The following is a 72,089-nucleotide window of genomic DNA, read 5'->3' as shown; positions in this document are numbered from 1 at the left end:
TAAAGAAGAGATACATATACAGGAAGGACTGGAGAGATGGCTTGGAGGTAAGAGTATTGCCTGATCTTTCAAAGGTCCTGAGTTCAATTCCCAGCAACCACGTGGTGGCTCACAACCATCTGTAATGAGGTCTGGTGCCCTCTTCTGGCATGAAGAATACACAGACAGAATATTGTTTATATAATAAATACATAAATATTTTTTTAAAGAAAGAAGAAGAGATACAGGAAGGAAGGATGAGAAGCATTTGGAGATCTAAGTGAAAAGCATATAAAAATTCTTAGCTTTTTTTTCAGACCTCCATAAAATTATATTCAAACACAAACAAATTGCACTGTGCCTCATAGAATTACATGAAAACAACTTAATATTTCTCCAGCTCTTACTTCAGATTTATCACTTCTAGATAATATTCTTTTTTCTTTTTTAAGTTTAATCTTATATTTTTAAAAAGAAAACAAATTATCTTTTTTATTTTACATACAAATCCTAGTTCCCACTCCCTCTCCTCCTCCCATTCCCTCTACTGTCCCCCTTACCCCATCCCCACTCCCCATAGAGGGAAAGGCACATTGCTCCTAGAAAGGACCAAGGGCCACCCCACCATATCCAGATTGAGCAAGGTAGCCATCCAAAAAAAAACCAAAAATAATGGATTTCAGAAAGCCAATAAAAACACAGAGACCAAACCTGGTGCCACTGCCAGTGACCCCACAGTCTGTCCCAGCCCTACAACTATCACCCACATTCAGAGGGTCTAGCTTTGGCCTATGCTGGTTCCTACCTTTTCTGACTAAAGTTGGTGAGCTCCCATTAGCTTAGGTAAGCTCTATAAGTGGGTGTCCTCATAATGGTCTTGACTTCTTTGCTCATATTCTCACTCTTCTCACTCTTCAGCTGGATTTGGGGAGCTCAACCTAGTGCTCCACTGGGGTCTCTGTCCCAATCTCGGTCAATCGTTGAATGAAGGTTCTATGGTGACATTTAAGAGAAACATCAATCTGACTACAGAGCAAGGCCAGTTCGGGCACCCTCTCCACTATTGCTTAGGGTCTTAGTTGGGGTCATCCTTGCGGATTTCTGGGAATTTATCTAGTCAAAAGTTTGGTTTTTTGCTTTTGTTTTTGTTTTTGTTTTTCTAGCCCCATAATGACTCCCTCAATCAAGGTATCTCGTTCCTTCCTCTCAGTCTCTGTCCTTCCCTCATCTTGACTACCCCATCCCTCAAGTTCTCCTCCCCTCCCCTTCTTTTTTCCTCCTCCCCTTATACCCTCCCTTCTCCTCTCAGCCCCATGCTGCCAGTTTTGTCAGGGAGTTTTATCTATTTTCCCTTTCCACGGTATCTATATATGTTACCCACAGGTTTCACCTTGTTACTTAGCATCTTTAGGGTTGTGGACTATAGACTTGTTATCCTTTGCTTTACAACTAGTATCCACTTATGAGTGAGTACATACCATGTTCAGCCTTCTGGGTTTGGGTTACCTCACTCAGGATATTTTCTTTCTGGTTCCATCCATTTGCATGCAAATTTCAAGATGTCAGTATTTTACTGATGAGTAGTGTTCCATTGTGGAAATGCATCACATTTTCTTTATCCATTCTTTGGTTGAGGGGCATCTAGGTTGTTTCCAGGTTCTGACTTTATAAATAATTCTGATAAGAGGATATTTGAACAAATATCCTTATAGTATGATTGACCATCCTTTGGATATGTGCCCAAAAGTGGTATTGCGGGATCCTGATGTAGGTTGATTTCCAATTTTCTGAGATACCACCATACTGATTTCCAGAGTGGTTGTACAAGTTTGCATTTCCACCAGCAATGGAGGAGTTTTCACCTTACTCCACACCCTCTCCAGAATGAGCTATTATTGCTGTTTTTTATCTTAGCCACTCTGACAGGTATAAAATGGTATCTCAGAGTTCTTTTGATTTTCATTTCCCTGATGGCTAAGGTATTTTTTAAACATGTTCTTAAGTGACTTTCAGCCATTTGAGATGCTTCTGATGAGAATTTTCCATTTATATCTGTTGCCTGAGGAGAGTGGCCCTTTATTTTGTTTGTCTTGGCCACCCGGCTAGCTTACACCTGAAATAATTACACAGAACTTGTATTAATTAAATCACTGCCTGACCCATTATCTCTATCTACCCTCTCATTGGCTAATTCTCACATCTTGATTTAACCCATTTCCAACAATCTGTATATCACCACGAGGTCGTGCTTTACTGGGAAAGATTCAGCATGTCTGATTCTGGTGACTCCATGGCAGCTCTCTCTCACTCTGCTTTCTTTCTCCCAGAATTCAGTTCTGTCTTCTCCACCTACCTAAGTTCTGCCCTATCAACTAGACAAAGGCAGTTTCTTTATTCATTATCCAATGAAAGCAACACATAAATAGAAGGAACTCCTACACCATATATCTATACCCCATTTTATTTGAATTATTTGGAATTTTGATATCTAATTTCTTAGGTTCTTTTCATATTTGGGAGATCAGACTGCTATTTGTAGTGGAATTGGTGAAGATATTTGCCATTCTGTAGGCTGCCATTTTGTGTTAATGACAGTGTCCTTTGCTTTACAAGAAATTCTCAGTTTCAGAAGGTTCCATTTATTTCTTGTTGTTCTCAGTGCCTGTGCTACTCATATTATAGTTAGGAAGTTATTTCATATACCCGTGCATTAAAGGCTACTTCCCACTTTCTCTTCTATCAGGTTTAGTGTAGTCATATTTATATTGCAGTCTTTAATCCATTTGAATTTGAGTTTTGTGCTTGGGGATATATATGGATCTCTTTGCATTCTTCTACATGTTGAAATCCAGTTATGCCAGCACCATTTGTTGAAAATGTTTTTGTTCCATTGTATAATTTTAGCTTCTTTGTCAAAAATCAGGTGTTCATGAATGTGTGAATCAATATCTGGGTCTTCATTTCGATTCCATTGGTCAACCTGTCTGTTTTTAGCCAATACCAACCTGTTTTCATTACTGTAGAGCTACAATAGAACTTGATGTCAGGGATGGTGACACCTCCAGAAGTTCCTTTATTGTACATGATTGTTTTCACTATTCTGGATTTTTTGTTGTTGTTTGTTTGTTTCTCCATAAGAAGGTGAATATTGTTCATTCAAAGTCTGTGAAGAATTGTGTTGGGATTTGAATGGGGATTGCATGGAATATATAGATTGCTTTTGGTAGGATTGCCTTTTTTTATTATGTGAATCCTACCTATACAAAAACATGGAAGAGCTTTACATATCCTGGTATCTTCTTCAGTTTATTATTTCAAAGACTTAAAATTCTTGTCAAACAAGTTTTTTACTTCTTTAGTTAGTGTTACCCCAAAATAATTTATGTAATTTCTTCCTGTTGTGAAGGGTGATGTTTCTCTGATTTCTTACTCAACTTCTTTATTATTTGTATATAGGAAGGCTACTGATTTTTTTTGTTGTTGATATCATATCCTGCCACATTACTGAAGGAATTTATCAACTCTACAAGTTGTCTGGTGGAGTTTTAGGAAGTAACTTATATATAGTATTATATCATCTGCAAAAGCGAAAGTTTGACTTCTTCCATTCCAATTTGTGTCCTTTGATCTTCTTTTGTTGTCTTATTGCTCTTGCCAGAACTTCAAGACATATGTTGAATAGATATGGAGAGAGTGGATAGCCCTGTCTTGTTCCTGATTTTAGTGGAATAATTTTGAGATTCTCTCCATTTAATTTGATGTTGGCTATCAGCTTGCTGTATATTTCTTTAAATATTTTTAGATATGTTCCCTGTATCCATGATCTCTCCAAGACCTTTACTATGAAGGGGTGTTGGAAGTTGTCAAATGTTTTTTCAGCATCTAATGAAAGAATCATATGGTTTTTGTTCAGTTTATTTGTATGGTGAATTACTTTGATAGATTTTAATATGTTGAACCATTCCTGCGTCTCTGGTATGAAGCCAATTTTATCACAGTGGGTGTTATTTGATGTGTTCTTGGATTTTGTTTACCAATATTTTATTGAGTATTTTGCATCAATGTTTATGAGTGAGATTGGTCTGTAATTTTCTTTCTTGGTTGAATCTTTGTGTGGTTTTAGTATCAGGATAAATGTAGCCTCATAAAAAGTGTTTGGTAATGTTCCTTCTGTTTTTATAGTGTGGAACACTTTGAGAAGTATAGGTATTAGCTAAGAGTAAGGTTATCTGTTGCCTGTGTTTTAGTGGGTGCAGTTAGCTTCCTTGGGTAGGAGTTTTCCTTCTAGTACTTTCTGTAGGGTTGGGTTTGTGGATAGGTATTGGTTAAATCTGGTTTATCATGGAATATCTTGTTTTCTCCACTGATGGTAATTGAAAGATATGCTGAGTATAGTAGTCTGGACTTGCAACCATGACCTCTTAGTGTCTGCAGCACATCTGTCCAGGACCTTTTAGCTTTCATGGTTTCCATTGAGAAGTTGCGTATGATTCTGATAAGTCTGCCTTTATGTTACTTGACATTTTTTCTTCGCAGTTTTTAATGTTATTTCTTTATTCTGTATGTTTTGTGTTTTGATTATTATGTGTTAAGGTGACTTTTTTTGTTCCAGTCTCTTTGGTGTTCTGTAAGCTTCTTGTTCCTTCAAGGAGCTATCCTCTTTAGGTTGTTAAATTTTTTTCTATGATTTTGTTGAATATATTTTCTGTGTCTTTGAACTGGTGCTCTTTTCATTCTTCTATTCCTACTATTCTTAGGTTTGGTTTTTTCGTGGTGTCCCAGATTACTCGAGGTTTTGTCTTAAGAATTTGTTGCATTTAATGTCTTATTTGACCAATGAACATATTTCCTTTATAAAATCTTCAATGCCTGCAATTCTCTCTTCTATCTTTTGCACTCCATTGCTTATGTTTGCCTCTATAGTTCCCATTCATTTACCCAGATTTTTTTATTTCTAGAATTCCTTATGTTTTCTTTATTGCCTCTATTTCAGCCTTCAAGTCTTGAACAGTTTGTACTGTTGGCTTCACCTTTTTGGTTTTCTTTAAGAGATTTATTCCAACATTTTGTTTGTCTTTTTCCCATTTCTTAAAAGGAATTTTTCATTTCCTTCTAAAGGTCTCCATAATCCTCATAAAGTTACTTTTAAAATCACTTTCTTCTACTTTTTCTGGGTTAGAATGATCAAGTCTTCTTGTTGTATGACCACTGAGTTCTGGTGTTACCATGTTGCTTTTTAGGTTGTTGAATTAATTCTTGAATTGGCACCTACTCATTTCTTCCTCCAGTTGGTGCTGGCAATGTTTTTGCCTCTTGGTCCAATCATTGCAGTTGTTGTCTGTGTCTTTGGGAACTGTTCTTGGTCTGCTCTATACTGCTACTGTCTTTGGTTCATGGAGCTGCTGAGGTCTCCCTTGGCAGCCTGTCCTTCAGAGTTACTCTCTTGATACTCTCTTTGTAGTTGCAGCCTATGTTTCAGATTTCCTCTGAGGTTGTGGGAGATCCAGTTAGTATTTTTTGGCCCATACATTAATACACCAATAATTTAAGAACTCTCAGAAAATTCTTGTTTCTGTTTATTTTTCCAATCACTAAGTCAAGACTTGTATGTAATTATTATGTAGTTTGGGTTAATTATTAAAGTGTTAAATCAAATAAAAGTTCTTCTTTCTTGAAAACATTTTCCCCAATTTATTCAATGTATTTACTACACATGTATTTAATTGACTCTATCATTAACTTTATCAATAGATCTCTTTGGGAGTTGAATAAAGTAGAAAAAGTTACTAATCATAAGAAAGCTTTTACCTAACTAAAATTTATAAGATATAATTTGATTCATGGCCCCTGAATCTTAACAGGTTTTATTTGGAATTTTCCATAGAATTATTAAAACTCTGAAGCATTATTGGATATTTCTTTTATTTGTTTATTAATTACTATTACTTAATGCTTAACTCAACAGAACAAGTGCTTGCTTGTGTTCAGCAACAAACATGTGATATCTCATGGTAAGCCTAAGCTCACATTTGCTTTGTCTACTGTGCTTTCATGATCCAATTAACTAGATCTTTTCAAATGTACCTCAAGAGGGGCACCCCTCACAAATACTGGGAATATCCCTATATTCCTTGTTCTGACAAACTTTGAAAATACAGATGATCCTGATTAATTATCATCACATACTCATTTTATATGGATGCTAGATAGATTTTTTTCCTTATACTCAGATTCTCAGGAAAGAATCCCACATATACTAACTGCACCTCTTCAGTCCCAGATTACATGCAGCTTACAAAACCTGCCACTAATGTTCCTTATTCGACTTAAAGAAAAGGTTCATAACTCCAATCTTTCCCCATCTCTGTCCTGTCACTTTAAACTTTAAGCTTTCTCTCCACATTCCCCTCATTGTTTGCAGGTATTGTTATACTATGAGTTAATAAATAGAAAGATCATTTAAAACACATTTAGGAATTCTGGAAACACTCAAGATAAGAATGTCTTGAAAACGCTATACTGGTAATTAAACAGAAAGGAAATAAAACTCAGACACATTAAATAGCTGCTACAGTTACAATAAACATCATTATAATAAATGCAACACAATTCCACTTATCCAAAATGTATCACAAAATGTATGCAATTTATGGTATTTAAGATAGTGTTAATAATTTCCAAATGATTTCCTCATCAAAAGGGTTTTTGTTCCCTCTGTTATAAATGCCATTGCAGTTTGGGTGCCCAAAAGATATAACAGTTCTCTTCAGGAAGAAACACCCCCCGCGGAGCTCTCACAGATTAAGTCTGATTATGTGTGCCTGCCTGGAGAAGAGATGTTATGAAATGAAAAAGGCTAAGCTTTCAAAACCTTTGGAATACTCTTTTGAGGTCATGCAGAACTCGAAAAGTGATTCAAAGTCTTTCAGATTTTAATACATGAAAAGCAAAGATGCAAAATGTTTGATACAGCCTTTATACGGCAGAAGAGCTCAAAGGAAATGCGGGGGTCAGTGTGAGCTATGGTGGCAGAGAAGATGATCAAAGAATCTCACAAATATGTGTGAAATGTGACCCAAAATACATTATACTATTAATGTTATCTGATAAATATTAAAATCATATCTTTTTTAAAAAGGGCCACATATTTATTATAGAGGGACAAAGTGTTTGTTTGAAAGACAGAGAAGAAAGGATTGCAAATGAACAGAGAAAATTTCAGATATGCTCATTTGAATACTTTGTTATGTAGAGATTTATTGATTTCAACTTTGAAATAGAATTAGACTTTAGTAAATTACTGAAGTGGTGATAAACAAAAAAGTAATAATCTAAAGAAAATATGTAACCAGTTCCACAAAGAAATAATCATAAATGAAGCAACCTATAGATATAAAAGTTATTGACTTAGGAAGATTCTCATAGTTGGGCCTGTCTATTTCAGAACTTTGTCACAAGAATTACAGAGTAGGATCTAGAACTTCATGTTAATGGCATATGGAGAATGTTTTGTTGTGTGCACAAATTTAAAACAACTATATACACTAAGAACCATCGAAGCAAATTGTGAGTTGAGTGAGTTCTAATTTTACCGTGTCCCTGCAGGAAAAGAATTTGACAGAATGGATTTGTAACTCACATGTTGTGTTTAAAATACTTAGATGTAAACTGGTGTGGTATCTATCTCATGCCTGTAAGTCTCTACTTGAGAGACTGAGGCAAGAAAATCCAAAGTTCAAGGTTAGCCTGGGATGCATAATGAGTTCCGGCCTGTGGAGTAGGACTGTGTTAAAAACCAAAACAACCAAGCAACATCCAAAGACTTTCAACATTTCACATAAGAAGTGAGACAGTCCAAGGGTAATTTTTAAGGTAATATATTGATGGCTTATGTAATGTTATATGTAACAGTGCTTTGACTTGATGTGTAAGCTCTCTAAAAAACTTTTCAGGACCCATATTTCCTGATGAAGGCAATGGGCTTTCTACACTGATATATAACTGTATTCCTTCGACATACTGTCAAAACATCTAAGTCAGAGCTTTCTTCAATATCTAAACTTTTGTTTAGATATTGAATTTTACAGTTCTCATGCCCAAAGAATGCAAAATCCTTTATTAATATTTTAATTCTTTATTAATATTTCAATTTCATGTTCTCTAAAATACACCGTATCAGCGATCAAATTTACCAGGAAAAAAGAGTTTTAAGAAAATGAACGCTTCACTTCCTATAAACCAGGGATATTTTTTTCCTCAAAATCAAGGCCCACTCTGTTCTTCTCCTGACCTGAGTTTACACCAGTCCAGATATGCTGCTCTACACACTGCTGCTGTGCACTGCTGTGCGGTCAGAGTCAACATGGCCTTCTTGAAGCTTTGCAAGGCTCTAACACTACAGTTCCTCTCACAGTAAATTTATATGAAACTCGTTTTTGGATTTTAGCTCAAATTTGTGTGCTGTTCTAATCACACAACATGGCAGCAAATACTGAAACTGTTCTTCAGGTGTGAAGTCGTATCGAAACCTTCAGTCTGGGTCAGCTCTTCACCGAGATGTCTCACATTCCTTTACTTTGCCACCGTTGCTAGCCTTTTTGTTACAGAATATACTACACCTTAATTTTAAATGAAAATTTTCTGTAAAGAATATGCCACATACATTTTCAATTCATTAGTTTTCCTTTTTTTTTCAACTGTTTTTAATACTTAGAAATGATTAAAGTTAATGACGTGGCCGGCCTGTGAGTGCTGCTTTGGACTAGCTCCTGAGGCTGGCAAGTGAGCGGATTCTCATTCCGGATGCTTTCATTCCGTGAAAAGGCATAAAATATACAAAACCTGAGCTGGGATCTCCTCTCTGAACAGAATTTATTTCCTTAAGCTTAAAGCTAAGGAAATTCCACATTCAAAGTTGGAAAAAAAAAATGATTTGATAGCAAAGATTGGATGGCTGTTTCTCTGACATCCACTAAATTCTGATGATGATTTTTTGTCATTTGCAGAATCAAGCTTTGAAAATAGTTTATGAAAAAGGTTCAAAGTTTACTTCCGTGACTACAGATTAGATATTCTAGCTCTTCCTCTTCCTCTGCTTGGTTCTCCTCCCCACTCCGTTCACTTCTTCTTAGCCCTTCAGAGCGGGAGTCGAGGCCTGAAAATAGAACACGCCCATGCTAACAATTTACAAGTATACAAACTGAAGTACAGCTGGGATGGGTCACAAATGTGGATTCAAAATAGGGGTTGAATGCTGGCTCCTAAAAGTAATATGTGTATCATAACTCCGAAAGTCTGCAAACAAGAACCTATCAGTTAAGAGTCATCTCAGACTCAGGAACTAAAAACCCTGAGGAAAGAACATCCTGCATTGTCTGAGTAGGCACTAAGTCTAAGAAGATCTTCCGGTGAGAAATATCAGAGAAAGTGTAGATAGGAAGGGAGGGAGAGAGGCCGGTGAAGGCAGAAAAGATGGAAGTTACACAACACAGACAGGAGCAGAGCAATGCCTGGAGCCTGGAGCCTGGAGCAAAGGGCAAATTTCTCCTCCAGCTTAAGAGAAACATTGCAGCCCGTGAACATCTTAATTTGGATTTCCAACCCTGAGAAATCTGAAATAATATATTTCTGCATTTTAAATCATTGCATTGTGGTAATTTATTATAGAAATTTTAATATAATATATTCCACTCCTCAGTAGTGAACACATGAAATTATACATGCCACAAGACAAATGTCTGTACTCTCTATCTATTCTTATTATGGATAAGAGTTAGATCTTATATATAGATGTGAGCATGGGTTTCCAAAGGACCTATTAATCAATCATGAACAATGATTTTCTTAAATAATATGATTATCTCATACTGTAGTGTTACTATTCTGGATCAATTATATTTTTGAAAAAAAGATATTACTAAGGTAGAAAAAATAGTAGAATTTTTCCAATTAAATTTCCATGGGTGTAGTGGAGTCATCTTTAGAAATGCATGCAATAAAAACATAAACTGTCAGTGGATGGGTACACATGAGGCATGTTCTCAATATCTGAAGAAATGTCAGTTATTCATAGCGGTGCCTTAATCATCTTTGCAAGTGGGGAGTATCAGGCTAGCCTAATCCTTCATCAATATTCCTCAAAACTGACTAATGTAGCATCCCTATGGTGGTATTGGTAACATACAGGATTTCAGCCAAGCCCAAGTAGAGAAACTGGAATTTATACTTTCACTTAATTTTAATAAATAAAGCAAACATTTTACTGTAAATTGTCATGAGACCGAACATTATAAAACACAAGTCTCAAAAACATAAAAATAATGAGCAGCTATTTATTTCCTGAGGTGGTGGCTGGCAAAACTTTCCCAGAAACATGTGGTATGCAAGAATTAGTTTCTGTGAAAGGCAGAGAAAGAAGGAAAATGTTTGCTTAAAATGAAAAATCAAATGATTCTATTGAAATGAAACTTTCATAGAGTGAAATGAAATGTTTTCAACATTGTAATTTTTATCCATGGATACTATATATGCATGTACTTGATCCACAGGCTATACTTATTCTTGAGTCTCAGAACAATATCATCAAGTTCTGGACCTTCTCAATATTTTAAATTATTAGACAATTTTTCAGATATATACCAAATTCTGTATTTAGAGCAAACTCCTATCCCCCCATCACCATTCAAGATTAAAAATAGGGCTGGTGGTAAAAGGTTGCCATTAATTTTGAAAATTCAAAAGGTAATTATTGCTGCTGGCAACTTCACTAAAATCCTTGAAAGCTTCTCACATTACTGTATCCTAGTGGCAGTGATAGATTTGATGCCAACTGATCAGGGAGAAGGTCACAATGGTGGCACAGCCTGAAGAGAATGGCATGGCGATAAAATTATTTCTGCTCTTGGGAAAGAGATTTGGAGAGAGGAGCATGTTTAATACCGCTAAAACTAGGAAAAGAAGCCTGCCCTATGCAAACATGTACAAGGTCATGTGAAGAACCTCATGAAGTCATGGAGATGCCCACATTCAAGCTGGAGGCTAGAATCCCTATTGGAGACTGAGAAGTCAAAAATCCAAACTCCCTTTTCCCATAGCTACTCTAAGTTTACAGGCATAAAAAAGTCTGAAGCAAAGAAGCTAGGTCCACTAATATACATTAGATATTTGTGTACTGAGATCTTTGACCCTAACAAAATAAAAAAATCTTTATTCCAATGGAGTCCATTCCACATTGTTATCAAGACAGTATTCCTGTAGACAGCATCAGAAATAAGTCTTTCCTTTGTTTTTGTTTCATTTATCAAACAAGAAACAGTCTCATTAATGGCAGGCCAGAACAACAGAAATGTGTGCTGTCATGAATCCATAGTCCTTGCTTCTGGGACCAAACAATCATTGTTATTATTCAAGCAGTTCATGCCCCCAACACAATACATGAGGGAAGTCCTGGGAAGGCAGAATTCAATCTAGTCTCTGAAAGTTTTCAGCAGATTGTTTTGAATGAATTCCATAATTTATCTCAATGTCAGCTTTCTCATCTTTAAAGAAGTTTAATTCTAGCTATCTCAAGGTTTGGGTGGGCTTTCTTTAAAAGGTCGGGAGGAAGAAGTTCACTTTGCTTCATGTTATCACACAGAACTCCAGCCAAAAGCATGAGCAGACATTATACAGTGGTAATAAATAATCAAGAACTTTATCTAGGATATGCACATGGTGAGTAAAATAACAGGGCTGTCACAGCCCAGTGTATCTGTCCTTATCCTTCCTGGATATGCTTACCATTGCTCTGCTCTGTTTCTGAATTCCTTTTATAGGCTTTGTTTTAGGAAATATTATTTTAAGATGTTGGTGTAGGAGGTCCTTCTGTATTTGTGCTGCTTTCATTGGTTGAATAAAGAAACTGCCTTGGCCTTTTGATAGGGCAGAACTTAGATAGGCAGAGAAGACAGAACTGAATACTGGGAAGAAGAGCAGAGAGGAGGTACACCTTGGTTCTCCTTCCTGAGACAGATGCTGGTTAGACTCATGCTGATAAGCCACAGTCAAGTGACAATACACATTAAAGGAGATGGGCTAAACTAATATGTGAGAGTTAGTCAATAAGAGGCTAGAGATAATGGGCCAGGCCATAATTTAATTAATACAATTTCTGTGTGATTATTTTGGGTGTAAGCTATCTGGATGACCATGACCAAAAGCAGGTGCTCTCTCCTTCACCAAGGTGTGTTACATATGTTTATGTTGCATTTGTCTTACTCTGTGAAGCTGTGTTACTGTGCCCATCTGAAACTCCTGATGGTCTAAAAAAGAACAAAATGGCCAATAGCAAGGCAGGAGAAAGAAATAGGCAGGCAGAGAGGATAAATGTGAGCAGAAATCTGGGATAAAAAAAGAGGAAACAAGAGAACAAGGAAAGGAGGGTGTCAAGGGTCAGCCACCCAGCTGACCATGAAGTAACAGTAAACGTAAAACATATATAAGTAAGAAAAGGAAAAAGCCCAGAGGAAAAAGGTAGTTGGGGTAATGTAAGGAAAACTGACAAGAAACAAGCTAAACTAAGGCAGGGCATTTAAGTACAAATAAGTCTCTGTATGTACTTATTTGGGAGCTGGGTGGCAGGTCCCCAAAAAAAGAGCAGAAATAGCCAACAACATTTTGGCATATCAAATTTCCATGTAGGGCCTGAGAAAGCTTTGGGAAAAAAAAACAACAGAGATATACAGATCCTTAGCCTTTGAGCTAATACAGGAACAAACAAACAAACAAACAAAGCACAAACTGCTAGCTGCTAGCTCTAGGAAGGGTGAATGCAGCTCCTGGTGAGACAAACCTCTGACCAGTAAGTATGCAAGCATTAGGCTTGGCTCTCGTGAAGTGAGCAGAACCCAAGATAGCTGTGTAAGGGATCTAGGTGTAGCTTTACAGTCTGAAGTTTGCTTGTGCGTACAAAAAAGGCTCAGAGATATGCAGTAAAAGAGGTCGAGACAGAACCTCTAAACAGGTTCCATAGGCTCCAGAAAGAAAAAAATGGGTATAGGCAATTGTAGAAAGAACTAAAATCTTTTACAAATAAAGTCTTTAAAGGGACAGTAGAGTAATATAAAAGAAAGAAGCTACATAAAGATGGGAAACACATAGGGAGTCTGGATCCTATATGCTATTATATTGATTTTGAATTTTTTGATTGCTGAAAAGCAATGGACAGCTGCTGAGAGACCTGGAATTGAAAGAGGGAATATTGAAATAAACCACCCTATATAGTTAGGAATACCTTAACTTAAGAAAAGTCAAGAAATGTATTTGTCAAATGGAAATCAAAAAGTTTTAGAAAAGCAGTTTTGGTTATGTTTCTACAAGGAACAAGAGGCTATTGATTCACTCCAGGTTAATATGGACCAGGTGTGAGCAAGGTAGACCTTCTGAAACTTGACAGGTGATATCAATAAAAGTTATACCTCGTCTTCCCACAACTTGGCCATTATGTCAAGTTTCTTCAGGATTACTAAAGATGCCTCCATCCACATTTAGCAGGAAGCAGTCTAGAGAACATGGCATGCACACTCCCAAGAGTTGGGTTGTGGGGGGCTTTAGGTTATTTGGTGGGTTATGAATGTTTGCTATAATTTAGGGGAATATAGGAATATAGAATAAAAAGACAACTATTAATCTCAGATAATTCACATTGTCCTGGATTTTGGTATACTGATACTAATTTAAAGTCTATTTTGTTGTACTGTATATATGTGTTTACTCTTGTTTAAAGAACTTTTGTACATTGATACAAATTTAAGGTAATTTTTATTACAATACTATATATACATATGTGTGTGTGTGTGTTTCCACACTTCTTTAAAGAATTTTTGTTTCCAACTTAAGTTGGTATCAATTTTTGTTACAACATATTGTATATATGTTTCTGCTCTTGTTTAAAGTATTGTACCTAGGCAGTTCATTTTAAAATGTAAGGTTAAATTCTAGTTTTTGAAAGTTATTATTATGAACTACATAGAAAAATCAAGAACCACAGGTCAGTAGTTAGTCATCTATAACAATCAAATTTGTAGATATGCTAGGAATGCTTTCCAGATCATATAGAGATAAATTTTAGATAGATCAATGGTCTTCAAACTTTTCAAAGACTACAGAATATGGGATTTTAAATATTTTACAAATTTAAAGTTTGTCATGATAATGAAGCACATCTGCTCCTCGAAGCACCAATTTACTACAGTGGTGATGGGTGTCAAAGAAATTCCTCATGAAGTTCGTTTTCAATGTGTCAATAGTAGCCATTTGGGCAAGAAGCTGCTCTTGCCTGGACTGTTTGACAGTATGGTGTATAAACTGGACATGCAGGACCCACAGGAAAATGACCACTGAACTTTGCCAAAACAAGGTGTGATGATCCTTCAGGGTACCTGCTTCACAGGAACAAAAAAAACTGTCACACATTCTGTAGGACACAGAGGAAAGTGACTGGCTAACTGCCAATATAGCAGGACAGTCTTTCAAATTCCTGCTTTATTGAAGTCTGTGAGATACTATGGACCTGTAGCCTGAACATGGATGCTCCAACATTACAAAGGAACTTTGGGTGACTGTTCAGATGGTCAGATGTCTCTGTCATTTCTAGAAATTTTTGCAGTTGTTTGCAATGCATTTTTATTTACTTAAATAACATATCCTTCTGGTGCCTTTGATGGAGTTGAAGATTAAATAATTATAGTTGCAGTTTTCCTTAGATATGATAGAGAGTAAGTTATGTAAAAAAATGGATTTACTAAAATAGGACAGATTATGGAGTATTTTCTTTAAATTTGCCAGACACAAATGAATTGGAATTCAGAATATTGTGAATGTAATCTTTACTTGACAATTGTTCTTGTATATGGTCTTACTAGGTTAAAATTAAAACTTTTCACATTTTGCTTAGAAAAAAGTAGAAAGTGTTGGAGAATATTATTTTAAATTGTGCTACTTTTGTTTATGTTGCGTTTGTTTAACTGTGTGAATCTGTGTTACTATACTTGTCTAAAACAACTGTCTAATGAAGAGCTGACCAGCCAATAACAAGGCAAGAGAGAGAAAGAGGCAGGGTTGGCAGGCAGAGAGTACAAATATGAGCAGAAATTTGGGAGAAAAAGAGGGAATAAGAGAATAAGGAGAGGAGGACATCAGGGGCCAGCCACCCAGCTGCTCAGTATGCCACAGAGTAACAGTGAAAATAAGATATACATAAGTAAGGAAATGAAAAAACCCGGAGGCAAAAGGTAGTCAGAATAATTTAAGAAAAGTTTTTCCTCTAGGACACATCTCCTCGGGTACTTTCTTGATCTCATCTCATCCTAGCACACAGATTCTTACATGAAAACCCTTCATAATTGTTTTCATTTGTGTCCTTTAAAAGAATTTCCATCTTTTAAAATCTTTAACATCAATTTTGCAAATTTCAGCCACAGCTACTGATTTAACACAATAGAATTTCTTACTATTCATAGACAGCTCATACTCTCCATAAAAATTTTATTGCTTTCTGAACATTTAACTTGTTTCTGAGGTTTCTTCAGGTTAGGTTCTTGGAATTTGATGTACAGGAGTTTTGTTGTTGTTGTTGATGGTGGTGGTGATAGTGATTGATTGGTTGTTTTCATTTTCAATTTTTTTGCTAATAAAACTAAAATTAAACCAAAAATTAAATAAGAACAGTATTTATAATCTTTTTAATTTGATTTTGTAGGTTCTATAATAGAGAATAACAGAATAGTATTCACAGTGTGGGGGAAGGAGACTAACTGTTCACATTAATAATTTTTAATTAAAATCTCTCAGGTCTGTTTTTATTTAACAATTAAGGAAAAAATGGTTTCTCAATCTAAGTACCAATGTTTTCACTATTGATACAGCCCACAGGTAATTGAAAGAACATCAACACATAAATCAGATACAATTGCAACAAGGAGAGCAAAATGAAAAAACTATGCACATTGATGGCATATCCCTCAACATACAGAATGAGGATAAACAAAAGAAAGAAAGCCTTTCCACCTAGAAGCAGAATATGGAAGCCTAATCACACCATAATGCATAGTGGTTATCCAAGTGTAGCCCTACTCAACCCCTTCTATCTCAGTTTGTCTTCTAAAAAGAAGTTAGGGAAGTTTTTATCTTGCTAGATCAGACTCACACTTGTGTTTTAAAGTATTTCATTTATATTGTGAATACGAGCTTTAGATATCTATACATATGACTATTTATACTGATATATTCATCAGAATTGTTATGAGGGGAAAATGTCTGGACTGCATTTTTGAGATTTATTCAATGTAACTTGTTCAAAGTGTGACTTACAGGCACTGATGTGAGGTCAACATGATCCCGAAGCTCAAGTGCATCCTGACTGAGCGCTTGGATTTCAAGCAACATAATTCAGCAATGTTCAATTTTTTTCACTGAAGGAAGAAAAGCCTTATTCTCCCTAACACTCCAAGCGTTTGATATAATTGTAAAATACACAGAAAACACTTAACTCCAATGTCAGGAATTTATGAAGAGCTCAGAAAGTATCAATTTCATCTTTTGAACACTATAACCTAGAAAGCAATTCATTTCACAAAGCTCCCTTGACTTTCCTACTTGGGGAGAAACTTTCCGTCCTCCAACTGTCACAGGTTATAATAACACACACAACGATGACATTTTAAATAATATCTCATCCCCAGTGCATCTCGCAACTGGCTCAGAAGCCTGATATCAGCATTCTGTTCCCAACTTCGAAGAGTGACAGTCTCTCAGGAAACACTGATAGGATGTCTGCTAAATGAATGAGGACTGTTATTCTTTTCATTAGCTTTTCCCTCTACTTTCCCTTGTCTATCGTGTTTATTTATAACTACTTCAAGCTGCCTGCTATTAGGCAGGAACAACTCCGTTTGATGTGAGAAGTCGGAGAATTTGGGGGAAATGTGGTTTTCAACACCTTAATATCAAATGTAGTTAAAACTTCTGCGGATGGAATCTAGAAAATGTCACTCCTGGGAACGTTCACACCTACAGTGACTCTTATTGGACATAGATTGAATTCTCCGCAACATGATTTTCTGCCTAGAGGAAAGGCATCTGGAGACGTTAAACTGAAAATACCAAACATCACTTAAAAAGGAAACAGAGGGATAGGATACAGGGAATGGTTGCTGTGATAGACAGACAGGGGACTGATGGGAGGCAGTCTTGGCTGGTGGCAGACTGTGGCTGAAATATAAACCAAGGTTGAACACCCCTAAAAATGCTCTAAATTTTTATTCAGTCATTTTTTTTTCTCTTTTTGAGATATTTATTTAATAGTCTACGGGTTCATCCCAGAAGTTAACTCTGGGGCCTGATTTGCCCCAGAGTGAATGTGCATGCACTCTTACACACACACACACACACACACACACACACACACACACACACACATCAGGACAAGGAGACAGAAAAAGGGAAAGCACTGTGGCAACATCCCGTGAGAAACAAGTAAACAATAAAGGACTTTCCTGTCCTAAAACGATCTCAAAGTTTGCATGCCTGAGACTTAAATGATAATTACAATTGTGTCTATTGCACACATGCTTTCGAGTTTTTATTCCTTTAGGAATTTTCTGGGTTAGTTTTCAGTATATTAAACTCAGTATGAACTTGCTCACACCCAGGAAATCTAATCAGAAGATTCCCAGTCCAAACAGCCGCTCAGGTTCTTGCCTGCTGCACCTGGTGTTCAACGATGAAGAGCGAGGAGCCCTACAACACCCTGGCATGCTACTAAGAGATGGAATCATTTCTCTAACAGAGCTGCCTTTCCCCATTAGTTTTGCTGAGGGCATTTCTACCAACAAACTCATTGGTATAGTAACTTCCTCCACTTTTCCCTCTGTCAAAATCCAGAACCATAAATCAACACAAAGACCAGATTTGCTTACGTCTCAGTTACTTTTCCATTACTATGACAAAACACCATGAACAAGGCAACTTACGAAAGAAAACATTCATCTGGGCTTACAATCTTACCGAGTTAGAGCCATGATGGCAGAGCAAAGGCCTGGTGGGAGGAACAACTGGCAAGCCCCCACCTTCACGTGAACAGGAGGCAGAGAGGCACACAGGGAATGGAACCACTCTTTGGAAACCCCAAAGCCCATCCCTGGTGACACATCTCCTCCAGGAAGACCACACCTCCCAATTTTTCCTAAACAGTTGTACCCACTGGGACCCAAGGGTTCAAACACATTAACTTATGAGAGTTCTTATTTAAACCACTACAGTTAATGAAAACTCACTCTTTTCCTATTTCCTGAAAATATAAAATTAACTTTCACATTTCAACCCCTTCTATTTCTTCCAATACCTCTAAGCATATCTTTGAAGAATTATAGTATTGTAGCTGAAGAGATAGCACAGAAGTTTAAAACTCCTACAGCTTTTGCAAAGGACAAGTATCGTTCCCACTACTCACACTGAGTAACTCAAAACCACCTTTAACTCTAGCTGCAGGGGATTCACTGCCCATTCCTGGACTCAGGGAGAACCTGCACCTCTGTGCTCCCCATGTAAGCACAAACTGAAGAAATAATAAAAATCAGTATTTTCAAAAGTAATTGAAGACTCAATGACAATAGCTTCTCTTTTAACCACTTCTGGTAATTGTTTATAGAAGCATCTTAAATAATCCCTGTTGCCAAGTTCATGTATCAGAAAAGACAATGTTAATGTTTATTTGTTATGTTTACTTGTCTGCTCTGTATTTAGGGTTTGGGCAGCACTAAAATATTGAATAAGTTTACTGCCAGGAGCACAGAAGATTTACATCAAGTTATATATCTAGTTCATTAGCTTGCAGCAGTACATGAATGTGGACATAAGAGAAGACCTAGGATGTCTTAGAAAGGGGGTTGGCAGGAAAGGAATGGGTACCAAAGTATGAGGAGGGAGTGGGGGAAAGTGGGACCAGTTCGCAGCATAGCTGTGATATAGACACTGGGCATCTCCTCAACTTTGTGTGAGAAGCAGAAGGAATAACACATAGCTAGGGAAACACTTGCAAGAAAATAATCGTCACTTGAAGGAAAAGGGATTGCCAATTCAGCTCTGGACCAATTGTAATCAGTAGAAAACGTTCCCTGTGTGGCTAAAGTCATAGAGTATCTGAATTTCTTTAAATTAAGAATATTCTAATTTGACCATCACTAGGGTTGCAAATGTACTTGTGTGTCTTATTTCCTTGGAAAATACGAAGTAGGTAGGATGTTATTTCAAAGAGTAAATCGAACCGCATCTGAAACTCTAGATGTGTTAGAAATTGAAGTTTGTTTTTCTGTGTCATAATGACCCTCCTGACTCTGATTTTGCAAGAAAGAATATTTTTGCATTTTCTCAGATTTATTCTCCAACTGAAAAGTATACTTTTTACCATTGGTGATTTTAAAATATATTTTCTCTGCACAGCATGCTATATGTTAATTAACCAAAGCAATGTTTTACAAGTTCACTGTGATGTTTCTCATTGCTTTAGAGTCATTTTATAAAGAAAAAATTGCTTTTGTTTTTAATCGTGTGTTAAAAAGGCAATAACCAGTAAAAATCTCTACTGTTTCACATTTGAATTATTAAAAGCTATCATGTTGTTATACTAAAAGGATTCTACTCCCTTCTTGCTAAATTCTCACCATTTAATAATTTGCCTACTATTTTTACTTAACATAAGGCATGCATTTTTCAGTGCCTTTAAATCTTTAGATTTTTCCTTATGGCTAAATAATAAGAACTCTTGCCATCGTTGTTGTAGCTTTCCTAATTCTATAAAACCTTTACCAGAGTTTCCATCTAGAATTGCCCATGTTTATGAGCAAATAGTCATGAAATTGCCTTTGCAAATGTGGCAAAATTAAATTTTTTATATCTTTAAAAAACAATAAGCATTCAAAACTTTGAAAGCCTAAAAGATGAAATAAATAAACAAGACCTAGAAGTTTTGCTTCTCTTTCATAGAGAACCCTAAAACAAAATCTGGTTCTAAATCATGAAGAAATCATTATTTTATAATTACTTATCATATTTTTATAAATCAAATTACTTAAGGGACTCTGGGACTATATGTCTACTTATTATTATAAAGTCATTTCCCCGGGAACTTGTCAGGGGGAAAGAACTCCCTACAGTAGATATTTACACTTTGTCAAAAAGCTGAGAGCAATTTAATCAATAAGACATTAAAATACATCTTGTCTTAAAAAGCACAAGACTGTTAAGCTTGATGTTGTCACTGAATTGTCTTTACCAGATTCACTAATTGATGCACACATGAGAGTATTTACTTTATAAACATAAAACAAATATGGATCCTTGCTTCTGCACGAAAAGTCTGCCATGTACTATAGATAGATTATTTTGTTCACAGGTAAGCAAGTAATTCGTGAGTTTAATGTTTTTTCCCCAGTCCATCATGCAGACTACTTATTCTACAATATAAATTTTTAAAAGAGCATGTTCAGAAAGTCACCAATATTCTGGCAAGGTGTCTGGTAGAGATCTGAGGCTGAAACTAATATTTATTTATAAATTAGTTTAGGAACAGCAACAAATTCACTTTTATTCTTTTCCTTTTTTGTTTCCTTACGTGCTGCTGAAATCGATACACTTGATGCGTTTGTCCTTGAAAACATTTGATCTCCTCAAATTAACACTCTGCTTCAAAGAGAAAGACACTCAACAAATACGCAGCCATCGTTAAAGATACTGCAAGTCTCATTCATTGTCCTTGGTTCTCCCATGCTTCACCCTGCAAACCTCCAAAGCTCTCTGCTTTTTCTAATAGTCCTCAGTCAGATAAAGGCTTAATTTCACTTCCTAATGTTCTAACCTTGTCTCTGAAGTAAGGTTCTTTAAATAAGGAGGCTATTAAAGGACATTTTTGTGTCCGTACTCAATAGCACCTAAGTAGAGATTCAACATCCAAAATCCATTTTTGTTCCAACACCCCCAGCTACCAGTCTGGTCAAAGCCATTAATTTCTTTTCAGAAATTACACAAATTTCTCATAATGTCTTTCTTGCCTCAATTTCTCAATGCAAATTGATTCTTTGCAAATGTAAAGTGGAACACATCATTCATCTGCTCAAAACTCCCACAGCCATAATCCCACACTATTATGGAAAAAAATGTTAATATCAAGGAGGGCTTAAGGAATTGCCCTGAAAAGAGAAAATAGAAAAAAAAATACATTCCTCCACTGGACTGGGGGCGACAGGTGGGGTTTGAGAATAGGAAGAGTTATGCTGTGGGAAGGAGAGAAGAAAAGAGGAAGGGAAAAAATACTGGGGGAAATGACTGGAATATGGGGCATTTGGGGGTGAGGTAGAAACTTAATACATTGAACATTCTGTGGAGTCTACAAGAGTAACCCTAGCAGACTTCTAGTAATGGGGAAACGGAACCAGAACCAGCCATATTCTGTAAGCAGACAAAACTTCAAGTAGAAGGATTGGTACACAACCCAGCCACAAAACAGTCAGTCTGTCCTGCCTGCAGAGTCTTCTACTACTAGAACCTAACAGAGTCTTCATCAAAGAGAACAAAGAGTTCATCCAGAAACTGATGAGAACAGAGACACAATCCCACAGCCACATATTAGGCAGAGCTCTGGGACCCCGGCAGAGGAAGGAGGAAGATGGATCAGAGGAGCCAGAAGGGCCAGGGACACCACCAAAACACGACCTACAGAATCAACTGACCAGGACTCATAGATGCTTGCAGAGATCGGGGCATAGAGATTGCCTGTTGGGGTCTGTTTAGGTCTTCTGCATATGTTAGGGCTGAGTAGCTCAAAGTTCTTGTGGGATTTCTAACAGTGGGAGTGAGGGTATCTCTTACTCTTTTGCCTCTTTATGGAACCCTTTTCCTCCTACTGGGTTGGCTCATCCAGCCTTGATGTAGTGTTATGTATCTGGTCTACTGTAGCTTGCTATGCCATGTTTGGTTGATATCCCTGAGAGACGTACTCTTTTCTGAGGGGAGGTAGAGGGGTGTAGTTTTGGTGGAGAAGGTGGGAGGGAGGGAAAAGTGCAGTTGGGTTGAGAGAATAAAAAAAAATGCTTTATTTAACCTGACTCCTTTACTTCTGGGTACTGCTACAACCAATCATCCACTAACTTACTGTTGTCAATTGAATGTGAAATGTTCTCCGAGCACTTTTGTGTTTGAATTCTTGATACCTAGATAGTGGCTCTGCTTAGGTAGGAATACTGTGAGAATTTTAGGAAGAACAACAGAAACCAGGTAAGTAAAAACGTACCCCGGGATGAGGAGCTGAAGAATCAGGAATAGGAGAACCTAAGTGCTATGGAGGGGAAGGAAAATGGGAGGGTGCTATAACTAGAAAGAAGGGAGGGCAATACAAAAGGAGAGGGGAGGGAGAAGGAATAAAGAACATTGACGTAGGGAATGTTTGGCAAAGAAATAAGAAAGCATTGTTTCATATTTGCCTAGTACTATAAATAATACATATATGTAGTATATTCATATATTGTGTAGGTTATATAAATATATAGTATATATACTATATAGATATAAAGATGGTTTCATTAAAATTATTTAGAACTCAGTTTCTTTCTTTTAAAAAACCCTTTCTTATTCTTTCACCTTAAGTACAATATTTTATAAAAAAAATTTAGATTTCACTTTATACTGAAACTCAACATATTAGACTCTACATAGTATCAGTGATTTGGAGTTCCCTTCTATTCCCAAATGTTCTTGAACTTCATTTAAATACCAACTATGCCATTTATTTGCATCCAAACTTGGTTTAAATCTTGTCCTTGTTTGTTTTTTTATTGTTATGATAAACACCATCATCAAAAGCAATTTGGAGAAAACAGGGTTTATTTTGCTTCTTCATTTTGTTTTCTTTGGTTTTTTTATCTTTGAGCACTTGGATCACATTCTATCACTGAGGGAAGTCAGAGCAAGAACCCAAGTCAGGAACTTGGAGAAAAGAACTGAAGCAGAAACCATGGAGGAATGCCTACTTACTGGATTGCTCAGCATAGTTTGTTATATAACCCATGACATCTGTTCAGGGGCCTTTCTACATATATCATTAACCAAGAAAATATACCACAAGACTGGCTTACAGGCCAATCTTATGAAGGCATTTCTGACTTTAGGTTCCCTCTTTCCAGATGACCCATCTTGTGTCAAGTCAACAAAATAGACAATTAGGACACTCATATGCCTATGTTTGTGCTGATTCCACATCTTAACAAAAGTAAATAATGTTGGAATTAGCATGAATGTATAGGTATCTTTTATTGGATGCTGTCTTCATTTCCTTCAGAACGAGACACTGGAATAAAAGAGATGGATTCTAAAGAATGTCTATTTCTAAGTTTGGTAAGCCTGTTTATCTTCTTTTCGTTTATACCAAATAGATAGATAGATAGATAGATAGATAGATAGATAGATAGATAGATAGACAGACAGATAGATAGACAGACAGATACACACACACATACATACATATGCCATTATGTATGTGTGTACTTTTATACATAATTACATATAAGTATTATTCTATACTCAATCTTATAAAAATGTTTTTCTGATGGTTTTTCAAGCATCTTTACTGCTTTAGCTATTCCTCTTTTCTATCTCCTCCTATTTAACTTTCCTAGTTAATTCCTATCTCCTCTTCTTTTTTATCATTCACCCCAAAGACTATTCCTGCACAATAATCCCAAATATGCAATAGTGGTACTGATACCCTGTGGTCATCAGCAGCTGTCTAACTGGATTTAAAACCCACTCAATACTCTAGAACTTAAAGTCTTTGTGGCTGTAAATATTATAGAGTCTAGAGAAAAATCTACTACTACTATGTTCAATTTATCTTCTAACTATCCTAAACACTTATCTTTATACCTACAGATAAGTGTAGCATTCACCTTTCGTCAAAGAAGCTTCATTTGGCAGCATATGGAAGGTACTACAGAAATCAAAAATGCTCATAAAAAAGAGAGTAAGAGACAATGAGGTACACAGACCCCAACATCATCACTGAAAAGTCAACAAACATTAAATAAGAAAGGACAGAAAAAAATAAGAGTCAAAGGATGAGCCAGGGGAAATTTGCCAAGCCCCCCCCCCAAGATAAGGAACTGCAGACAATGAATGGCTGCTGAAGGAGGGAGGATCAGTTCTCATCTCCAGGGACAAGATGCCTGATAGGTTATGCAACTTCATTTTGTCAACCATAAATGCATGTGCATAAAAGGAACACTAAATGGACCTAGCAATGTTTTTAGGTATAAATGTACACGTGTTTGTGTGTGTCAATAATAATTATTGAAGTCTAAGAGGGATTTGGGGAAAGAAGGAAATCGGAGGCTTAGCAAAAGAGTGGAAAATGTAAATGCATTATATTCATGTACACAATTCTTTAAAAAATATTTTACAAAGAAAAAATGGTTCATGTCAATAATAGATGTTTTCTTCGTGCTTAACAAATAGTGAAAAAATTAACTACTTTCTGAGTATTCTGTATTCCCCATGACCTCTTGCAAACCTGAAGCAATTTGTTCAGTAATATCCTGCATGTTCCACTACTGCTGTGGTTGCAGGTCAGTCACAAATCCACAGCTTGCTGCTCTAACTCCCACAGAATTCATGGATGCACAAATACAATCATTGGACTGTATTTGGTAACTACCCTTCTGGCCTCAAATCTGCAGCACTGGCAAGTTAATACAGAAGTGTGATGAGATACCAATTTTAAATGATAGAAGTGAAAATAAATTAGAGCTGACTTCCTGCTGCCTGGGCATTTTCAGGAGTTATTCATAAGGAAGCAAATAGCTATCAGTTCCCTTGTATTATGTTTCCTTGTTAATAGAATGATTCAACTGTGAGTAATAAACATATTCCAAGGGTCAATGTTTCATTAGAGCAAAACACAACACCAGTGTCAGCTCATGAACATTCTACAAAATAAGAACATTAAATTTCACTTCATTAGCATCTGGACCATCAGTAGATGATTCAGGCATACTCTCCCATATGTTTGACATTAGGATTTCTATTTATTGATATGTCTTTCTGAGAAAAACCCCTGCGACTTTAAATTCTGCAATCATTTTGCCATGTTTTGGTGTGCAGTCTCTGGGGCAGATATCATATTTATCCCTTACCTACATTACTAAGTATTACTGATTTCAAATTCTCAGATGATTCACCAAACCAAAGCTATGGTGTATAACAATTCCTGACTTTCAAAGATTAACAATAGTAATGTAAAATTGTAAGTGTAGTTTTCCTGTTCTGACCTCCTGCTCACAAAAAACCCACAGCCGCTTCCCAAATAACTGACTTGGAGACCTAATATAAATTATAAATGCTCAGGTGATAGCTCAGGCTTGTTACTATCCAACTCTTACACTTAAATTAAGCCATATTTCTTATCTATGCTTTCCCTCATGGCTTGTTACCTCATTTTCTACACATCCTGCTTCCTCCACAGCTGGCTTGCATCTCTTCTTACTCTGCCCTTCTTCTTCCCATCATTCTCCTATCTTGGTTTTCCTTCCTATGCCTTAATTCTTGCGTGGCTGCTGGCCAATCAGCTTTTTAGTAAACCATTCCGAGTGACAAATCTTCATAGTATACAAAAGGATTATTGCACAGCATAAAATACTGTATATATAATGAAATTTTCTGAGTTAGTTCTATCTATACACTTTCCCCAAATTTCCCAAAATACATAGTTTTTCAGTATTCAATATTATCTTCCTTGAAAACACACACACACACACACACACACACACACACACACTTTCTGATTTGTTTAACCAAATTGAGATAAAACTATATTTGTCATGATTACATAATAATTAATGAATATCAAGCAAGTAGCTTCATTAAAATTGAATCACTAAAATAACACAAAGTTGCAAAAGTATTTCTGGTAAGTCTGTGGAAATATACAAAATGAGGCATAAAATTCTATTACACAACTGTACCTATTTCCTGAGGTTTCCTGTAGGATCAGTCTTATTTGCTCACTCAAGGGTTCTCCCAAAATTCAAGCTATGAGATAAGTAGTTAGGAACTAAAAATAAAGCAACAAAGGAAATCACATGGATCCCCAGGGTCTGTAAAACAGAGACCTTAGGGGTATTTTCAGTTTAGTAAGTATCTAGTCTTTCCCAGACTCCCAACTCTTCAGGTGTGGTACCACCATTTTTACAGTGAAAATGAAAAGTTAAACAGAGAACTGGCCAAATATAATCCAGATAACTGGCTAATAAATTTGAAAATTGTCTTCCTATGGGCTTATATATTCCTAATTCACTTACACAAGTGTCTAGCAATTAAACAAATGAAAGGGTGTCTGGAATTAGTTCAGTTGTTAAGGTGCTTGTCAAAACTCAGATCCCCAGAACCCAGCTAAAAAAAAAAAAAGAAAGAAAAAGAAAAAAAGAAAAAAAAACCCACACACATTGCTGCAGGCTTTAAATCTAGAGTTGGAGGGGTGGGTGGGCAAAGACAGAGTTCTAGGACTCGCTCATCAGCTAGGCTAGCCTACCCCATGAGTGTCAGGTCAGAGAGACCCTGTAAGAAAGAGATGTGTGGATCTTGAGCAGCAAACCAGGGTTGGGCTTTGTCTTCCCCATTATATTTATACATTATGCACACACAAATAAGTAATTAAACAAATAAATAAGTTTTAAAAAGCAGAGAAAATCTAACCTTTTTGCAGAAATTCCATGGGTAATATAATCTCAAGTATAATTTTCAAAATCTCAAGTCTGGTTCTACTTAAACAGCATTCAGTACCGTAAATTTTCAGAAGGAAAAAGGCTTGGAAAAGCCCTTGAATATCCATTTTCAGTATTTCCTCAAATAGTAAATCATCATGCAGAAACTTCCTGAAATCAGATCCTAAGACCACAAGAAGGTGATAAAGTGGAGTTATACCAGGAAATAGAACCAGGGAAACCTGGTACAGTGATTCATAAGCTTAGCCCTTTGATTTCTGAGTTACTCTGCACCCACAGGTGGATCAAGGCTGCTCAGAATTAAAATAGTAGAAAGCAGGGAATAAGGTGCAGGAGGTAGAATGAGACACACAGTGGCAAGATGAGCATGATTGAGGAAGAGGGAGCAACAAAGTTGCCTCTTCTATGAGTGTCAGCTTTCCTCCTCTTCCTCCTCTTTCTTCTCTTCCTCTTTCTCCACTTCCTCCTCCACATTCTCCTCCTTTTGTTCCTCTTCTTCTTCCCCTCCCTTCTTTGCCTTTTTAATCCCCTTGAGATAGGGTATCTTATCTTAACTAATTTGTTTTTTGTTATTTTGTGTTTGATTTTGACGAGGTGACTGACCAGCAAGACCCAGCACCTTGGTTAAAGGTAAAAACAGCCACTCCTGCCTTTTATGCACGTTCTGGGGGATCAACCTTGGGTTCTCAAGTTCATGCAGTAAGCACTGTTCCCCACTTAGCTATTTCCCATCCCTGTATGTACTGTTGTCTACCAGTTATCATCCAAACATATCTTAGATTTACTGAATCCATATTGTCCCTCCCTACATTCTAAACATCTGTCCTTCTATTCACAGGTAAGTATAGTCCTCCTCTCTCATCAAGAAAACTTCTCTTTGCAACAGATGGAGACTATTATAGAAAACCACAACCACTCAAAACGCAGGGATGTAGAGTCCTGTCACAACCAATATCTACCACACAATTCCCGCACCTAAAGGCTGAGAGATCATTGCATAAGAGATGACAGAATGACTTTAGAAGCCAGAAGATCAGAGAGTTTCATGTGAAATTATGTCTCCTGCTAATGCCAGAAGCTACATCCATAAGGTCTCACCAACATGACTCCTAAACATGAGCTGATCAAGGACAATAGGCATGCTAATAGGCAAAGCTCAAGAGACTTCATCCTTATATAAAACCTAAGCCAACTAGGAAATACTGAGAGATGAAGAAATTGTCTTCCCCAGAGATGGGCACATCAATTGGCTATCCAATAACAAATAGTCAGCCCTGAAAATAGATACATATAAATAATATTATACAGACAGAGTAAGATATACATCAACAATTAATGAAAACACATGCCATGAATCTGAAAGAGAAAAATGATGGCTATATAGGACAGTTTGAAGGGAGGAAATATGGGGACATTATATAATTACAGTATAATGTTAAAAAGTAAAATGAAAAGACAAAACCAACGGACAAGGAAAGTAGCTTACCATAAGAGCCACATATTGCTACTATGAAGCAACAACATAACAAGGAAAAAGAGTAGGTGCTCTGCCATGTCCTGGTTGCAAGGAATCTCTAGTGGTTTTCAGAGGAAGCAGATCATGAATAAACCATTAACTCCCAACCCTTAAGAAATCAGAGTCCTTATACAAAATGCTGCACATGCCTTAGTAGATGCAGCCTTCAGACAAGGATAAACCAAATGCTTATGTTGGGAAACGTCAAATGGTAAGAGACTGTTAGACCCCGCCTTCCAGTGGATACCCACACCCAATCCAGGCCGGGCCTTCCCGAACTCGGGCCCACGAGAATGGACGACTGTCCTGAGGGTTTAAAGCAGACACACACAAAAAAGGGACCTTTGCTCATTTACCAAGAGTAAATGGCAACTTTATTAAACTCAAGTCGGGTATTTATAGAAGTGGGCAAACGGGATCAAAAAGGGCAAGGCCTCCACCCAACAGAAGCAGGAAGGAGAATAAAGCCCCCCCCACCCCCCCCACCTCCCCCACCCCCCCGCGCCTCAGGGAGAATCAGCTGGGGAAGGCAGGCTATGGGCCCACTGCTAGAACCTTGAATACAGGTGGAATCACCATAACAAAGAGAGCCAGGTTCTTGCTAAGCTATCCCCTCAAGCCAGTGCTAGTGCAGAATCTCCAGGGAGCCGGAGGTCACAGGGCCCTGCGAATCGCCAGGAGAAGGGAAAAAGACCTTGGTAGCTACAGGAGATCATAGTCTTAATTTTAAATGATTACCTGGTAGCAGAGACATATGTCAGTCACATTGCTAATAAAGCACTCACTTATTTGGATAAATAACCCCAAATAACCTATTTTCTTGTTTGTAAATGCTATTATTTATGTTAAGTTTATAGAAAACACCTAAGTTGATGATTATGTAATGCCAGGCCTCCTTCAAAGTAAAAGAGAAAAAAAAATCTACCTAAGTAGGAACGAAATTTAGGGTTTATTACATGCCTAGAGCACCGAATCTATCTAAAAAATTTGTGACATTTGAAGCTTTGATTCCAGGAAATGACCATTAAAATTTCAGTCTGTCCTATCTTGATTTAATTATAAGAATCAAGATTTTAAAAAGACCACGACTGTCCTTTTGACCTGCATTTCATTACACCAATCCAATTCTGAACTAATTAAATTTCTTTTTTCAGTGATCTTAATTTGTGAAATTGAAGACAATTCATGAGCCACAGAAATGCTCGGCCTTTTTGGCTGAGAAGCAGTGACCTTATCTATCACTTCTAAATTCCTTCTCACGGCTTCTTTCCTGCCACAAATACAAGCCAGACGGCTCCACCTGGTACAGCTCCAGGATAGTTAGGAATAAGTCATGAGGCTCTATGGAGAAATATGCACTGATCTACTGCATTTCCTTCTACCAATATTTGTTAACATCATTTGTACTATCCTCTCTTAATTAGAGACACATAAGGATTAACACTGACCAATTTGTACCCAATTACAATCATTGAAAAATTTACAGGTGGATGGAAGACTGGGTAAAATCATTCATTCTGCAATGGGTACTATCGGGAGTAACTGTAAACAAGAAACACTAGTAGTTCTGAAATCAGTCAAAGGAAATGGTCCTGGATGAAACTACATTATAGATAGTGTGATAGTTGTCCTGGCAAATATGAAGTGATAATCTCATTATAGTTGTGATCTTCATCTCCCTAGTGTAACTGCTGGTCCATTGCCTATGCATAAATATCATACCCAAAGGTTCTCATGTTTTGAAATTAGTATATATGCTCTAAAGTCTTAGTTTATGAGAATTTTTCACATGTTCTAGATACAAGTCAATAATTGACAAACATTGTCTACTTTGCCAATTGAAGTTCAAATCCTGGATAGTGGCCTTTGAAGCACAAACTTAGAATTTCAGAATGTTTCTGTGTGAATCTCATGTCATTAAAAAGATATGCTTTAGATCATTGGTTCTCAATCTATGGGTCGTGACCCCTTTTGGGGTCACATATCAGGTATTTATATTTGTTAGTAACAGTGGCAAAAATACAGTTATAAAGAGCAATGAAATAATTTTATGAGTTGGGGTCACCAAAACATGAGGACTGTATCAAAGGGTCGCAGCATCAGGAAGCTTGAGAACCAGGGCTTTAGACAATATCATGTGTTTCCTTTGAAGAATTTTCTAAATTTTGTTCTGATGTGCTGGTTTTTGTTGATCTTTTTTATTCAGCCCTCAAATAGCCCTTGTTACTGTTTACTATTTACATTAAATACCTGAGCTGCATTCCTTGCTATCCAAGTGCAGCAATTGTTTCTTAGCATTGTCACCTTCAGCTCCTACAGAAGGCTGAGAACATCCAATCAGCATCTTGGCTTTTGCTTCCTTGGGGGGAAAAATGTTATCAAATTGGTCTTTATAAGGACCAACTTCATAGACATTAAATGAAGAACAAAAAGCTGACCTCAGACTCACAGAAAACAACCTGCCTCTGACTTGAGAGTGCTGAGATTAAAGGCGTGAAGCACTGGGCCTAAAGACTTTAATGTGAAACCCAACACTGAAACCGATAAAAGAAAACATACACACCGGACCCAACAAGATATAGACCTTGAAAAATACTTTGTGAATAGGGCTAAATTTGCCCAGGAATTAGAGCCAGCAAGCGACAAATGGATCTACACAAAACTAAAAACCTTCATAGAACTAAGGAAACAGTTTAGTGGGTGAGAATCTTTGCCAATTATGCATCTGATAGAAGATTTATACCCAGAATATATTAAGAACTAAATTATATATATCCCAATTAAAATGTGGACTAAGTATACTGTGATACTGTGGTGGTTTGAATGAGAATGGTCCCCTAGACTCAGGTGTTTAAATACTTGGTCATATTGGTCCCTATTTGGTAGCACTGTTTGGGTGGGTTTCTTTCCCTATAAGTATCAAACACTTGAAAGTCTAAGGAGTGTTGTGGGACAATGGTCTTGTATTTGTTTAATAAAATGCTGATTGGCCAGTAGCTAGAATGGAAGTTCAGGTGGAGTGACCAGAACAGAATTCTTGGCAGAGGAAAGACTCAATTTGCAGTTGTCACCCAGACACAGAGGAAGTAAAATGAGAATACCTCACTAATAAAAGGTACCAAGCCACATGACTAAATAGACAAGAATTATGGGCTAATTTATGATGTAAGAATTAGTTAATAAGAAAGCCTGAGCTAGCTACTAGGTCAACCAGTTTATTATTGATGTAGACCTCTGTGTGTTTCTTTGGGACTGAACAGCTGTGGGACTGGGCAGGACAGAAATCTCGGTTAACAAAGGAGAAGCTGGTGACATGACTCAGCTCCTAAATGCCTCTGCCCTCAAACTTGATAACATGTGTTTGAGTTTGAGGCCTGAGACAGACTCACTTGGTTGAATGAGAGAGCTGACTCCTTCAGTTGTGATCTCCACATCTGTATAATGCATATCTCCTACCAACAACACTCTCTCTCTCTCTCTCTCTCTCAAACACACACACACACACACACACACACACACACACACACACAGAGAGAGAGAGAGAGAGAGAGAGAGAGAGAGAGAGAGAGAGAAATAGTAAATAATTTGTTCAAAAAAGAAAGCCAAGGGAGCCCACATGGGACTGACCTAAGCCCTCTACATATATGTGACAGTTTTGTAGCTTGATTTACTTGTGACACTCCTAGTGATGGTTGTAGGACTGTCCCTAATGCTTTGACCGTCTCTTTGGAACCTATTCTTTATACTGGGTTGTCATAACCAGCCTTAATACAATTGGAGTTCCTTAATCTTACTTCATCTTGATATGCCATGCTTTGTTGACATTCATGGGAGGCCTGCCCCTTTCTGAACAGAAACAGAAGAAGTGGATGGGGTGGGGACATGGGGAAGGTGAGGAGAAGGGATAGGAGCAGAAGAGGGAGGAGAAACGGTCCTTGTGATGCAAATGAATGAATTTAATTAATAATTTAAAATAGAATGGCTAGGAAATATTGTTAAGTAGATGTACCACAAATGTAATGTTTTCTTTTAAAATATGTGTATTCAAGTATCACGAAAAAGGACATGCCATTTTGGAGATTGGGCCACTTTCATAGAATGAACTAAATTTTCTATGCTGGAAGATAGCATGTTTAGATGTCATCCTAAACAACACCAAAATATTTAGTTTAGTAACTGGCATCAAGTACATTTGTGACAAAGGAGGGGCCAATTCACCTCTAAAGTCTACTGTTACTTTCAAAACTAGCCATTTACAGAAAATCTGCACAAATCCAAGTTGAAATACTGTTAATGTTTTTAAATATTTGTAATCTAACTAAAATACTAAGAAACAAAGGGCTGAAAAGCTATAGATAATTAAACTATGTTAATTCTTTATCAGGAACCAAATATGATAGATTTAATAACAATACACTGTTTGGTCTCCCCTTAACAAATAAATGAACTACAACACAAGGTTCGAGCTATTTATGTAAAAAGGTGATTAGGTTTTTATTGTGATTAGTAAGTCAATTAATTTACTTTTAGTAATAATGTGTAAGTAAACTATCAGAGTTTAAAAGTACCCCCTTATGAAACCTGATATATAAGAACAAATGAAAAAATACAATGATATACTATAAAAATAAAATTTTAATAGCAACATAAAATGATACTTATGAAAATGCAATATAAATCGTTAAGCAGGATATAATTACACCGATTAGAGAAGACTGGGATATTATTTAAATGAATCCTCACAAGGACACTTTAACACACAGTGTGCAAAATTAAAGCGAAGTAAAAGTTTCTTCAATTAATCTGGAAAAATGAACACCTTAAACCCTCTTCTATTCTCATTTTACAAAGTATATTAAGACATGGAAAAGTATGAAGTGACGAAGGAGCCTAAAATGTAAATCTTCTACTAATTTTTTAGAGATCAAGAAGAAAAGCCTCACTTTTCACCTTAACTACAATACATGCAAAATTAGATACAGGGGCCAACAGAATCCCAATATGGATTCCCTAAGCCCCTTCATTTCACCAACGTTCTTTACAGAGACCTCCAAAATTAAATGCATCTCTGTGGAGGTAATCAAGATGCTACTTAATTTCCCCTCATAACTACCTTTTAAAGAAACTCTCCTGTTCTTTAGGCTGTTTTCTGAGACAGGTAGTAGTAAATAGGAAGAAACTGAGATGGGGTGGGGGGGGTACTTAAGTAATGTCAGCCAGTGAGATGACAAGTTGCAACTGAAACTGATGAAGTCTGACCCTAAATATTAACTCACCACCGCTGAACTGTACTGCACATAGGTGGAGAGCCAAAGCACCTGTGGTACATTTAAAACTTATGGATGAGATTTTTTTTTTCACATTAAATGTTTACACTAGAGCAGCAAGGCAGGGAGAAGACAGCTTGCTAGCAGCGAATGCCTGTCACAGATGCATGCTAGCAGCAGCGTGAAGAAACAACTGGATGCCAAAATGTTCCCTCAACTGACATATGGAAAAAAATAGTTATTTTTTGAGATTTCTTCGGTTTTCTGTTATTTTCTTGTTTTGTTGCAGTGAAGAGCCACAGATTTTAAAAACACAAATACCAATATAATAGAAAAAACAAAAAAAGACAGCCGTCAATTGATTCTGAAAAGCAGCCTGTGTATCATTAATACTGACTTCTTTGGTGGTTTTATTTTTATTTCAATATTAAAATTATGATTCTAATGGTAATATTAATACCATGGCAATTTTAATTCTGTTTATTAACATAATTTGTATTAGAGTAAAATTTGAATAGTGTTTTTATAAACATGACCTGCAAACAATTTTTAAATTGCATTTATAATAAAATTCCATATACGAATTTTATGGTCTCACAGCTCTATATTTTCTTATTTTTTGATTAATTAAAGTATAATTATATCATTCATACCTTTTCTTTGTTCCCTCCAAAACCCATGTCCTCTCACTCAAACTCTTCCCATACCTTCCTTCATTATTCCCTCTCAAATTCATGGCTTCTTCTCTTTATTATCATTATACACACACGCACATCCACACACACACACACTCACACAGACACACAGACACACACGCACATACACACACACACTCACACAGACACACACACACGCACATACACACACGCACACACAACTTGCTGAGTACTCTCAGTGTTGTTTCTATGTATGTGATTTCAGGGTGATCACTTAGTACTGGATAATTAGTAGAAGATCAACCCTGGGAAACCCTAACCCTCCCTCTCGAAGTAGTCAATGTTTCCTGTAGTTCTTTATCTAGGAGTGGAGTCTTCGAGATTCCTTGCTCCCATGTTAGCGCGTCTATTATCACTGTTGTCATTGTGTGGGTCTTGGATATACAGCCACAGACTTGCCTGCCATTTCTAGGAAACACAATCCCAAGCAGACTTCCTGTCTTTCTGTCTTTTCTCCCTTAAAGCTTCCTGAGCCTTATGAGCAGGGGTTGTGTTGTACATTTATCCACTGGAAATCCCACAAAGTTTTCTCTGTGTTTTGACGAGTATGGTCTGTAAGTCCATCTGTTACAAATAGAAACTTCTTTGATGACGAGTGAGAGCGACATTTACCTGAAAGCATAAGTCTTTAGAATGCAGTCAGGAGTTATATCTATTAAAGTGATGGCAATGTGCTCCTCTCTGAGATCCATGACTCCACTAGCAAGATACTTGGGTAGGTTTCCAGTACCAGAAAAAAAATTCTCTTCAGTTCAGCAGACCATAAACCCAACCAGAAAGTTGTTGGCTGTCAATAAGATATGAATGCTACTATTGGACCTTTCCAGATAGCTTGCCTTGCTGGTCATTGCTGTGTTTCAAAAGCATCACAATTGGGTATGACTATTAATGGTTCCCCCTTTGGCGCCTGTGCAGCCTCTGGTACTCTGAAAGCTACTCCTTGGGGATTAGGCTTTCAAGGCAGATCCTTCAAGTCCTGTGTCCTGGGAACATGGTATAATCCCAGTGTTCAAATTTCTTACTTAAAATTTTCATGCAATATATTTGGATGCAATATATTTTCCCCTCCTCACAGATGTTACCCACATTCATAACCACCCAATTCATGTTCTCTTTCTCAATGTCTATCTCTTTACTTCTGTTTGTCTCTGTCTCTCTTTAGAGAATACATTTTTTTTCTACAGATGGTGTATAACAAAACTCATAAACTCATAAGAAATAGTAGAAATTAATAGTAAACAAGGTGGTCATTTATAAAATATAAGTTAATATCATAAAATACTTCAAATAGAGAGAATAAGTTAGCTTATTCTGCCGCAAGCAGAACTCACCAGAGACATGTTACCGACAAACACTATGCTAATAACCTATAAACCATGTTAAAGGGATACAAAATTGCTATTCTATATAAACTGTCAGGAAACTACATATAAATAAAAAGGGATGAAGAGAAGAGGCTGTGATCTCATCACCTTAGGGCTGAAATCTGTTCGCTATGAACAAACATATACAGTTGATTCCTAATGAGAAACTATTCTAGTTATATATACACTCTACTGCAGTCCTGTAATAAAACCCATGACTGTTCCTCAGACTAATTAACAAGGAAAGTGTTGTAGAAATTCATGCCTCTGCAAATGTCCATCATTGGCGCTTCTTTGCCACACCCTCTGCTCCAGTTCTGCTACTCACATTATTAGCAAGAAGGCAGAGAAAGAAAAGAGAAGACAAAAGCACACCATGCTCTAAGATTCTACTGACTGTACACTATCCTACATGCTAAGTTACCCTATTTCCTTTCCTGAGCATTTATTATTTTCAACATTGGGTGTAATTTCTTTTCTTTTCTTTTCCATAGGGTTGTAGGAGTACAAAAACAAAATTTAAGAGAAAAAAGGAAAAAATTAAAAATCTCATCATGGAAGATGCAGTATGACACAGTGAGTCACACAGCAAACCCCTTTGCCCATATATCTTTACTTGCAACTGTTACTTGAAAAGAGTCATTGATCTGGTCCGGGCCTCTGGTTTCTACTACACTATTGATGCTCAGCCCTCACTAGGACTTTCCTTGGATATTCTGTGGTTGTCCTGTGTTGTAGAGATCCTCCAACTTTGGTTCTGCACGTCAGACCCCTTCACGTGCTCCAACAGCTTCAGTGTTGTTCTGCCTTCCAATTCTCCCCAGTCCTCACCATCAGGATGAGCTCTCCAGGGTCAGGGTAGGAGTGGCAGGAGCAGAGGGCAGGTGTGAAAGGACATAGAAATTAATGGGATCAAGCTGCCCAATGTGGAAGACACATTGAATAAATAAAAAGTTGGGTTTTTTTTTTCGTATCTGTGGATGTTTGCTTTGTTACCAATTATGTGATCAATTTTTGAGAAGGTTCCAGGAGATGTTGAGAAGGTATATATTTTTTTTCTGTGGAAAATTCCATTTGGGTGGAATGTTCTATAGATGTCTGTTAAGTCAATTTGGTTCATTACATTTGTTAGTTCTCTTATTTCTCTGTTAAGTTTCTGTCTGAGAAGCCAGTGATAATGACACTGGGTTTTGATTCTACTGCATGTACTGGCTTTTTGGGAGCCTGGTCTGTTTGGATGTACACCATTTTAGACCTGTATGGAGCAGAGAGGGCCTTAGACTTTCCACAGGGCAGGGCACCCTGACTTCTCTTAGGACTGAAGAGGGAGAGGGGAAGGGGAGGGAAATGGGAGGAGGGGAGGAGGTGGAAAATTTTAATAAATAAATATTTTTTTTAAAAAAAAAGTTGTTTTTTAAAAAAAGTACAAAAACAATGTAGGACTGACATATTAATGAAAATTTCCAAGAGAAACAAAAGCAACTGAAGGATATCTATGGGAGTGAGGGGGAAGGAGAGAGACATAGGAAGGGAGGGAAGAAAGGAGAATGGGAGGCAGATAGAGAGAAAGGAGGAAAAGGGAGAGAGCCCATTCTGGTGTCAGAGTTTGGAAAGTCCTCTAACCTGCCATCTTGAGACCCAGGGTGACCAGTGGTACCATTCAGTCCATGTTCAAAGCCCTGAGAACCAATAAGACTGATGATGGAAATCCTATTCCTGGGGTGGGAAATGACATGAGATAGTGCAGCTCTAGCAGCTGGGTAACGAAGAGTGGGGGCGGAGCAAATCTTTCTTCTTGGATGTTTTGATCTGCAAATTGGATGATGAGATGACACACAGCCACAAGATGAGGAAGCCTACTTCTCTACTTCCACTAATAAGATTGTTAATCTCAGACATACCCAGAAATAGGGCTTCAGTTTGGTATCTCTACAGCAACCCAAAAGAGAAACAAGATTAATTATTTAAGTAAAACATAATTCTACCAGAAGTTACAAAATTTCAGATCTGATCAGGCAATGGAAGAAATTATAATGCTTATTACTATACATTAGGAACAACGCAAATAACAATAAACTATCCAAACTGTATTAACTTTAGTTTAAAAAAATGAGTCCAGGTATGTGTGGACACATCATCCCAGCAGTGGGGTAACTGAGGCAGGGGAATAACACATTCAAGGCTAGTTTAAGCATCACCGCAAGGACTCCTTTGTGAATGAGAGAGGCAGGGTAATATTAGGAGGGTGCAAAGAGATTATTAAAAATAAAAATTAGTTCATAGTTTCATATTGTATGGTTTATCTATTTCATGGAACTTCTAAAATTTCCACACTTGTATTTAGCCTTGGCCAATTTTTACAAAAGTGACAACAAAAATCGTTCTAGGAATTTTGGTGTAGTTTCATAAATAAGCATTCATTTCTACTACGTGTAGCAGGCTTTGTATTTAGGGCCACAAGCCAGCTCCCAAATCATGACACAGAGACTTGTTATTAGTTATGAATACTTGACCTTAGCATATACTCATATCTGGCTAACTTTTTTCTTTAACTTAAATTTAACCTGTTTCTCTTCGTCCATGTTTTATCTCAGGGATTTTGATCTCCTTTCTGTATGTCCTACTCTGTGTCTGCTGGCTGGTGACTGCCAGGCATCTCCCTCTCATGTTAGATTATTCAGCAAGATATGCCTCAACTTGTATTATTTGTTTGTATTGTTATTGTATTATTTAAAATGTGAGGAAAAAATTTTATTCTTTCATACCTTACCTACTTCTAAATCTCACATAGGGATCTTAGAGGAGAGCCTACTATTGGAATTTTAATGAACCAGCATAATTCCTAACTCCATTCTAAATGCTTCTCATTATATCCACAGGTAACTGTAGTTCCAACCAACACCAAAGAAGGTACTCTATGGAGCAGACAGATACCATTGCAGAAAGCTGTACCCAGTTAAAATACAGAAAATAACTGATCTCAGCCCCACAACTCTACCTGTGTCTCAGGTAATATCAGGGAATAAGGAGTAGAAAATTTGTGAGAGCCAGAAGATCAGGAAATCTGCTGTGAGATTATATCTGCTGGAGACAGCAGTGAATCTTCACCCACAATACCTCAACAATATGGCTGCCTAAACAAAACCTGAACAATGGCAACACCAACAGAGATGCTAATATGGAGCTGAAAAATCTCCAGGGGTCCCAACCCTAGATAAAGGACTACAGAGGGATGCTGAAAGTGGGAGAACTGGCTTTCCTCCAGAGAGGCGCTCCTCAATGGATCAACTACTAGCAATGGTCAGCCCTAAAATCAGGTACATGCAAGTAACATGTGTGTGTGTGTGTGTGTATGCAAGTGTATAAAATAATAATAATAAAGAAGTGAAGGCCACTTCCTTTGAGAGGGAGTTGGGGGAGGGAGCATGGAAGAAGTTGAAGGAAGGAAAAGAGATGGAGGGAAATTGTAGAATTGTATCTTAATTTTTAAAAAATGTACAAACAACCACCTAATATTTTATTCCAAATACTAATAAATTAGTACAGTTAAAACATAAACTTTCTCAGTAGTTATTTTCTGTAGCTAATCTTTTACAACTGTCTACATGGAATTGTGAATAGCTGTACCATGTATATTCTAATTATGAATGTATTGGGTAATATAAAGAAAAGGAAATGAACTCTGCTTGGTAAGGAAAAAAAGAGGTGATGGATACACAAAGATGATATTTCAGTGAGTTTTCTAAGCACAGAAAAGTCAAAACAGCTAAAAGTTAACCATCTCCATACAAATTTAGCTTATGAGTTTTATTTGGATACCCAGTTCCTGAATATCGACCATTTCATCTCTGTGCCAACAAGTTAGTAATAAATGCAGAAGGGGTCATTGCTAACTTTTCTTTTGTATGACATTAGCCAGTCGATACTGTCTCCAGATCTAGGATAGACAAAGGAAAAGAGAAAAGGGTTCTGGTATGTACTGAAGATAAAGAATTTATTTTTAAAGGGTACTTAAAGATTACCATGGTGGGATTACTAAAAAGGGAAGAAAGAAAGAAAGAAAGAAAGAAAGAAAGAAAGAAAGAAAGAAAGAAAGAAAGAAAGGAGGGAGGGAGGGAGGGAGGGAGGGAGGGAGGGAGGGAGGGAGGGAGGGAGGAAGGAAGGGAGGCAGGGAGGGAGGCAGGGAGGGAGGGGGAAAGACAGAAAAAAGAAGAAAGGGAGAGAAAAAAGAAAAAAATGAAAGAAAAAGAGAGAGAGAAAAAGAGAGAGCAAGGGTGGGAGAGAGGGAGTAATAAAGGAAGAGAGGGAGGGAGGAGAATTTAAGTAAAGAAATATATAGGTAGGTAGAGGGAAAAGTTACACAAAGTAGAATTACCCAATGATGTAATCATCACATGTAAGGACATGAGTCTCACTACAAATGTAACCCACGCTGGAATTAAACTGAGCCTTCAGCCGTAGTCACCAGAATAGTTGGGATCACAAGCATGCACTACTACTTCTGACATTCTTTAGTAATTTCCACTGGACACACATCACTTATGAAGGATTATTTTTCCAGTTAATAGGCTTCCATTTTGGATCTGGCACCACAGTTCACCCTGTATTAATCGCCCAAACCTTAAATTCAGCACTGTCTTCAGTTCAGATTCTCAGACAGCCGTTTTACTTTTCCCTTTTCTACTTAGTCTTTATTACTACCATTCTATAACTATCAGATGTGATCATGTTTTCTCAGCCAATTATAAAATGTATTTTCAGTCATAAGTATATTTATCTTTTAAATTCTTCCTTACAAAAATAGTTCTTCTGATTTTTCAAGTGAACTTCACAATAATTTTCAACATCATTCACCAATATGAAGCTCTGTCATTAATTTCAATGGTTTAGAGCCAAATATAGCATTACTTACAAAGATTTGTAAAACCTTTGTGATTTTCCTAGATTCGGAACAAAGTTCACTACGACATAATTTGATTTTTGTTTTATGTTTTACCCCTCCAAATCTCTAAGACACAAAGCAACCAGCAAAAACATCTTTGTGCGTTTAGTCACAGGAGTGGAAGAGATTGAATGGGTCACTGTGGGCTTGTAAACTAGTGTCTCATCATGGTAGTTTTTCAGGATCTTTCAACCTCAGTGAGAGTCCAAAAAAGTAATAAAGATTCTAAGTTGCAGCAAGTTTCAAGGCTGTGGTATGAAAACCACAGTGATCCCGACATCCTTTTTCATGCTCTCCCTCCTTCTGCTCCTCATTTGGACCTTGGGGGCTCAGTCCAGTGCTCCAATGTGGGTCTCCGTCTCTATCTCCATCCATCGTCGGATGAGGGTTCCCTTTGATCCTGCCTTCCTTGCTCACATTCTCCTTCCTTCTGCTTCTCGTTTGAACCTAGGGAGTTAAGTCCAGTGTTCCAATGTGTGTCTCTGTCTCTATCTCCATCCATCGCCAGATGAAGGTTCTATGGTGATATGCAAAATATTCATCAGTATGGTTATGGACCAAGGACCGCGAGGAGTGTGTTCACCCACTGATACATGGTGACTGATCTAATGAGAGCTCACCAAGGCCAGCTGGACTGGGACTGAACGAGCACGTGATCAAACAGGATTCTCTGAATGTGGCTGACATGGGGGCTGACTGAGAAGCCATTGACAATGGCACTGGGTCTTGTTTCATCTGCATGTACTGGCTTTTTGGAATCCTAGTCTGTTTGGATGCTCACCTTCCTAGACCTGGAGGGAGAGGGGAGGAACTTGAACTTCCCACAGGGTAGGAAACCCTGACTGCTCTTAGGACTGGAGAGGGAGGAGGAGAGGGAGTGGGGGGGAATGGGAGGGTATTGGGAGGAGGGGAGAAAGTGGAAATTTTTATAAATAAATAAATTTTAAAAAATGTAAAAAAAAGAAAGAAAACCACAGTGAGTAATAAGTGCTAATGACCAATGAACAATTTTGGTGCTTTCAAAAGCTATGAAATCTCAACATATGGAGCTAGAGGGTGCATTTCCAATATTACTGGAAGTTGCTCTTTGAAGTAAATGAGGGAACAATTTGATGTTGAGCGTCTCACAGTCAGGAGATCTGGGTTGTGAGGAGAACTTGAGACCCGACGGAATTTCTGAGCCATGATGGGTGCAGCACTGAGAAAGAGACCCAGGTTTCTCCACACGAGAATCAGTCCTCCAGTCACCGGCAAGGCTGCTACCTCGGATAGAACTTGGAGAAGCTGCTTGTGTTCCACTGTGGAAGCCACCAAGGACTCCTGTCCCAAGGAAAGAACAGGCATTGTGTGAGGGGAATAGCTTCTCTGTTATATCGACTGGTTCCTGCTGTGTACTACCGTCAACAGTTAAAAAAGAAGTCATCAAACTCTATGAGTCTCAGTAGAGTGAGAACTAGTGGTTTGTTCTTACAGCACTTAATGAATGGGTCAGAATTCTCAGTATGTTCCTGATAGGAGACCCACAAAGGTTTGCATGAAGTAAGAAATCTTTGAGCTAACAGTAGGAAACCCCCAAAGCACTTCAGCTTCCGTTGTCTCAGTTGCAGTGCACAATGGTTGAACACTGTGGCAGCAGGCACTGGGTAAATTCCACTTCATGCCCATGCCTCTTTCTACCTCCCGCCATTCCTCTCTGAGCTGCTCTTTAAACCTGAAATTCCAAATTCCTATCCCCTCCTTACTTTAAGGACTTACCCATTTACTCAGCCCTGGAGCAAACCACTATCTCTAAGTCACCCAGAGATTGCATGCCTGGCAAGCTCCGGATCTACTGCTAAGTCAGCAGTATAAATCTCATTTAAAGTTTTCCCGAATTTGGAACCCATGGGAACACTGTTTGTCAACTCTGCCCTGAAGAATTATCGTCCACTAATTATTACTTTCCCTAGTTTGCCAGTGATCCATCTATTTTAGCACTCCTATGCAAATGCAAGTATACTGTGACTTATTCATAAGCCTTTGAGGGAAGCTTGATCAAAAGCACTGCTAAAATCAAGATAAATTATGCCTTTTCATAAATTACCTGAGTTACCTCATCAAAAAATTCAGATTAGTGCGACATGATTTATTTTTAGAGAATCCAGAGTACCACCTGCCCAACCACCCAGATAATCTATTCCATTATTTTAAGAGGTTTAATAGAATAATGCAGATGTTCTTTTTTAATGAAATAATTGACCAATTACATTCTCCACTAAGAGTGGGGAGCACTGGTTTATCTATTAATTATGTGCAAGGGAAAGTTTTCCCGATTATTTTTACTTATCAACTTTAGTGTCCTTTCGGTGATGGCCTCTAGAAAACTGTCACATAGAGAGATAAGTTAATATGAGAGAATATTCGATATTTCTTGGAGTCATTCACAAGACTGGAACTACTTGTTGATTTAGTAAAATTTTATTTACACCTGGGTCTTACAAAATTGGATGTGGAGGGCAGGGTTGGAGTCACGTGTGCGTAAACAATTTGTAAGTCAAATTGCATATGTTTGGGGAGACCGAGGTGATGGATGAGCTGTGAATTAGTATCAGAACATATTTTGTAACATTTGACAGAAGGATACGGCTACTTCAGTAGTGAGGTGTTCTCTTTCAGCAGGCCAGTGTATGCAAAGAAGATGTGAAGAGATCAACCTCACAGAAGTTTAAACAAGCAGATCACACAGAAAACATCATTTAGAGTTTCTCTTAAGTTTTACTCATTCAGATAAGTGCCTTTCAGATACTTAAAGACATGACCCACTTTATACTTCATGCATCAACAGCTAGCCACATCTAAGGCAAAAATTCATTACTAATTCCAAGTTTTTTTATAAAAAAAACAAATGTTGGAGCTGGAAAGATGGTTCAGTCATTAAGAGCACCTGTTGCTCTAACACAGAACTTGGGTTCAGTTCCCAGAAGGCTCGCAAACATCTTCCCAGTGGATTCACTCTTATCTTCTGACCTCTGTGGGCATTGAACACACAAGGTACTCCTGTCTAATACATGCCCATATACATAAAATAAAGACACCTAATAAAAATAAAAATTTAAAAACAAAGGTCATTGTAGAGTTTGTGCTGTGTGTGTGTGTGTGTGTGTGTGTGTGTGTGTGTGTGTGTGTGCGTGTGTGTGTGTCTGGGCACTGAACTGAGGAAATCATGTATGAAAATCAAATGCTTTACCACTGAGCTACCTGGAGTCTAGAGTAAATCATGATTTGTAGTAAATCTCATGATTTACACACACACATACACACACATACACACATATGCTTGCACACACCCATACACATACACATACCCATATACACACACACATATACACACATGCTGTCAATAAAATAAGCCATAAATAATTTCCATCATCCTTATGAGGGACCAACACATTTGGATATACTAACAATAAAGTTAGAAAACTTTTACAAATGCATTAAAATACTCCTATGCTTAAATTTTATATAACATTTGAAGTTAATTTTCAGTTCAAGGTGACAGAATGGGTCCATGTTTTCTCTTTTCTGCTCCTCTCCAGATTTCTTTGAAGTCTGATAAAGAAAGTAAATTTGGAGTAAGAACAAAAGAAAGCTAAAGGTAGAGTATAGGCGGAGACTACTCCGTTGTTTCCACCTTCCCAGTCTCAAAATAATCACAAAGAAACTGTATCAATTGCAATAGTGTTTGGCCAATAGCTTAGGCATATTCTAGCTACCTCTTCCATCTTAAATTAACCCATTTCTGTTATTTTCTATTTTACCATGAGTCTTGTGGTTTACCAGTAAGGTTCTTGGGCGTCTGTCTTCTTCAGCCACTACATGGTGTCTCTCTGACTCTTTCTTCTTTCTCCCAGGATTCAGTTTTATTTTTCCACCTAGCTATATTCTGCCCAGCCATTGACCAAAGCAGCTTCTTTATCAACCAATGATAATAAAATATATTCAAGAGCATACAGAGGGGAATCCCACATCCATAGAAATATTGGTGTTAAGGTTATTTCAAAAACTTTTGAGAACTAGCCAGAAGGTGGGAGACTTAACACAAGAGGAAACAGACATGAGGAAAAGGCTGCTGGCCAGATCATTGTAGGGTACCCAGAATGAGAGCAGAAACTCTAAAATGGCATAAAGAACAAAGTTTAAAATCAGGCAATTAACAATTAAACTATAAACAAATTCATCAGTCTTCTGACTAAGTAAATAGCTGTGAGCAACTGGGGTTAGGTACAAACCAAACCATGTCTAAGAATGCAAGATCTGTGAACTGGGAAGACTGTGGATATCTTGTGAGGAAGGTGACCCAACACCCAACTTCTCCTTCTCATGCTGTTCCTCTTTTCTCTTTTTTTTAATTGCTTATATGTATCCCATTCTATATGTGGGTATGTGACAGTGAGTACCCATGCCATAGAGGATAGAAACATCAGGGATTACAAGCAGTTGTGAGCTACCAGGTGTAGATGCTGAGAACCAGACTTGGGTCTTCTATTGGGCAGTATTCACTCGTAACTGATAAGCCATCTCTCCAGTCTGTACACCCAGCTCCTTAAACAATAAATCAAAATCTAATATGGTGGACAAACACGCACTACCTGGCAGCATCAATGTTTCCTTATGGAATGACCAAAAATTAAACAAATTGGGAATCACAGGTATTAGGGCAGCCTTGCATATGCTACACACATGACTTTGTTGCTGTCCTTGTTTTGAACATGCCTTGCACTATGTTTGCCACTATGACACATAACACAAACAACCACCATCTTGAATACCTCAACTTGTATTTAAGACAATTGTATTTTATGACAATTTTATTGTACATACAAAATTTTCTGCTCTTATAAAATCTTAACAGTCTGATTACAGGGGAAAAAGACATTTTGATGTCTCTATTCTCATTCTTTTTTACGAGAAAGTAATTTTATTAAATTATAAAAGTTTCCATTTCCGCCCCTCCTCACAACACCCTCCCACACCCTCCACTCCCTCTCCTCCTCCCTCTCCATCCCTAAGAACAGTCAGGGTTTCCTACCCTGTGGGAAGTTCAAGTTCCTCCCCCCTCCCTCCAGGTCTAGGAAGGTGAGTGTCCAGACAGACTGGATCCCCAAAATCCAGTATATGCAGAGGAAACAGGTCCCAGTGTCATTGTTAATGGCTTTTCAGAAAGACTCCGGGCCAGCCACATTCAGAGAATCCGGCCACATTCAGAGAATCTGGTTGGATCGCATCCTCGTTCAGTCCCAGTCCAACTGGCCTTGGTAAACTCTCATTAGATCCATCCCCTTGTATCAGTGGGTGATGGCATCCCTCACAGTCCTGATTTTCTTTTTTATTTTCTTCCTCCTTCTGCTCCTCATTTGGATTTTGGGGGGCTCAGTCCGGTGCTCCAATGTGGGTCTCCGTCTGTACCGCCATCCATCGTCGGATGAAGGTTCCCTCTGGTCTTGCCTTCTTTGCTCACGTTCTCTTTCCTTCTGCTTCTCGTTTGGACCTAGGGAGTTAAGTCCAGTGTTCCAAGGTGGGTCTCTGTCTCTATCTCCATCCATCACCAAATGAAGGTTCTATGGTGATATGCAAAATATTCATCAGTATGGTTATGGGCCAAGGCCGTTTCAGGCACCCTCTCCTCTGTCCAGAGAACAATCTGGGGATTGTTGACTCCCTTAGTTGAAATACATTCTTCCCTGATCCCATATCCATCCTTCCTCCCTCCCCACATCCCAGTCCACCGAGCTTTCCTTATTCTTCCCCTACTCCCTTCTCTCTAACCCTCTCCCCTTCCAACAACCCTCCCACCCCCCCATGCACCCGAGGTTACCTGGGACTCTTGTCTATTTCCAATCTCCAGGAGGATAGCTACATGATTTTCATCAGGTTCACCTTCTTATTTAGCTTCTCTAGGATCACGAATAAAAGGCTCAAAGACCTTTAATTATGGTTAGAAACCACTTATGAGTGAATACATACCATATTCCTCTTTTTGGGTCTGGCTTACCTCACTCAGTAAAGCGTTTTCTATTTCCATCCATTTGCATGCAAAATTCAAGATGTCATTGTTTTTTACCGCTGAGTAAAACTCTAATGTGTATATGTTCCAAATCTTTTTAACCATTCTTCAATTGAGGGGCACCTAGGTTGTTTCCAGGTTCTGGCTATTACAAATAATGCTGCTAGGAACATAGTTGAACAAATGCTTTTGTAGTATGTTAGGGCATCTCTTGGGTATATTCCCAAGAGTGGAATTGCTGGGTCCTGAGGGAGGTTGACTCCCAGTTTCCTGAGAAACCGCCACATTGATTTCCACAGTGGCTGCACAGGTTTGCATTCCCACCAACAATGGATGAGTGTTCCCCTCATTCCACATCCTCTCCAGCATAGGCTATCATTGGTGCTTTTGAGTTTGGCTATTCTGACAGGTGTAAGATGATATCTCAAAGTTGTTTTGATTTGTATTTCCCTGATCGCTAAGGAGGTTGAGCATGACCTTAAGTGCCTTTTGGCCATTCGAAGTTCATCTGTTGTGAATTCTCTGTTCAGATCAGTACCCCATTTTTTAATTTGGTTAATTAGAGTTTTAGTGTCTAGTTTCTTGAGTTCTTTGTATATTTTGGAGATCAGACCTTTGTCTGTTGAGGGGTTTGTGATGTTCTCCCAGTCCGAAGGTAGCCTTTTGGTCTTACTGACAGTGTCCTTTGCTTTACAGAAGCTTCTCCGTTTCAGTAGGTCCCATTTATTCATTGTTTCTCTTCTTGTCTGCGCTCCTGGGGTTCTGCTTAGGAAGTGGTCTCCTGTGCCTATATCTTGTAGACTACTTCGCACTTTCTCTTCTATCAGGTTCAAAGTGGTCAGGTTAATGTTGAGGTCTTTAATCCATTTGGATCTGAGTTTTGTGCATGGTGATAGATATGGATCTATTTTCATTCTTCTACAGGTTGATATTCAGTTATGCCAGCACCATTTGTTAAAGATGCTTTCCTTCTTCCACTGTATACTTTTAGCTCCCTTCTCGAATATCAGGTGTTCATATGTTTGTGGGTTAATACCTGGGTCTTCTATTCGATTCCAAAGGTTGACTTCTCTGTTCTTATGCCAATACCAAGCTGTTTTCAATACTGTTGCTCTGTAATAGAGTTTGAAGTCAGGGATGGTAATGCCTCCTGAAGTTCCTTTATTGTATAAAATTGTTTTGGCTATCCTGGGTTTTTTATTTTTCCATATAAACTTGATTATTGTTCTCTCAAGATCTGTGAAGAAGTTTGATGGGATTTTGATGGGAATTGCATTGAATCTATAGATTGCTTTTAGTAGAATTGCCATTTTTACTATGTTGATTCTCCCAATCCAAGAGCAGGGGAGGTCTTTCCATTTTCTGGTATCCTCCTCAATTTCTTTCTTCAAGGACTTAAAGTTCTTGTCAAATAGGTCTTTCACTTCCTTGGTTAGAGTTATCCCAAGATATTTTATGCTATTTGTGGCTATCATGAAAGGTGATGTTTCTCTGATTTCCCTCTCTGCTTCTTTATCCTTTGTGTATAGGAGGGCCACTGATTTTTTGGAGTTGATCTTGTATCCTGCCACATTTCTAAAAGTGTTTATCAACTGTAGGAGTTCTTTGGTAGAGTTTTTGGGGTCGCTTATGTACACCATCATATCATCTGCAAATAACGGAAGTTTAAATTCATCCTTTCCAATTTGAATACCCTTGATCCCCTTATGTTGTCTTATTGCTATTGCTAGAACTTCAAGCACTATATTGAAGAGGTATGGAGAGAGTGGACAGCCTTGTCGTGTTCCTGACTTTAGTGGAATGGCTGAGTTTCTCTCCTTTCAATTTGATGTTAGCTGTCGGCTTGCTATATATTGCTTTTATTATATTTAGGTATGATCCTCCTATACCCAATCTCTCCAACACCTTCATCATAAAGGGGTGTTGAATTTTGTCAAATGCTTTTTCAGCATCCAATGAAATGATCATATGGTTTTTTCTTTCAGTTTATTTATATGATGGATTACATTGATAGATTTGTGTATGTTGAACCAGCCCCGCATCTCTGGGATGAAGCCCACTTGATCATAATGGATAATTTTTCTAATGTATTCTTGGATTCAGTTTGCCAGTATTTTATTGAGTACTTTTACATCAATGTTCATGAGTGAGATTGGTCTGTAATTCTCTTTCTTGGTTGTGTCTTTGTGTGGTTTTGGTATCAGGGTAACTGTAGCTTCATAAAAAGAGTTTGGCAATGATTCTTCTGTTTCTATATTGTGGAATACATTAAGGAGTATAGGTATTAGCTCTTCCTGGAAGTTCTAGTAGAATTCTGCATTGAAACCATCTGGTCCTGGGCTTTTTTGGTAGGGAGATTTTTGATAACAGCTTCTAATTCTTCACGACTGACAGGTCTATTTAGATTGTTCACCTGGTCTTGTTTCAACTTTAGTATATGGTACTTATCTTAAAAAATGTCCATTTCTTTAACATTTTCCAACTTTGTGGCATGTAAACTTTCGTAGTAAGATCTAATGATTCTCTGAATTTCCTCTGTGTCTGTGGTTATGTCCCCCTTTTCATTTCTGATCTTATTAATTTCCATGTTCTCTCTCTGCCGTTTGATTAATTTGGATAGGGGTTTGTCAATCTTGTTGATTTTCTCCAAGAACCAGCTTTTTGCTTCATTGATTCTTTGGATTGTTTTCTGTGTTTCTATTTTGTTGATTTCAGCCCTCAGTTTGATTATTTCCAATCTTCTAGACCTCCTGGGTGAATCAGCCTCTTTTTTTTCTAGAGCTTTCAAGTGTGCTGTTAAGTCTCCAATGTGTGCTTTCTCTGTTTTCTTTAATTGGGCACTTAGTGCTATGAACCTTCCTCTTAGTACTGCTTTTATTGTGTCCCATAGTTTTGAGTATGTTGTGTCTTTATTTTCATTAAATTCAAGGAAGACTTTAATTTCTTTCTTTATTTCCTCCTTTACCCATGGATAATTTAGTAGTTGACTGTTCAACTTCCACGTGTTTGTAGGCTTTCTGGTGTTCGAATTGTTTTTGAATTCTAACTTTATTCCGTGGTGATCCGACAAGACACAGGTGGTTACTAATATTTTTTTGTATCTGTGGAAGTTTGCTTTGTTACTGAGTATGTGGTCAATTTTCGAGAAGGTTCCATGAGCTGCAGAGAAGAAGGTATATTCTTTCCTATTTGGGTGGAATGTTCTATATATGTCTGTTAAGTCCTTTTGATTCAATACCTCCAATAATTCTCTTATTTCTCTGTTAGGTTTCTGTCTGATTGACCTGTCCATTGGTGAGAGAGGAGTGTTGAAGTCTCCTACTATTAGTGTCTGTGCTTTGATGAATGCCTTGAGTTCTAGAAGTATTTCTTTTACATAAGTAGGAGGCTTTATATTAGGGGCATAGATATTCAGGATTGAGACTTCCTCCTAATGAATTGTTCCTGTTATGAGTATAAAATGACCATCTCCATCTCTTCTGATTGATTTTTGTTTGAAGTCAATTTTGTTGGAAATTAGAATGGCCACACCTGCTTGTTTCTTAGTTCCGTTTGCTTGAAAAACATTTCCCAACCCTTTACTCTGAGTAGATGTCTGTCTTTGTGGTTGAGGTGTGTTTCTTTTGAACAACAGAATGTTGGATCCTGTTTTCATATCCAATCTTTTAGTCTGTGCCTTTTTATAGGTGAATTGAGTCCATTGATATTAAGTGATATTAATGACCAGTGGTTGTTGACTCCGGTTATTATTATTTTTTGTTTGTTTGTTTAATAGAGTTTGTATGTGTCTCTTCTTTGAGTTAAGCTCACGAAGGGTCGCTAGATGTCTGAGATATTGTAGGCAGTGTTGGCAATGTTGGATTCCTTGGGTTGCAATTTTCCTTCTATTACTTTCTGTAAGGCTGGGTTTGTGGCTACGAATTGTTTAAATTTGTTCTTATCCTGGAATATTATGTTTTCTCCATTGATAGTGAATGATAGCTTGGCTGGGTATAGTAGTCTGGGTTTGCATCCATGGTCTCTTAGTTTCTGCAGTACCTCTATTCAGGACCTTCTGGCTTTCATGGTTTCCATAGAGAAGTCTGGTGTAAGTTTGATAGGTTTACCTTTATAAGTTACTTGACCTTTTTCCTTTGCAGCTCTTAATATTCGTTCTTTAATCTGTATGTTTTGTGTTTTGATTATTATATGGCGAGGGGATTTTTTTTTTTGATCCAGTCTATTCGGTGTTCTGTATGCTTCGTGAACCTTCATAGGAATATCATTCTTTAGGTTGGGAAAGTTTTCTTCTATAATTTTGTTGAATATATTTTCTGGGCCTTTGATCTGCAGTTCTTCTCCTTCTTCAATCCCTATTATTCTTAGATTTGGTTTTTTTTATTGTGTCCCAGGTTTCTTGAATGTTTTGTGATGAGAATTTGTTGGATTTGCTGTTTTCTTTGATCAGAGCATTTATTTTCTCTATGGTATCTTCCGACTCTGAGATTCGTTCTTCCATCTCTTGTATCCTATTGGTTATGCTTGATTCTGTAGTCTCTGTTCGTTTACCTAGATTTCCCATATCTAGCTGGCCCTCGTTTTGTGTTTTATTCATTGCCTCCATTTCAGTTTTCAATTCTTGAACTGTTTCCATTACCTGTTTGATTGTTTTTTCTTGGTTTCCCAGTGTATCATTCATGAATTTACTCATTTCTTCAAACTTTTTGTTATACTTCTCATCCATTTCTTTATTCAGTTCTTCAATCTTTTTGTTGTATTTCTCATCCAGTTCTTTAAGGGAGTTATTCATATCCTGTTTAAGGGACTCTATTGCTTTCATAATGGCACTTTTTTCCACTTCTTCTGAATTAAGAGGTTCAGGTCCTTCTATTGTAGGGTTGTTGGGATCTGGTGTTTTCATGTTGTTTTTTAGATTGTTGGAGGAGTTCTTGCCTTGGCGTCTGCCCATCTCTTCCTTCAAATGCTCTCTATTGGATCTTCTGGTACCAGGTCAGGTTCCCTTGTTGGGCAGGGACTTCACTGACAGAAGGCCTTCCTTTCCTCAGGCAGTCTATTGAAACACAGGCACTCCCTCCTGCCAGGTTGCACTCACAGCCCAGGCCCAGCGCGCAAGAGAGCAGCTCTGGGGAGATCTTGTGGCCCCAGGGTGAAGTGGGGAAGAGAGGAAGGTGTACCTGGATGAAGGTTGGGATGGGATTCGGGAGAACTCAGCAGGGTGGAGCCACCACTGCAGGGTGACCAGAAAGTCGAGGGCTGCGGGGAAAGTCTGAATTCCTCCTAGCCGAAGCCCTTGGGCCAGAAGCAAACTCATTCCTCCTCCAATGGATGTCTGCTAGAAGTTCACTGCCTCTTGGTGGCCAGGAATGTGGTGGAGCTGACACAGGGCCTGTATGTCCTCAGGCAGGCTATCAAAGCACAGGAACTGCCCCTGCCAGGCTGAGCCCACAGCCCAGGCCCAGCATGCAAGGGAGCAGCTCTGGGGAGATCCTGTGGCCCCAGGGGGAAGAGGGGAAGAGAGGAAGGTGTACCTCTATTCTCATTCTTCAGCAACTAAATATGAAAGTAGTATGGACTTGGGTTGTATTTGGCTAGAAGGTTTAAGTTTTTAAATTTCTATTTGATTTTTTAGAGTTATTGGATTGAGTTCGAGGAAACAGAAATCTATAAACGAGTTTAGGCTTGACATTAGCACATAATTGCCTACCACTTCTGAAAGGATCCTAAATATACTTCTGCCATTGTGATACTGTGTATTTGCAAGAAGCACCATTTTTAGCAATGAAAATAATAAAATTAAAATATTAGTGAACATGTAAGAAATGTTGAGGATGCTTTATCTTCTATATTAACAAATATTCAGTCAAGATTTAATGCTTATTTTTCTACAAATTTGCTGTCATCTTTAATATAATAAATTTAATATATTGTATTAAATATTACATATAAATACTTGACTAAAAATAAAGTATTCTTTGGATTGTTATCAGTACACATTTATTTGTTTGTCTTTATTTTGGGTCCTATAGAAACTCCTCAGATGAACAGACACTGTGAGCAGAGACAGCTTAAACAGCTCACTGAATCAGAGCAAAGTCATGCAAGTAATGCATTCCAAAAGTCTGCAGTCAATAATTCTGACAGTCTATGTGATCTAGGTAATCCTGAACTCTACTGAGGAAGATGCTGTAGTGGGCTTTATAGCTAGAGTGTGCCAATTACATTAACTTTCATTCTGTAAGGATGTGGTAACAGCCGAGGGTAATCAAGTATGTAGAAAAAAGCCATGAAGGAGAAGTAACTACATAAGCAACTAGTTAAAAGAAAAAGTACAGAGAAGTGGAGGTAATTCATGAAAAAAGTTAAATAAAAGTTTAATCACTATGCCCAAGAGAGATAAAATATTTGATTCATAAAATAATACAGATGCAATGAGTAGGCATAACATAGTAAGTAAACACTAAATGTTAAAAAAAGAAAAACAAGATCATGAAGCGACCTAGTCAATGAACTTTACTGACCTCTCTGAAATTTAGAAAAAGGAAAAATGAAGATATGCAAAAAGGTACATTACTACCAAATTATATAAAATTCTTTATGGATTTTTTTAATATTCATACTCAACCCCTTAGCAGAACATGAAGTCTGATATAAGTGTTAATGTCCCTGACAAGGTAAAATTAAATTAATACTGTAGATGCCTAACAGGTGAATGAGAAACTTGGAAGACTCACTAAAATCAGAAACTCACTGAAAATTATTTCAGTAGGTAAGATTCTGTGCACAGGATGTACAGCTGTCTACAAATTAAAAGAGAACCAAAACTAATTAATATACTAATACAAATAATACCCCTGTGAGGAACACAGAGAAGGAGTTAGGTAAGAATGGGTGGACTGAGTTCTCTTTCAGAGTAGGAGGGCACTAAGGCATGAGAGAGCTTTTCTAAATGATTAAGACAGAAACAATGGCGTTAAACACTCTGCCTACCCCCTTGAGGATAACCACAGAAAGCAGAAAGATAATGATCAGAATTCACAGGCTCTAGGAAAGAAAGGTGAGATTACAAAGCAGTTTCTTTAATCTAAAGTCATTTATGCTATGCAAATGGATGTTTTCCTATGCTCTGCTGGTTTTTTTTTTAACGAAATAATTACAGGTAAATCCTCTTCACAGAGATAATCAATTAGTTTTGTGGATGTTCAACCTTGAAAGAATCTGTATTTGATCCCACATCAAACCCCTTTAGAGTGTGGAGTTAGAAAATATTAGTTAATAGAGAATTTTTTAAACCTACGGAGGGATAGCTCATAGATCATCATTCCAAAAATTAAAATAGGGAAATATGCAGATTCTGGATCTCAAGAAGCATTCCAAGACTATAACTATCTGGGGTTTCAGGATATTCCAAAATGAATAGATTTATCATATGCCCATGTCAGATAATACCAGTGCTGGAGAAAGAGCACAGCCCAGGCAGGCAGGGGTGGACCAAGAGTCAAGATCTCAAGAAAAGATGCAATTAGCAGAATGTTTCTCAGAAGACATACATGGGAGTGAGGCAACCCAAAGTAAATGATCTCCTACGTCTATCATTCAGTTCAAAACTCCTTTCTCACCTCTGCTAACAGAATTTTCTTGTTCCTTCCCTAGCCCCCCTCCTGCTTGGAAGACCTGAAGGAACAATGTGTCTCTACTCTGAGGATCCATCAGCAGATTTACTCTCAGCTTCTCTATGTAACGGAAGTCAATCCTCTCAAAAGAAATGGAGCAAGTTTCCTCATTGGTGGCCTTAGGAGGAAGAACCACGTGATACAGAACCTGACACTTTTGGAATCCACCTGTCTCTAAAATTCCTATCAAAGGTCACCATGAACATTTGCCATTTTCCTGATGCCCAAGTGGAAATAAAACAATTCATCATTCTTAAAAAAAAACCCAACTATTAAAATTCTATTTCCAGACATCACTACATATTTTCCTGTAGCTCTGTCAGTAACTAAATTCCCATTTATGAGCAAAGTACCAATTATGAAAATGCTAAATGGAGGGAAATTTGCTTAGCTGTTAGACATATAAAACCCACTGGAGTTCAGTCTAAATATGAACTGGCCATTATCTATAAAATAATAATAATTATATAACATTAGTCTCTTTTATATGATTCTGACTGATAAAAATAGTGTAGAAACATGTTTGTGAACTTGGGGTATAACATTGTTGGCAACAGAAACAGGTATTTACCTAACCCTAAAGGTGAGTGCTATGAGCCTCAAACATTCCTAGGGAGAAAGCTTTTTCTGATCCGGTGACATTGAGCTGACTCTCACAAAGTTCTCATTCCTTTGGGCACTCTATGGGTGGATGAGGGGAATGTATAAGCAGGGTCCAGGATTCCAGGTGCATGCAATCTCCCCACCCCGTCAGATTGGCCTCATTCTCTCCCAGCTGTGTACCACCAGGGTTTATTTGGCCGAGGGGAAAGTCTCATTGCCTTTTTATTAGTGTGCATATGATCTTGTTCCAAACAGTCTGGGCTGACCTGCTTTGCAACTTTCCATCAACAACTGTCCCTTGGACTTGAATTTTTATCTCTTCTGCCTTTCCCTTTCTCCTCATTTCTTTTCTGTCTCTTCCCAGGATGCACTCGATGTCTTATTCTTTGTCTTGGGCTGTTTCTGACTACCAAATCTTACAGACTACTAGGTAACTTGACAGATTTTGGAATCAATGCAATGGAAATTTATTACTGATAACATAAAATCATAGAAACAACAACAATAATTTGCTCATTAAAGCAGCTCATTAGATAACCGTCCCTTGGAACATAGGAAAGGGAACAGGCACTTCTATGCCTTCTGACCTAGTCCCTATCAAAGGCATTGGTGGTCACTTTAATATTTGTTTCTTCCTAGACTGTCCTTTCTCCAAAATCCCTTCAAAAATAATATTTTCACACACTACCCTTCATCCAGCCTCATAAAATTGATACTCTTCTGTCTTATTTCCCTCATGGTTGACTATTCTCATCAACACATTTAACAAAAATTACTGAAATATGTATTTTAAATGACCAAATAATATCATCCTATTAAGAGCAAAAAGGACTGCTTCAACCATGCAAACACCTAATAAGGCAATTCTAAGAAAGAAAGAGATTTATAAATGAAGAAAGGGCATCTTTCAAATTTTACCAGCGCAGGCCGTGGACTAGCCTATACGTATCTCCCCATTCCTACCCCCGAGCAGTGGCATTCAGAACCTGACATGGCAACCAGCCACACAGGGAAGAGCAGCCAAAAATGCTGATCATACTTATTTCAAGTTCTCTTTTTTATCAAAAGGAAAGCTTTTCAGTAATAGACTAGGTAGCAACTTCACTATTTAATTAGATCTGATTTAATCCCTTCTCACTCCTCCATAGAGTATCACTTCTCAGGCAAAGAGCAAGTTTGGTTTAATGAAGCTGCTACAGGAGGAAAAAGTTAGGTTTCAAAAGCAGCAAAGCTTTCAGCTGGTACTTATTTCGCAGAAGACATCTCAAGGAACCTTTGAATTGAAGTTCTTAGAAAGAAGCATTCGGAACTCTGACCTTGTGAATCTACTACTTGCCTTTGATAAAGAAAGAAAAGAATATTCTATTGCCGTGCTCTCATCCCGTCACTTATATTCTTTCTGGGGAGACAGTGAGCAGGGAGGAAGCAGAGGTGGAAGACTGCAGAAAAGCCTTCCGTGGAACAAAGTGGAAATGGGGCTCAGATCAGTTCAGAGAAATGGAGAAAGCTGTCAGGATGACGGTTTCACTCTGTGACCAGAGGAAGAGGGGAAAAAACGCTGAGGAGGAAGGAGGGCGGGGAGGCCGCCTCAGCACAGAGAGCTTTGGTCCCTCTTCTGGGGTTGTGACCTTGTGAGTGATGTAGAAACCCGTGGACGTGTGCTGCCTGCAAATGCCAGGCATCTTGAGCGGCAGTGCAGTCTCCCAGACATTCCGTGTCAGACAGGGGGAACTAATGGAGCTGTGAGGAATGTATGTCGTCAGCATTTCAATTGCTTCACACGCAAATCAGTTAAGGCAAGTCGCGGGATTCAGGGACGTGCTGTAATTGCGATGCATAATCAGAAATCATTAATAATTTTAAGATATTACAACGTAAATGTAATCAGGAGGGGGCTTACGTATGTTGAACTGACACGAGTTAATGAAATGATAAACTGAAGAATTTTATTTTGAAGAGTTGATAACCTTTTGGCATTACTATATGAGACTTTATATCTTACATATAGCAAATATATATCAATTTTATAAATCAAATATTATCGAGGCACTTTTTTAAACTAACCATTTTTAAAACCTTTTATCAGTCTAGGAGGAATAAACAAGGAATAAGAGGAACATGCAAACATAATGTCACAGCAACACGACTCCTTCGAACTTACAATTCAATTGAAAAGTGGGCCAATTTATTGCCATACCTGTTATTAGACCATGACAGTAAACCTTTGCTTAAACAACAAGGAATTATACTCTTTTAAAGAATACATTATGGGGCCTAGAGAGATGGTTCAGGAGTTACAGCATTCGCTGCTCTGATAGAAAATCCGAGTCAGTTCCAGTACCGTATGTTGACTTACAACCATGTGTGAATTCCAGTTCCAGAGTTCCACTCATCTGGCATGCACAGACACTAGGTACATATATGGTACACATACTCATGTGTGGGTAAAATACTTATATACATAATAAAATAAAATAATCTTTAAAGAGTTCATTCTGTAAAACATTGCTAATCTGGAGAATGTTTTAGTTTTTCATTTATTATTTATAATAGTTTAGCTATGGGGTTTTCTGGATTTTCAACAAATGGATTAATGAACCGTGCAAAATGACCAAGATAAGACAGCAAAAAAAAAAAAAAAAAAAGCAAAAAAACTCTACAGTTATATTGATTGGATATTTTTTTAATTAGGTGGGGGAATGTATATGGGTAATGATACAATTAAAATCATTGTATGAAACTCTAAAAGTCTGCTAGTTTAATAAAATCTTGAAAGAAAGAATGAATTTTAGATGAAGGAAATATACATACTCCAAAATGGACATAAGAATTTTTGCGAGATTAACCCATATGAATTACCTAATCGTAAATGAATCTAAAAATATACAAGGTGGGAGAGTAAACAGATAGCTCAACAGTTAAGAATACCACATGATGTTTCAGAGGCCTTGAGTTTGATTCCTACCGCATGGCCAATAAAAAACCATCTGTAACTCCAGTCCTAGAAGATCTGATGCCCTCTTCTGGCCTCTATAGGCATGGCCTGCCTGTGGTGCAGTATGCAACACAATGAATAAAATACAGATGAAATAAAATGTAAATATTTGTATGTATACATACATACAAACATACATATATTGTGTATATATATATATACATGTGTGCCATATGGGGGCACTTGAGCCTTACCATTCATAGATAGCCCACTTCCCTGATATAGTTACACATGGATGTTCCTTATTCCTGTTTTGTTACCTCCCATTATGATGTCTATGTCATCATTCATGGGAAGAACTTTATCTTGGTGACATTAGCCACAAATGGTTAGCACTAAATACATGTATAAGAAAGCCACACTAAATGTACTTAGTAAAATAGGAGTGTGTGCTCAACAATTTTAACTGTAGAAGAAGCAGTCATTAACTTGAGGAGGAGTGGAGTGCATAGGAGAAGTTACAGAAGGAAAAGATAGGGGTGGGAATGAAACAAATATAGTATTCACTTATCAACTCTAAATAATAAAAATGAATATGTATTTAGAATCTAAGCTTTTTCTGTAAGAGTACATGTGTCTTCTTCAATAGTAACTCTGTTCTCAAAGTAGGAAGAGTCTAACAAGTCAGGGTATAGGAGCAAAGATAGTGCCACAAATTCTGAATAATTATTGAGTGATTCTAGATGAATATTGCAGGGAATATTTTTTGATTAAATAATTTTTATGTTCCCAATGAGGGATTTTTATCCATAAACTGAATATTTAAAAATATAATTTTGAAGGCTTTCCAAATTAGATGAAAAATTTTCCTTTCCAAAAGATCAGTTTAGTAGGATTTTGTTTCTAAATATCAAATAAAAGAAGTTCTTTGGGTGTTCTGCATCAATTTAAGAATTATTTATAAACTTAATGGAAGCATTTACTGCCTACTTGATATTGGCACCATTTGGCACATTTGTGATACAGCAATAAAGAGGATATGAAGACCCTAGCCTTCAATGGATGTATTTCCCAGGAGAATGTCATTGAATTGCAACTAATTACAGTCAAAAAAGTGAAGAATAGGATGTTTTAGGGCTTGGAAAAACATATACCAAGTAATACATGAAGAAGACCAGATGTCAGCATGTGGGATCAGATTATTACTTTAAAGAAGATTATAATGTCTAGCTGAGTACAACTGCCTTTTGTTTTAAAATTGCCTAGACAATGTTTTCCTTATCTACTCTTCTGTTGATGGACATCATAAATCAGCTGGTATGATAGAGCTAAGAAACTAGCTAGGAGATTATGAGACAGAATCAAAAGTTATGTAAAACAGACAGGGGAAGATGGGTGTAATGAGAAAGAGGAGAGGAGGCTACTGAGGATGGGAAGGGAGCAATGGGGATAACGGAGAAAAGAGAGAAACAGCAAAAACAAATTTTGCCTGGTAATGGCATGATGAAGCTCAATTCCATGTATACTAATAAAAATAAATGTGAAAAAATTAGTTTAGGAGGGTCTTCTTTCTATGTCTTGTTTTCATTGGTTGAATAAGGAAAACTGCATTGGCCTTTTGATAGTGCAGCCCTTGATGAGCAGAGTATACAGAACTGAATTCTGGGAGGAAGAAAGCAGGGTCAGAGATTGCCCCCATGGAGCCAACCACCGGATCAGACATGTTGAATCTTTCCTTGTAAGCCATGACTACGTGGTGAACACAGATTATTAGAGTAAAAATGAGTAAAAATTAAGATGTGAGAGTTAGCCAATAAGAGGCTAGAAATAATGGGCCAGGCAGTGTTTAAATGAATACAATTTGTGTGTTGTTATTTCAGGGTATAAGCTAGCGGGGCAGTGGGAGTGCTCCATCATACGGTGGGACACAGCCTATTCCATCATACTACAAAAATAAGATATCATAATAAGTGTGTTTCAAATATGGTATTTGCACAATAGAAAGTGAATGAAAGGGGGAAAACACAACTGGGAATTTTTACCTTGAAGAGGAACAAGAACGTTCAGTCCGTGGTGTGGATGTGGTGCACACACAGATGCAGCGTAGGGATACAGCGTAGGGGCAAAGACACACTTTGGGGATGACTTTATCTTATTTGTGGAAATTATTTTTCTACTTTTTAAGTCTTTTACTGAAAAGGGTAAGCAAAGTAATCAGATGAGAAGAATATAAGGAAAGAAATTTAAGGGTTTGTGAAGTGAACAAACTATATTAAATATTAATCTATGAAAGCAAATAAACAAATGATGAACTACATTGTGATTGTCAGGCAACACCAGGAAACTTAAAACTACATGCAATTCCATATTCAGAGTATCTGATGCCCTCTACTGTCCTCCAAAGGAACCCATTCACACATAGTATACACACAACACACACACACACATACACACACACATGCACAGACCAAAAAAAAAAATGAACAGAAATTGTAAAAGTCAGAATAATAGAGGAAGTTACTGAAATTTTAGAAAGCAGAGGCTAGAGTAATAGTGAAAAAACTACAGGATCTACTGAGATTGTTCTTATTGCTAATGACAAAGCCCATGGTATGACCATAGGGATGCGTGGTGGAAAAAGAAGACAAAACAAAACCAGATGGAGAAGCAGCACTGGGAAGTGAGGCTGGAACAATCTTCAATGTGTATACCAAATCACCCAGAGTGAAGGGTGACAACAATACAGACAGTCAACATGTGAGAAATGGAGAATAACTGGGATTGGAAGTTAGATGTCATAATGAGGCACAGAATACAGGGAACTCAATGCTGGGAGTCTGGAGGAAGGGAGAAGGAAGTGTGACCATGGAAAGAACGATGATACCTTTTCTCCCTTCAGAGCCTGAGGGAAGAAGACTGTGAAGGCAACACGTGGAAACTCTGCCAGAAGGAAATGCTCAGGTAACACAGTATCTGAATTGTAGTTTAAAACCATTAAGTACTGAGATTAACTCTGCCCAAAAGCTAGGCATGGTGAACAGAAATTTAGAGCCCTAAAGAAAATAGATCAAGCCAGAAGGATCGTTCAGTGCTCCAGAATGAACATTAAAAAAAAAAATTAATAGCTGGGCAGTGGTGGCGCAGCACTAAGGAGGCAGAGACATGCAGATCTCGGATCTCTGTGAGTTCAAGGCCAACCTGGTCTACAAGAGCTACTTCCAGGACAGGCTCCAAAGCTACAGAGAAACCTTGTCTCAAAAAAAAAAAAAAAAAAAAAAAAAAAAAAAAAAAAAAAAGCTGGCCATTGGTCTCACTGTTGAAAAGGCTGAATTAAGCTGGCCAATCAGCCTTGGCTACTCAGTTAACACCAGTCTACCAGGCCAAAGAGAGCCCCTGCCTTAAAATCAAGGTGGGCCACATCAAGAACAGCCAACATTATTCTCTGACCTACACACACAAAGTAAACGCACAAACATGTGCAAACACATGCACATAAACTTGTCCCCAGAAAATCTCAACTCAACTACCCTCCTCTTCATGTGCCAAACCATTACAGATTTATTTTGTGGATGAATAGGAACCAGTCTGTAGTTAGGGTACTTCCAGAGAAAGGAAATAGTAATGAGGAGGATGCAATCAGATATTGACCAAAAGTGAATAAATAGATTATTCCACGTACAATATAAATGGTGTCACACTGTACTGAGCGTCTATGTCTAACAAAAAATTTCCGTATAACATCTGCTATATCTATTCAGTCCTAAGAGTCAGTTAGTACATTAAGATCTGCCTCCCTGCACTTATAGGCAAAAAGAATAAAAGCCCTCTAAGGTTTGTATGAGCCTTCCATAAGATAAATCAGAGTTTAAGAGTAAAGATTTGAGTTGAGTTTTACATAAAGGAGCACAATCCAGACCCATCTCCCTTCCCCTCAGCATTACCAATCCTGTCACATGCGTCTTCCCTTCAGTTTCCTTTATGTGTGTGGAAACTTTCTGATACAACTTCTCAGTGTCCTCTGACTATAGAAAAGTCACATGTGGGAGCCCACGTGTGATTCGGTTTCCATCTGGAGTCATTTCTGACTTAAAGACATCATTTGAGTTCAAGCTTGCCTGCTTTGCCTTTTCCAATAACTTTGAGGGCTGTGAGAGACATCTGACTTATCCTGTAAGAAAAGAACACTCTATCTAGTAAACAGTATACTGCTGACGACAAACCTCAGGACATCAAGGTAGAAACTAAGGCTGCTTCCGAGCTGCAAGCACGTGTTGGAAAGGAGGCTGCTCACTCAACGACAGGAATGGTCTTGTGGTTAGATACTGACTGACCGTCTGTCCTATGCTTTATTCTGCTTTTGTATATAAGCAAATTCTGGAAAAAGTTCTGGACTGTTTGGCTGCTTTGGCATGACCAGACAGACCTCGCAATTCTATCCTGTCTTCTGCTTCTTTCATCTCACTTTTCGTGGGCCTTGAGGATCTCCTATCTAGGAACTCTAGTTGACTTTGTAGGAGCAAACTCCTGTAGTTACACAAATTGAAGTTATGAGTGACCGTTTGGGAGTAAGTGCAGTATTCCTGATGGAACAGTAGAAGAAAATGTTGATACTTTATTTTGAAAAGTCAGTGTTCTCTTTTTCCAAAGCTTCTTTGTCTCATACTCATTCTCCATAACAAAGACAAAATGCATTTGCAGCACCTCCAAGTAAAATAAGATATTCCTATTTCATCGTCTTAAAAGATTATCTCCCAATAGCTCTATGACAAATAATCCAACTTAACTTTCCCTTTGAAGTTATGACCACTTGCTGAATTGTGAATGAGCTAAGCCTAACAAGCTTACACAGACACTACAACTTGTCTGCATTTCTAAGACTTTAGGAAACTCAATGTAATCAAGCTACCTTTTGACATGCCTGGGTAAAGTATGATAACAAAATAAATAAATAAATAAATAAATAAAAACCCCTTCCAAAGTTGCAACAAAGGGAAACTCTGTTGGCATTTGATTTAGAAAAAAAACTTCAACATCCACCTTCAGATATAACTTCAGGCAGATTTCTCATAGCTTTAAAAATAGAATAGAAACTTAGAGGGAAAGGAAACCCTGCTTTCAAATTCACAATCCGTTATTCAAACCTGTAGAGTCCATCTTTCTCTTCCTGCATTTAAGCTACCTAGTGGTAAGCTCAACTTTTATCATACACCTTAGTCAAGTTCTTTCTTACATCTTACAAAAATAGCATTCTTATTACTATATGATGCTACCACAATTCAACATTGTTCTAGTTAGGTTTTCGTTGCTAGGATAAAACAGTGACCCAGAAGAGGAAACCCAGAAGAGGAAAACATTTACTTAGTTTAAAGATTACAGTCTAAAATCAAGGGAAGCCAAGGCAAGAACTCAAGGGTGGAACCCAAGGAAAACCTGAAGCAAAGACCACAGAAACACTGCTTTCTTTCTGGTTCACATTTGTCTGTCTGTGCTTGTAGCTATTTTTCATCTTTATGGAAAATTAGTGGGGGGGGCTGCTTAATTTCTATTGACTCAAGCTAATTACTAGTTCCTATCAGTTCAGCATCTTTAAAGTGCCTACATCTTACCTAATAAACATTCCTATGTTTGAAGAGCTAACTTTTCCCAAAAATATTTACCTAATCACAAATCCATGTTGATATAATGGAAACATGTTTATATAATGTTTGCAATTGAAATAAAACCAAAGTACTTGTTCCAGTACCAGAAACGGCTGTTGAACCTTTTCCAGGTGAAAAATAATTTAATTTCATTACAATGCTGGAAGAAAATAGTTGTCAGTTCAGAATTCTACAGCTAGTAAAGGTGTTCCTTTAATATATGGGAAAATAAAAGCACATTAAAGTTTGTTACTTGAAACAGTCTATGTACTGGTGCTCATACAGGAGGTAAGTCAGTAAAGATCACCTTTTATCTAGAAAAGGTTTCTTTTTTTATACCTTCCTAAATTTGCAACATTCTCTATTGAGAGAATATAGAGAATGAATAATATCACACAAAAAATTGTTAAACCCAAAGAAAAGTAAGAGAACATGGAGAATGAAACTTTATTGACTATTTTTTTTCACTTTGACTTTACAACATCAGTGCTGTTGTTATTTACTCTTAATGTTTTCTTTAAGTACACAAATACGCAGCTTACCAGGAGCCAAATCCCCTTAAGCTAGCCAGGAATGTGATGCCTGCCAATAATGCAGCACTAAGGAATCCTACACAGAGATACCTCCATTTTGAGTCTAACTGAAATAAACAGTAAGAACTTATCTCAAAAAATCACAAACTGAAAAGCCTAATAAATTTATTGTATGTATTTGTGTCCAGATTGTTACAGGCCTAGTCTAAAGCCAAGAGTTTATTTATTACGGGAAAATTAATTAATTAAGACATGTTAATTTGTAAAAGCAAAGAAATTCTTAAGAGTTTTAAGGTTGAATGTTTGCAAGTGTTTCCATAACAAAACATCATGAACCTAGAAGCTGAAATTACAGAATTTGAAAAACAAAGCCCAAGTTAAATATATAAGGAGGTCTCATGTGTATTGTTATGTCCTCTTTTCATCTCCAATTCCATTAATTTGAATTTTTTACTTTTGCCTTTTACTTAACTTGAATAAGAGTTTATCAATTTTATTGATTTCTCTCTAATAGCCAACTCTTTGTTTTATCAGTTCTTTGTATTTTTTTTATCTCTTTCCATTTTATTGATTTCAGCCCTGAGTTAGATTATTTCTTGCCATCTATTCCTTTTGGATATGGTTTCTTCTTTATGTGCCATAAGTTTGAGAGCATTGTGTTTTCATTTTCATTCAGTTCTAGAAAGTTTTATTTCTTTCTTAATTTTTGTCTGTATAATGGTTTAAGTGAAAACGGCGCTGTTTCCCGAGTGGCAGCAGCAGGCAGCAGGCCTGAGACCACAGTGGGACAGGAAGGAAGCCAGTCTCAGGCAGGGAGCTGTGGTGGGTGAGAGACCAAGATGGATAGGCACACTATGCAGAGTGGGGTTGAATATTTATTTAGTGGATTATGGAAGGGACGTGAAGAAAGAGGGAGAATTCAGATGGGGAAAGAAACACACACACACACACAGAGAGAGAGAGAGAGAGAGAGAGAGAGAGAGAGAGAGAGAGAGAGAGAGTCAGAGACACAGAGAGAGACAGAGACAGAGAGGGAAAGAGGGAAGAAAGGAGACAGAGGAGAGCAACCACAGCAGCAGCTCCCTCTTTGGGAGAGAGATGGAAAGGGAGAGGCTCAGACTGAAAGCAGAAGGAAAATCGGCCTGCCTCGGTGGTGGACAAGAGAGGGAGTAAGCAGGCCTTGTCTTTTAAAGGGGCAGGACAGACCATTACAGTTTGGACCTATTTTTCATTCAGTAGTGAGTTGTTCAGTTTCTGTGAGTTTGTAATCTTTTTGTTGTTTCTGTTGTTGTTGATATCCAACTATTATTTCTGGTGGCCAGTATGATGCAGAAGATTATTTCAATTTTCTTTTATCTGTTGAGACTTGTGTTTGAGTATGGGATCAGTTATGGAGAAAATTCCATGGCTGATGAAAAGAAGATTTATTCTTTTGTGTTTTGGTGCAATGCTCTGTAAATATCTGTTAGGTCCATTTGGTTTGTGACATGCATTTCTCCAGCATTTCTCTCTTTAGTTTTTGTCTAGATGGCCCATCTACTGGTAAGCATCTTTTGAAGGCACCAGTATCTCTGTGTCAATATGTGACTAAAGCTGCAGTAGTGTTTCTTTTACAAACTTGGGTGTCCTTATGTTTGGTGGATAGATGCCACGAATTGCAATATCCTCCTGGTGGATTTTTCCTTTGATGAGCATGTCTTGACATTAGCCATCTCTTCTGATTAGTTTTTTTTTATTGGTTTTTTGACACAGGTTTCCTCTGTAGCCTTTTTGCAATCTATTTTGTTAAGTATGAAAATGGCTACACAGACTTAATTCTTAGGGCTATTTGCTTAAAATAGTTTTCCAACCTTTAACCCTAAGGTGGTGTCTGAATATTTTGAAGATCTTTCTTAAATCACTATTTCCTAATACATAAGTAGAAAATATTACTACCTATATATTAAGATTGTTCTGAGAACTAAATTCAAATTATTTGTAAAGTACCTACATAAAAAGTACTCAAAAATTGCATGTTGGATTGATTATAATGGTGGTGGTGATGATGATATTTATAGAAGGATATGTAGTTTCTATCTAAAATAATAAAGTAAACATTCAGTTAAATATAAATAAACATTAAAAATAAGAAAATAAAGAGATTAGAAAATTCCACAGTATAAATACATGAACTCTCTAAATTTGAAAACTGAACATAACCCAAGTATAAATTTGAAACAGTCTTTGCAGATTATTTAAAACATTTATGGATATAAAAGATTTAAAATGGAGCAAACTTGAAAAAAAGTACAAAATCTAAGAACTATTTTTATTGCCTTAAGACATGCTACAATACTCCAATAGTCAAGAAAATGTATTGTTGATGGAAGACTAGATCAGCAACAGAGATTACCACATAATACTGTTAAGTCAAAAATTCTGACAAATAAATCGAAACAATTGAGGGAAAACTTCTTTTCAGTAAAAGTTATCATAATAACTAGATATCCAAATTGTAGTAAATGAACCTCAACCATATGATACACATAACTATGCTAAAGAGAAATTTATTTGAAACAGCTCATTGACCAAAACAAAAAGGCTAAAATTTTAAAGCATTTAGAAAGAAATGTATAAAGAATACTATAATGTTGAAAAATCAAAAATCTTCTTAATAAACATACAGATTTACTCATGATAATTGGCAAAACAATTGATAGATTATACTTTATGAAATTTAAAGGTATACATTCATTCAAAAGCATCATTAACAAAATTACAACTAAAGCCATGAACTGGGAATGTGCATTCCAATCCATGCATCAAACAAGACAACTGTCCAGAATATATAATTAACTCCTACAAGTTCAATAAAGACAATCCAATTTTTAAAAATGTTAGATTCAACAGGCAACTCATAAAGGGAGATGAAGAAATACAGCCTTTTAAATATTCTGAAAATTTTTAAACAAATTAGAAAGAAAGTAAAACCACAGTTTGTTTTTGTGATATAAATACATTATGCACGTCAATACCTGCATGCTTGTGCTCACGTGAATGTGTATGTGCACATGTGTGAGTGCACAAACTAAAGTGGTTAAAGTTATTTTTTAAAATCCTGTAATGCAAGTTGATAAAATACTCTATATAATCCAGGAATCTGAGTCAATCTAACATCGTATTAACCAACTGAACTGAAAATTATTACCCCATAGTTGGTATAAATGTGATTTAATAGCGTCAAAATACACATTAAATTTTTCTTTCTGAGCAAACAGAAAATGAATGGAACTTCCTTTACTTGAAAACGAGAAGCTATCGACACCTTAAATGACATATCACACTTACTGGCTAAGGAAGCCATTCTTTAATACTAATATTTCAAACATGGCAAAGGACATTTCTACCACTTTATCAACTCTCTGAAGATTCTAGTCTGTGGGACAAAGTAAGAAAAACAACTAGGTCATCTCTAAAGTACTATCAAAATTTGCACTGAGTGCAGAATAGTGTATATACTGTATTGCTGTATTTATGGAAAACTCTACAGCCTGAGAACCATATCTACACTAAAAAGAAGTAGATCAGTGGTTGCTCAGATCTGAATATGAGGTAATAATGATAAGAGAAAGGGTGACATATTTTGCATTGCTGGAAAGTTATTCCTTGTACTTGCTAGTGAAGCAGTATGCCACTAGCTTTGTAGCCAGGCTTCAAGAGGAAGTTTTATGTTATGTGTATGTTCAGCACATTTAATTTTACTTTAACTGCCTGTGTTTGCATATGTGAGTGCACATGCATACGTATGTACCACAGCTTGTGTGTGGAGGTAAGAGGACAGTCTGAAGGACTACACCATATGAGTGCCTCAGATTGAACTCAGGTCATTGGTTTTGGCTGCCAATCCCTATTTTTTAATAAGGCAGTTATCCACACAGGTACATGTAAATCTGTTTAAACACATAAAAATATACAAACAAAGTAAATTTTGAGATAACCACAGTTCATTCATGTAGTTGGAGACTACTCGTTTGTTTCCCAGCCTCCCAGACAAGAATAATCATGAGAAACTTTATTAATTACTGCTTGGCTAATGTCTCATGCATATTTCAAACTAGCTCTTACATCTCAAATTAGCTCTTATATCTTAAATTAACCTATTTCTATTAATCTGTGTATCGCCACTCAGTTGTGGCCTACCAGTAAGGTTCTGGCAAGTCTTTCTGTTCCAGTAGCTACATACTGTCTCCTTGACTCTACCTACTCTCTCTATTTATCTCTTCCAGATTCTCTATATACTGTCTTGCCATAGACCAAAGGATATTTATTCATTAACAATTAAGAGTTACATCTATATATAAGAACATTCCACAGCATTTCCCCTTTCTGTCTAAATAAGTCAGGTTTTAACACTAACATTATAAAATTACATATAGTAAAAGAGGTATCAAGCAAGAATTAAAGTTACAATATTTCTTTGTGAGCTAAAGTTTCACATACAATTTATCTTTTTATAATAAATAAGGAAAACTATAACTATCTGTCTTCAACTCTTCGCAGACCCCAGAAGGATATACTATCACCTAAGTAAACAGGAAGTGTATTGTAAGCAACTTCCAAAGTTCTCGGACTGACAGAGACATCTTGCTTACTAGATAGTCACCCAAAGTTTTTTTGTAATGTCAGGGCATTCATATTCAGCCTACAGGCCCATAGTATCTTTCAGACTTTTCCATGAAGTAGGAAATTTGAAGATCTGTTCTGCTTTGTAATAGCAAAGTTCATTAGTTGCTTTCTTCTGTGTCCTGCAGAATGTCTGGCAGTTTCTTCTATGATGGACAATTTAATCTTTAGTCAAGTTTGGAAGTCATTTCTGTGGATCCTACAAGTTCAGTTTATACAACATATCATTAAGAAGTCCAGGCAAGAGCAGTTTCTTGTACAAGTGGCTAACAAACTCCATAAGGGGACTCTTCAATATCAATCTTCCTTTTGAAGTAATTGATGCTTCCAAGAGTAGACATGCCATACCATTGAGTCTAAGTTCTTATATAATTTTAAATGCCATATTCTGTAGGTCTTTGAAGTGTTGAAGAAAAACTAACTGAAATATATCTCTTTATATCTAGAATACCTAACTAACATGACTATAAGTTTGACTATTACAAATGACTATCTACTAATCTGCAATTTTAAATTATACATTATATTTTTAAATGAGTTTCAGAAACACAGTACCTTAAACAAGAGCAGAAATACATATACATAGTGTAACAAATCAACCTTAAATTTGTGTCAGTAGATCAAGATTCATGCCAATGCAAAGTATTCATCTTTATACCATATCTCTCCCCCCACATTTTAAAAAGGAGATTTACTATGACTATTTAACCATGTATAATCAACCCCCTTTAAATACAAAAATAAACATTTATGAACAGTCATTTTGATAATTTGGACATTGTTTTCTCTCGAACTGATTCCTGCTTTTAGTTGGGCAAAGTATATTTAGGTTCACAGAGATCTTTCAGGGTCTTGTTCCATCAAACCACATTAGCCTGGAAGGAATCCACAGGTTCTCATCTTCTGTGAAAGAAAAAAAAAGTACAACCTCTTTTCCAAAGCAAAATATCCTTACACCCAAATATTGAAGTCAAAACACTTTTAAAATACATATGTTGGTTTTGCTTTGCAGTCCCAGAATCAAATATCTATCTACAGTCAAAAAGTTCAACGAGAACGTGATAGTATACACAATCCAGATGCTCTGTGTATTTTTCATCTTTACATGGTTTGTTTTTCTTTCCTCCTTTAATCTATGTCTGTCTGTGCCCTTTTATATTACTTTTACTATCCCTTTAAAGACTATTTTTAAAAACTATTTCCATCTAAAAATGCCTATACCCATTTCCTTTTTTTTCTGAAGTCTACATATATATTTTTTAAACACACTGCGACTTGTTCAGAAGTTTATTTTTGTCTGAATCTGTCTTTATTGTGTATCTGTAATCATTTTCTGGCCAGAAGCACCTTCTTTTTTAAAATGCTAAGTGGGCATGGCTAGGATCAGCTCCGAGGCTCTGCATGCTGGCCCTGCCCAATCGAACAAGTCAGAGATAAGCTCACCACCTCTACTAGCCAGGATGATTGCCCCAGCTCCAGGAACACAGCAAGTCTATGCTCTGATTAAGCAATTTGTAGCACGCTGCTCACAAACCCCTTTAAAGTGCAGGACCTTCTGAAAGAGTCAGATTTATTCATGCTGCCAGCACAGACCAGAAAGCTAGCTCTTAAAGAAGCCATGCAGTTTTTGCTGCTAATATTAAGTCAGGAAGCCTTCTCTTAAAAGAGTGGCACCTCTGCTTGCCACCAGTAAACAGAGACTATCTGAAAAAAAATACAGCTACTTAGAAGCTTCCCTTGATCCTTTTTGTGGATCTAAAAGCCTTCTTTTTTTAATATTTTTCCTATTTTTTTTTTGTTCTTATGTGGATTCATGCTCCAGAAGGTAGATGTTAATATGTAAATGGAGACTAGTCGTTCATTTCCAGGACACTCAGACATGATTAATCACACAGAAACTACATTAATTACAGCACTGTTTGGCCAATATCTCAGGCATATTTCTAGCTAGCTCTTACATCTTAAGTTGACCCATTTATATTAATCTGTGTATTGCCATGAGGCTATGGTCTACCAATAAGTTTCCATCCAGCATGCCCTTCCTTTTTGACAACTATATGGCATCTCCTTGACTCTGTCTACTCTCTCTATTTCTCTTTCAACCTGACTGTATTCATACAAGTCATAGATTAAAGTAGTGTTATTCATTAACCTAAAAGGGAGATACATATACAGAATGACATTCCATATCACATTAAATTGATTTTTAAAAACATAAGGGGTGAAATACAAACATTTATTTAATTGTAAGTGGCTATGCTTTCATTTTATTTTATTTTTCAAAACATCACTATGTAGAAACTATTCAATTATACAATTCCTGAGTTCATTTTTGCTTTTTCTGAGTTCATAAGAAATATCTACTATGATAACATAAATTTATTTATATAGTCCTCTCATTGCCAGACTTTACACACTCTTTTCTGGAAAGACGTGGAGAGAAGGATTGAAGGTTGAATACATGGAGGGATGCATATATACATATACATGTATATGCAGACAAGGAGAAGTCTAGTTACTTACATTCAAAAAGACTAAGGCTCCAAAAACATTTTTTATTGTCTAAAGAAGACCTTGATGTTAAATTCCAGAAAGAATTTGATCATTGATCAGAAGCCTACTTGGCTCTAAGTCATAGTCTTTATATTCTGTATCTCTGTACCACCCACATAAATCATTGAAAGAATAATAAATAATAAATAATTGAAACTCAATGAATATGAAGGAATTGATATTGACACTATTAGAATAATCAAAAACCAGAAATTAGAGATCCCAGAGACATAGTTAGGTAAAACCAAACACTACTGGTTAAGAGACACAGAGAACCACACTGGGACATTATGCAGATAGAGAGTTTAAATGTGATGTCTCCATCAAATCCATCCTCTAAGAACTCAGGAAATCCTGTGGAGGAGATTGTAAGAACTAGACGGTATGGAGGACACCGGAGAATACAGTCATCTGAATCAACTAAGCAAGGTATATATGAGTCCACAGAGACTAAAGTAGGAGGCACAGGGCCTACATGGACCTGCCCCATGTCATCTATGTATATGCTATACCTTTTAGCTTAGTATTTCTATTGGACTCGTGACTGAGAATGAGCAGGTTTCTGACTCTTGTACCTTTTCTTGGGATTCTTTTCTTCTTGTTGGGTTGCTGTTCAACTTTGATATAATAGATTTTGTCTCATCTTATTATGATTTATTTTGTTGTCGTCTCATGGAAGCCTTTCTTTTCTAAAGAGAGAGAGAAAGGGCATGGATCCAGAGAACAAGGGAGGTGGGGAGTAACTGGGAAAAGTTGAAATAGGGGAATCTATAATCAGGATATATTGTATGAGAAAACTATTTTCGATAAAATGGAAAGAAAGAGAAGGAAGGAAGGAAAATGAGTAGATATAAATTGTAAGGGAG

Source organism: Myodes glareolus, chromosome 23 (assembly GCF_982192425.1).
Source record: "Myodes glareolus chromosome 23, mMyoGla1.1, whole genome shotgun sequence".
Lineage (NCBI taxonomy): Eukaryota > Metazoa > Chordata > Mammalia > Rodentia > Cricetidae > Myodes > Myodes glareolus.
The sequence above is the reverse complement of the archived record's forward strand: the minus strand, read 5'-3'. Positions refer to the sequence as shown.